This window comes from Pan paniscus, chromosome 8, assembly GCF_029289425.2.
Source record: "Pan paniscus chromosome 8, NHGRI_mPanPan1-v2.0_pri, whole genome shotgun sequence".
Classification (NCBI taxonomy): domain Eukaryota; kingdom Metazoa; phylum Chordata; class Mammalia; order Primates; family Hominidae; genus Pan; species Pan paniscus.
The window spans coordinates 113,159,853-113,220,800 of NC_073257.2; the positions used below are offsets into that span (position 1 = coordinate 113,159,853).

At 50.0% G+C, this 60,948-nt stretch overlaps 2 long non-coding RNA genes, 1 other non-coding gene and 1 pseudogene across 4 annotated transcripts; 3 read left to right on the forward strand and 1 right to left on the reverse strand.

The window, feature by feature from the left end:
• The first annotated feature begins 8,619 nt into the window (after positions 1-8,619).
• Positions 8,620-8,699, forward strand: LOC112441122 (small nucleolar RNA U3; annotated as a pseudogene).
• A 12,956-nt stretch (positions 8,700-21,655) lies between these two features.
• Positions 21,656-59,479, reverse strand: LOC129393241 (uncharacterized). 2 transcript variants are annotated; one of them, XR_008620021.2, is made up of 3 exons: positions 59,345-59,479; positions 33,544-33,668; positions 21,656-32,377 (listed from the first exon to the last, which is right to left on the reverse strand). It is a non-coding gene; the product is annotated as an uncharacterized LOC129393241 (long non-coding RNA). The 2 variants fall into 2 exon arrangements; XR_008620020.2 differs by lacking the exon at positions 59,345-59,479 and adding an exon at positions 58,823-59,288.
• On the forward strand, positions 35,910-36,099 carry LOC112441113 (U2 spliceosomal RNA). The gene has a single exon (XR_003029086.2). It is a non-coding gene; the product is annotated as a U2 spliceosomal RNA (small nuclear RNA).
• LOC129393240 (uncharacterized) lies at positions 36,032-57,330 on the forward strand. Its single transcript, XR_008620019.1, has 3 exons — positions 36,032-39,621; positions 39,728-40,146; positions 41,393-57,330. It is a non-coding gene; the product is annotated as an uncharacterized LOC129393240 (long non-coding RNA).
• Positions 59,480-60,948: the final 1,469 nt, after the last annotated feature.

Here is a 60,948-nt window from a genome sequence, read left to right on the forward strand (position 1 = left end):
CATATGACCGGGGAGGGGCACATGAAGAGGATACATGAGTAGGGTACTGCAAGCAGTGCGGGCAGAGGCTGGAGCCTGAAAGAGAAGGCAGGGCTGGAGTCACTTCCAGAGGCACAAAGCTGCGGCAGTAACTAAGTTTGCCCAGGAGAGGGCTCCACCTTGGCAAAATGGCTACGTCTGAATGACTCAAACGGTCTCTGAGGTCCCCTGGAGAAAAGATGTCCAAGGACGAGGACTTGGGGAACTCCTGGCATGCTTGGAGGAAAAGGAGCCAGGGACAGTGGTTGAGGGCAAGCTGGAAGGGGATGGACCGAGCAAAGACACCAGGTTAGTAGCAGGAAGGGGACCAGGAAGAGCACAGAGCTGCAGTGACAGGGTTTGTAAGTGGGGATGGAGAAGGGACAGCCGCCTGGGTGATTGGCAAGCCTGGAGGCTCCGCAAGTCCAACCCCCCAGTCTGCAGGGGGCAGACACCATGCTTTGTTTTCACCTTCTCCTGGGTATAACGGGCGAGGCAGTGGTAGTAGAGGTTGGTGGAGGCCGGTGGGAGAACACTGACCAGGATGGTGGAACGAAGCTGACCTGAAAGTGAGGACCCCTCACTTGACCCCTACATCATCCCCCTTTTCTTTCTAAGCATCCCTGGGCTTTAGAAAAATAGGGAGACTGAGAAGAAAACTTCTCTCTAGAAGGAGCCAGACTTTAGGGGCGGGAGGGAGAAGAGAAGAGGAAACCTGAACAGGAACCCCATCGTGCTTTTCTTTTTTTTTCTTTTTTTTTTTTTTTTTGAGACAGAGTCTCACTCTGTCGCCCAGGTTGGAGTGCAGTGGTGAGATCTCGGCTCACTGCAAGCTCCGCCTTCCGGGTTCACGCCATTCTCCTGCCTCAGCGTCCCGAGTAGCTGGGACTACAGGCGCCCGCCACCACGCCCGGCTAATTTTTTGTATTTTTAGTAGAGACGGGGTTTCACCGTGTTAGCCAGGATGGTCTCGATCTCCTGACCTCGTGATCCGCCCGCCTCGGCCTCCCAAAGTGCTGGGATTACAGGCGTGAGCCACCACGCCTGGCCACCCATCGTGCTTTTCAACATTTGTAAGCAGCCGGGGAATAAGGTAAGCTTGTGGACTCCGAGGCTCGTGTGCGCAGGCGCACATGCATGCAGGTACCCACATAGACCTGTGCTGACTTGAACACCTGCACTCACTGATTCACACGCGCATCCTCTTGAACACATGCTCACACAGCCCTCATTCACATGCCTCTTCCCTTGCCACGCACACATACTCATACTGGCATCCCTCCTAAACACATGTTCCCTTTTACCCTGCCACTCCCCAACCACACACACACACCCAGGAGAATCCTAGGAAGCTGTTCACAATAGTCCTGGATCTCCAGGAATGTGTGTGATTACCCACGATGTGTGTGTATCTATGTAAGATGCAATTCAGAGGGGTGATGTGTGGGTGGGTGGGGATGGGGGATACCCCAAGATGCGATGTGTGTCTGTAAGGGGATGAATGTAGTAAAGTGTGCATTCATTCATTCCATCATTCACTCAACCAGGTTATGGAGGCGCCACCATGTCCCAAGCACTGCACTTGGTTAAACAGTGAACCACACAGACACTATCACTGCTCACAATCTAATGAGCTCCAGAGAAGACAGGCCCTGAGGACATAGCTGGGAAATGCCGTGAAGGGGGAATGCCATGTACTATGGGAGCTGGGAACAGGCAAAGTGACCCAGAGAATTTCCCAAGAACAGGGTGTGTACCTTAGTGAATGAGTATAGACACTGGTCTGGGGGGCGCCTCTGGGATGTGAGCTGCATGTCAGCAGGTTGGAAGGTATTTTGGTGGACATGAGGATTGGGAGGTATGGGGTGTGATATGTGCGTGTGTGTACAGCTGTGTGTGCATGGGAAGGAGTGAGGTGTGTATCATCAGAATTATTGGAGCAAACAGGCTCTTTATTATGTGTATAATTTCCCTGCGTCCCGCCGGTTCCCTCTGTGCAGGGGGAGTTGGAGTGGAACTAAACCAAATAGGGGATTTAGCAACTTCCAGAGGCTGTGGCAGAGCTTAAAGTGCTGCTGATAGATGGTGGTGGCAGGCATGGGAGAGAAGAGGTGTCACCAGCAGTGGAGAGGGAACAGAAGAGGGAATTTTGATTGGGCTGGGGGCAGGGACCAGTGTCCGGTGCCCACTTTCAGAGAGGAGGTCTGGGGACAAGTGCAGGAACTGGCCGTTCTCTGCAATAACCTGAGAGAAGAAAAGGGATGGGGAGAGGGAATGCCCAATACAGCTCAGTCCTGCCTGGGGCAGGGAGTTCGGGCCTGAGGGCGTGGCTGCGCAGCCTCTCTTCTTTTAGGGGTCTCATATATGGACCCTTATATATGAGGTCCATATATTTCATGCATCTCATATGTGGAAAATGGCCCTGAAGTTTAGTGGAAATAAGTCATCTCAGTGTTGAGTTCAAATCTCGGCTCTGCAGTAGGACCTTGGGCAAGTTACTTCTCAGAGTAGTGCAATAATTGGAGTAATAATATTTACTTTGCAGGGTTGTGGTGATCAGTAGTAACATATAAAAACTTTGGCACCTTGGAAGCACTCAATGAATGATGATGTTTTATTAAAGATATTGGATCTACTTTGGGAGGCTGAGACAGGCAGATTGCCGGAGTCCAGGAGTTCAAGACCAGCCTGGGCAACATGGTAAAACCCTGTCTCTACAAAAAAATAATAATAATTATTATTATTATAGGCCGGGCATGGTGGCTCACACCTGTAATCCCAACACTTTGGGAGGCCGAGGCAGGTGGATCACTTAAGGTCAGGAGTTCGAGACTAGCCTGACCAACATGGTGAAACTCCAACTCTACTAAAAATTACAAAATTAGCTGGGCATGGTGGTGGGTGCCTGTAATCCCAGCTACTTGGGAGGCTGAGGCAGGGGAATCACTTGAATCCCAGAGGCGGAGGTTACAGCGAGCCAAGATTGCACCATTGCACTCCTGCCGGAGCAACAAGAGTGAAACTCCATCTCAATAATAATAATAATACATAAATTAGCCGGGCATGGTGGTGTGCGCCTGTAGTCTGTTACTCAGGAGGCTGAGGTGGGAGGGTCGCTTGAGCCCTGGAGGTCGAGGCTGCAGTGAGCTGAGATTGCATCACTGCACTCCAGCCTGGGAGACAGAGACTCTGTCTCAAAAAAAGAAAAAAAAGGCTGGGCACGGTGACTCATGCTTGTAATCCCAGCACTTTGGGAGGCCAAGGGGGACGGATCACCTGACGTCAGGAGTTTGAGACCAGCCTGGCCAACATGGTGAAACCCTGTCTCTACTAAAAATACAAAAGTTGCTGGGTGTGGTGGCGCATGCCTGTAATCCCAGCTACTCGGGAGGCTGAGGCAGGAGAATCGCTTGAACTCCAAAAGCAGAGGTTGCAGTGAGCCGAGGCCTCACCATTGCACTCCAGCCCAGGTGACAAGAGTGAAACTCTGTCTCAAAAAAAAGACATTGAATCTGTTCGTAGATCTACATCATCTACCTGCCAATCAATCTACACCTCTCCCACCCTGTAAGATTAAAACCCAGCCTGTTCCTACCCAGGCTTGTGGGTACAGCTCCTTCTCCCTGCTCTGGGGCTGGAGAAATGTTTCTGAATAACGGTGTCTGTTTCTCTGGCTGCCCCTCCAAGCATGTTTCTATCACCAGTTTCTTTTTTCTTCTCTCTTTTACTTTATTTTTTCCCGCTTAGCAAAGTAGAAAATAAGTGTAAAGAAGCAGGAGAAAGAAAACCTTTAATCCCACCACTCAGAGGCAATTATAAAAATTGCTAACATTTCTTCAGTGCCACTTTGTATCAAGTTTTGTATCCAAATGCTTCGGATGCTTTATTTCATTTCATCCTCACAATAACCCAGGGAAACTGGTACCATGATTATCCCCACTTAATAGAAGCTGAAGCATGGAAGGTACCTTGCCCAAGATCATACAGCTAGTAAGTGATATAAGAAGGATGTGACTTGGGCAAATTCCACTTTCCTTCCAGTCTTTTAGCTATTCTGTCTTCTGAGGACTTTCCTGCTGGCTTCCTATAGCCTCTTGCTGTCTTAGTTGAGCCAGATCTCTAGCCTTTACTTTACAAATATTTATTGCTCACCTCCTCTGTCTTGGGCATCATGCTGGGCCCTGCTGGGAGGCAGGAGGCAGCTACAGAGAAGCTTTCCAGGGCCCAGCTGCCAGCAGTCCTTTAGAGCAAGGACCAGAGAACAAAATTATTGCCCAGGGATAAAGCAATGCAGAAGAAGCAGCAAGAGATGCTGCCAGCAGGGGCTTGGGAAGGAGGTTCCCTGAGGATTCTACTCTCAGCTGAGCCCTCACCTAATGCCCACTTCTCCCACCAACTCCCATCACTGCATTCTATCTCTTCCTGGGGCATGGCCCTGATACCCAAAGGACCTGAGACCCTGGATCCCACAGCCCTGGGGCTGCAGCAGGCCTGCAAGCTCATTCTCAGGATCATTGTAGCAGCCAAAATGCCTTTCTGCCCTCCATCCAGCCAATCCACCAGTGACCACATGAATCACCTAAAGCTGACTCCATTTTGTCCCTGTTCTGCTCAAAAGCAATGGCACTCAGTTAAGTAAGAACTTCTCAGCTGGCTGGCATTCAGAGAGGGTCTTCCTGATCTAAACTCAAACTGCCTTTGCAGCCTTCTTTCTGCTGCCCACCCAGCTCACAATTACACCCCAACTGGAAAACTCCTTCTCAACAGCTCCTCCTTATTAACACCCCACCTTTCCTTCAAGTCCTATAGGAAATGGCTCTTCCTACAAAACCTTTCCTGAACATCCTCCCCAAGCACAATGACCACCAGGCATATCTCTTCCTTTGAGGTCCATAGTCCTTTATACTCCTTCCTGGGCACTGATCTTAGGCTGCCTGATAGCATAATGTTTTTTATCTGTCAAGTTGTAGCATAATTATTTTTTAATTGAGGTATAACATGTACAGTAAAGTACAATAATCTTAAGTGAATTTTTTTTTTTAAGATGGAGTCTTGCTCTGTGGTCCAGGCTGGAGTGCAGTGGCATGATCTCAGCTCACTATAACCTCCACCCCCTGAGTTCAAGCAATTCTCCTGCCTCAGCCTCCCGAGTAGCTGGGACTACAGGCGCACGCCACCATGCCCGGCTAATTTTTGTATTTTTGGTAGAGATGGGATTTCACCATGTTACCCAAGCTAGTCTCAAACTCCTGACCTCAGGTGATCTGCCTGCCTCAGCCTCCCAAAGTACTGGGATTACAGGCGTGAGCCACCATACCCAGCCCTTAAGTGAATTTTAAATGAATTTTTATACACACACTGTAACTTCTAACCAGATGAAGATACAGCACATTTCTAGCGTCCCAGAAGGATCCTTTTGCCTCTTTCCCCAGGATCTCCTATTCTTTTTTTGAAATAACTTTTATTTTTAAATATGTATTTCTTTATTTACTTGAGACACCGTTTCATTCTGTCACTCAGGCTGGAGTGCAGTGGCGCAATCACAGCTCACCATAGCCTCGACCTCCCTGGTCAGCTCATCCTCCCACCTCAACCTCCCCAGTAGTTACGACTACAGGCGCATGCCACATGTAGTCACAGAGTTCCACCATGTTGCCCAGGCTAGTCTTGAACTCCTAGGCTCAAGCAATCCACTCACCTTGGTCTCCCAAAATGCTGAGATTACAGGCATGAGCAATTGCTAAAATAAGTTTTTATGCCTTAATAAATCCTTCATTGGAAAATCCAGTACCTCCTATTTTTTTTTTTTTTTTTTTTTTTGAGACAGAGTCTCACTCTATCGCCCAGGCTGGAGTGCAGTGGTGTGACCTCGGCTCACTGCAAGCTCTGCCTCTCGGGTTCACACTATTCTCCTGCCTTAGCCTCCCAAGTAGCTAGGACTACAGGCGCCGCCACCACTCCAGGCTAATTTTTGTTTGTATTTTTAGTGGAGACGGGGTTTCACTGTGTTAGCCAGGATGGTCTTGATCTCCTGACCTAGTGATCTGCCCACCTCGTCCTCCCAAAGTGCTAGGATTACAGGCGTGAGCCACCACGCCCCGCCTCCAGTACCTCCTATTCTAATTTATATCATCATAGATTAATTTTCCTTGTTATTGGGCCAGACACAGTGGCTCACGCCTGTAATTCCAGCACTTTGGGTTGCTGAGGCAGGCGGATCGCTTGAGCTCAGAAGTTGGAGACCAGCCTGGGTAACATGGCAAAACCCCATCCCTACAAAGTATACAAAAATTAGCCAGGCGTGGTGGCGCAGGCCTGTAATCCCAACTACTTGGGAGGCTGGGGCATGAGAATTACTTGAACCCAGGAGGCAGAGGTTGCAGTGAGCCAAGCTCACACCACTACACTCCAGTCTGGGCAATAGAGAAAGACTCTGTCTTGAAAAATATATATATTTTTTCCTTGTTATTGAAGCTTTTTTTTTTTTTTGAGACAAGGTCTCATTCTGTTGCCCAGGCTGGAGTGCAGTGGTATAATCGCAGCTCATTGCAGCCTTGACCTCCTGGGCTCAAGTGATCCTCCCACTTCTGCCTCCCCAAGTAGCTGGGACTACAGGTGTGTACCACCATGCCCAGCTAATTTTTCTGTGTTTTATTTTTTTTGTAGAGATGAGGTTTCACCATGTTGTCCAGGCTGGTATCAAACTCCAGGGCTCAAGCAATCTGCCTGCCTCAGCCTCCCAAAGTGCTGGGATTACAGGTGTGAGCTACCATATAGGGCCTTGTTATTGAAACTTAGATAAATGAAGCATACAATATACACTCTTTTGTGTCCAACTTATTTCATGTAACATTGTATCTCTGAGATTTACCTATATTATTGCATTTTCCAATAGTCCGTTGTCTTTCCTTGCTTTGTAGAATTCCACTGTGGAAATATACCAAAATGTACTTACCCATTCTATTATTGATAGACATTTGGGTTGTCCCAATTTGGGGTTAGTACAAAATCAGCTGCTGTGACCATTTTTGTACTTGACTTTTGCTGAACATAAGTATTCATTCTCATGAGCATATATATGCAGGAGTAGATTTGCTGAGTTGTAGAATACACATATGTTAGCTTTAGTGGTTACTTCCAAAGAGTTGTCCAGAGATGCTACCAACTTACACTACCAGCAATGTATGTGAGTTATAGTTGCTCCAATATTTTCAGTCTTTTTATTATTTATTTATTATTTGAGATAGATTCTCACTGTGTCACCCAGGCTGGAGTGCAGTGGCACAATCTTGGCTTACTGAAACCTCCACCTCCTGGGTTCAAGTGATTCTTGTGCCTCAGCCTCCCGAGTAGCTGGGATCACAGGCACATGCTACCACACCCAGCTAACTTTTGTATTTTTAGTAGAGATGGGGTTTCGCCATGTTGGCCAGGCTGCTCTCAAACTCCTGACCTCAGATGATCCCACTTTGGCCTCCCAAAGTGCTGGGATTACAGGCATGAGCTACCATGCCCGGCCAGTCTTTTTATTATTTATTTTTATTTATTTATTTATTCTGAGAGAGAGTCTTGCTCTGTCGCCCAGGCTGCTGGAGTGCAGTGGCACAATCTTGGCTCACTACAACCTCCGCCTTCTGAGTTCAAGCAATTCTCCTGCCTAAGCCTCCCAAGTAGCTGGGATTACAGACATGCGCCACCACACCCAGTTAATTTTTGTATTTTTTAGTGAGATGGGGTTTGGCCATGTTGGCCAGGCTGGTCTTGAAGGCTTGGCCTCAAGTGATCCACCCTCCTTGGCCTCCCAAAATGCTGGGATTACAGGCATGAGCCACCATGTCCCACCCAGCCCCCTGTTTTTTTTTTTTTTGAGATGAAGTTTCACTCTTATTGTCCAGGCTGGAGTGCAATGGTGTGATCTCGGCTCACCACAACCTCTGCCTCCCAGGTTCAAGCGATTCTCCTGCCTTAGCCTCCGGAGTAGCAGGGATTACAGGCATGCACCACCACGCCCGGCTAATTTTGTATTTTTAGTAGAGATGGGGTTTCTCCATGTTGGTCAGGCTGGTCTCAAACTCCTGACCTCAGGTGATCTGCCTGCCTTGGCCTCCCAAAGTGCTGGGATTACAGGTATGAGCCACTATGCCCAGCCCCCACCTAGCCTTTTTAATTTTAACCATTTCAGCAGATGTGATCATGATTTATTTATATTTTAAAATAATATTAATATTAATAATATTTACCACCTATTGGCACTAGAAATTTAGCATCCATTGCCTTTAATATTAACAACTCTAGAAAGTAGATATTTTTATCTCCATTTTACAAGCGAGGCTCTGGGTGACTAATAGTTGAACAAGGTGACATGGATGTAAGTCATAGAACCAGAACACCAATGCAGAATCCTCTGACAACAAAAGCCTGTTTGCCCCTTGCCTGCCACACAGTAGGGAGCAAGAGCCTTGTCTTTCTCCTCTGAGATGCTCCATAGTGCTTAAGTAAGAGCTTAAGAAGGCTTGTTATATTAAATGAATTGGTGTCCATGAAGAGGCTGTGCTCTTGCATCAGGGCAGGCCCATCCAGGTGCTCTAAATTCCAGCGACTAAGACTGTACTTTCAGGGATCATTTCTTTAGTTCATTACTAGATAAGTTTCTCTGAATATGTAGAGCGCTGAATTATAATAAATAGATTTTAAAATAAATAAGTAAATAAATTCCAGTCACTGACTAGATTTAGTTGCAATCAGGAGATCTTGTTTTTGGAAAGAAGGAAGGAAAGAAGGAGGGAAGAGACGAAAGAAGGAAAGAAAGGAGGGAAGGAAGGAAGGAAAGAAGGAAGGAAGGAAGGAAACACCACTGTTTGTTTGTTTGTTTGTTTGTTTGTTTGTTTGTTTTGAGATGGAGTCTTGCTCTGTCGCCCAGGCTGGAGTGCAGTAGCTCAATCTCAGCTCACTGCAACCTCCACCTCCCAGGTTCAAGCCATTCTCTTGCCTCAGCCTCCTGAGTAGCTGGGATTACAGCCACCCGCCACCATGCCCGGCTAATTTTTGTATTTTTAGTAGAGTTGGGGTTTCGCCATGTTGGCCAGGCTGGCCTTGAACTCTTGAGTTTAGGTGACCTGCCCACGTCGGCCTCCCAAAGTGCTGGGATTACAGGCGTGAGCCACTGCACCCAGCCAAAACGCCGCTATTAATCAACTGGGCCTCAGTTTCCTCATGTGCAAAATGGAGATAATAATATTGCCCTGGCTAATGAGAGAATGAGAGGCAGTGCTTTACCATTTGTAAATTTTAATTTGTAAATTGATAGAATTATTTAACCATAGCCACCATCTGTGGAACTCTCTAAAATATATGGATTCCAGGGACCCAGCCCTGAAGATCCAGATTGGCATGATCTAGGGTGGGGCCTGGGTATGTACATTTTTAAAAAGCTTCTCTGGGTGATTTCAATGCTCAGCTAATGGTGAGAACAGCTGGGGTAAAAATATGTATGATCATCATTATTGTTTCAGTATGATCATCACTGTAGTTATCTTTTGGAGGATGAAAGTGGGGAAACACCCTTCAGGGAAGTCTATAAACACCTAGATCCATTGTAAGTTAAATAAGGACCACTGTCACTGTCTTCGCTCCCTGGTCATCTCTGGCCTGGGGTTTCAGAGGCAGGTTCATAAGTGTGTGTGTATGTGTTTTCATGAATATGTGCTTGGAAAAGGCAATGAGAAGAAAGCAGATTATGAGGGGTTTCTGTCTTGAGAGGAAGCTACTGGAACCAGGAAGAACAAGCAGTCTGATTCCTAGGGGCTCAGGCCTATGCACTTAACCATAAGAAACAAGCGAAAGTGGCCCCACTGAGCTCCATGAGAAGCACGACTAATCCTGTCACTCTGATTTGCATGTAGGGATGGTCTGCTTGTGGGGATGGTCAGTTCCTGCAGACCTGTAACTGCTGAGCTCATGAAGAACCCCCTGGGATCTGGCCTGAGAGTCCATCAGCCAACTCTCCTCCTCCTGTTAGTACTTTCCCCCATAACCTGGGTATCCCAGGGTACTGTCCATCTCTCAGAGGTTAGAGCATGGCAAAGACCAACCCACCAATTCCCCTCTGCCCAGAGACCTCAGTTCCTGGGCCACTCTCTATCCAAGGCCACAAGGCCAAGTTCTAGGTCTCTTCCACTCTTTATACTCAGTAGTGGGGACCCTATGGGACTAAGCTAGGGTCCCTGCATGTCCTGGCATGGAGGTGGGAGTGAGTAGAGGGCTAGGGCTCAGAAAAGGATGTGGGAAGAGAAAAAGGGAAATAAAATAGAGGGCAGGATTAATGAAGTGGCTTCAAAAACTAATAGTGCATTTCCCAACATCTCCTCCTCTGACTCTCCCATCCCAAGGGAACCTGCCCACACCCCCAAAGCAGCCTGCCCAGCTCTCAGTCCACCTGCTAGGGTGGAAAGAGGCAGGAAGTCTCTCAAGGTGAGGGAGAGAACTCCCCTTCCTTTATACTCCAATCTCTAGAGATGAAACCCCAGGTCTCAGCCCCTCCTGTGAAGCACAGGCCCATCCCCACCCCTACCCAGCTTCAAAATAGCCAGTGGGAGGTGCATTAACTGGCGATGCTTTGGGGACAGCTCCCGCCTTCCACAGCCCTGGCCATCTTAGTTTCTTTCAGCTCATCCCATCAAATGCCCTCCTTTCTCCCAGGCCTCCTCCCTAGAAGCTGACCTGGAGCTGGATTCCCAAATAAACAGTAACTAATTGGATTAGGAGCCGATAATACTGTTGACCTTTCTTAATGTCTACTGGCTGTCTTTCCACCACACTGAGGCTTAATTGTATGTAGTGGGGAGGAGGGTGGGGGACTTCCAGGAGTGAAATGTGACCCCTGTTAACCTCAGATAAAATGGGCTCAGCGTCTTCCCAACTGCCTGTCATCCCCCATGGAGCAGGAACACACACATGCTCCCTCTCTCATCAAATAATTACACAGATGATACACACATGCATAGGCATGCATACAGAGATGCAAACACACCCAGAGGCACATATGCATCCACACGTGGTGCACACATAACTTTGAACCTGGGTCATACATGTACACAAGTCACACTCGAATGATACACATACAAAATTACATATATGAAAGACAAGTATATGCATATACACAGATACAGATTTGCAAAATGCAAACACACAGATACATATCGATAAATATATATTATTGCACCCATGATGCAAATGCATAATAGATGTATTCGCATATGTACACAAGATACATATGCAAGTAAAGATACACTGACATGCACACGTATGCATGATGCTTAAATAAATGAGCATGCAAAGTCCATGATACAAGTGCATACACACATATGCATGCTACGCATACCTTTGCACATCGATAGACGTCAGAGCCCCCACCACCACACACACACACACACACACACACACACACACACACACACACACACAGGCAGTTTGCCTCATTCCACAGCCCATCTCCTTCCCAGTCTCTGCTGCTACCACTTTCTATTTGTTCCTGGGTTGTCTGGCTGTGTTTCTGGGATCCTGAGTATTATGGGTCTCTTTGAGTTCTGGCCCAGCCCCTCTGAGTGTCTCCTCCTCTCAGTATCTCTGGGGCCCTGTCCCCATGTGGATCTCTCTCATCCTGGGATGCTGAAGTGGAAAAGGACCTGGCTGCCACGGTGGTAGGGAGGGCATGAAAAGGGAAGAGATTAGAAGGGGAGGATGGGAGAGAAGGGCCAGAGAGGATGGAAAGGAAGGTCGGGGGAGAGGACGGGGAAAGAGGGGAGCGGGGAGCGAGGGGCGGGGGAGGGGCGCCTGCCTGCGCACAGCAGATGTTGCCGCTCCTTGGATGGAGCTGTTAATGTAAGTGGAGTTTCTGCAATGGTAATTAGGAGGGCCCTCATTACCCTGGCGGAGCCGGCTGAGAGCCGATAAAGCCGAGGGGGAGAAGGGCCGACATCAGGGTAATGGGGGAGCAGGGCCATTGAGGAGCTGGAGCCGAGCCGGGGACCGCTCCGCGCGCAGCTGGAGCCCGGCGAGAGGGCCGCGGAAGGGGGGTGCGAACCGGGGCCGGAGCCCGGGGAGGAGCCGGAGCCCGGGGAGGAGCCGGGAGGCGAGCGGCGAGGGGCACTGCGCGGCTGGGTCTGCCCCGGGGTTTCGCACTGCGCCGCGGGTCGAAGTACCGCGAGTTGGCCCTGACTGTCTGCAGGATGAGGGTGTCGAGGAGGGTTCCAGGCCAGCGTGCCTGCCTCGCCTCCAGCCCGGGGTAAGGAGATCCACGGAGGCCTCTGCGCCTAAACTCAGGTGGCCAGACAGAGTTGGGGCGGGAGGCGGGTATACGGAAAGGACACCCTTCCCCTCTATGGGCCCCGCCCGCTGTGCAAGGGTGGGGAACTAGCACCCTCGTCCAGCGTCTAGCGTGACCAAGACATGTACTGTAGAATAGCCAACACAAGAGTTGACGGCTCCAGAATGTCAGATCACACACGAGAAGACCAGCCTTCAGGGTTAGAGGTAGAAGCCTCTTGACTCTTTGGATTGAAAGGAGACCAGTCACCCCTCCTGGGAGGACTCTCCCACCCATCCTCCCCTACATAGTAACCTCTCAGCCCTAGAGGAGCTACAAGCAAAGCGAATTGGAGAAGCTCATCCAAGCAGTCCTAAGTACCTTGCTTCCATGCAGGGCTTTGCAGGAAGAGGAAGGGAGGCAGGGAAGGGTACGGTGACAGCTGTAGACATCACCTGCAGCTCTGCTCCCCAGCCAGGAACGCAGGAGGCCCTCCCAGACCCCCAGAATGGGGGTTCTGGGGTGGGCAACTCATTTGCCATCTATCCTCCCCACACCTGAGTATTCCAGGATGGGCCTCCAGCGCTTTCCAGGCTAACTCAGCCAGCCCAGTCTTCTTAGTCACCTGAGAGACATGTCTACAGAACAGACCATGTGGCCAACTCCTCCTCCTCCCCCTGCCCCAGGCAAGAGGACTCTGGGAAGACATCCAGGAGGCAAGGAGTCTGTAGCCAGGGCAGAGAGAGAGGAGCCGTGGGGTTCTGTACAGACCACCTCCAGCAGAGAACCCATCCTCCATTTTCATCCCCTCTTCACATCCCTCCACCCACAGCTGCCTTCAGAAGCCCAAGGTCATTGGCCCCGCCACTCTGGTTTGCCAACTCCTCAAGGACCACATAGGCCCAACTGTTATGGAAAGGGTGGACCAGAGAGAGGGGCTTCTTTTCCTTCGGCTTTGGGGAAGGCAAAGGCAATTCCTGCCACTGCCCACTCCAGAGACGGCCGCATCTTCCAGGTGACTAAAGGCAAGTGATGGTTCTGAGGAGACCAGGACTGTGGGGAGCTCCTGGGCTCAGTGGGGGGAGCTCCTGGCCTCGGGGAGAGCCCCAGATGTCGCTCCCCTCTTCAGCTGCATGGCAGAGCAGGGGTTAACAGGGAGAGGCTGCAAGGCTGGAGCTGCGAGGCTGGAGCAGGCGGTGGCTCCCGCCTCTTCACCACCCCCCTCAAGAGTTGCTGACTCTTCCTTTTTGTTCGGGCTGACAGCGAGCACCTGGTGTGCTCCTGCAACAATATTGTTCCTGCCTCCCTCCCCCCAGGCCCCAGGCTCCCTTCCCTCTCCCCTTCCCCGCCCGCCGGCAACCTTCCCCTCTGCCTCCTCTTTCCCTTGCCCCCTCCTGCCTGTGGCCTCCTAGGCACCCCCCTACCACAACCACCACAAGCACCGACCCTGCAGTGTCAATAAACACAACATATGCTGCCATTAATGTGAAAATCGTGCCCTCTACCCCATTCATCTCCTCAGCCTGCCCGCCCGCTGGGGGTGGGGGTGGGGGGTGGGGGAAAGAAAGGTCAAGTGGGAAGCATTAACTACCCTCTTTTTCCTATCTGCTCAGTCCCCACCCCCACCCCCAGACTGGAGAGAAGAAAAGGAATTGGAGGAGAAGGAATGGGATAAGGGTGGGGGTTTTCTGAGACCCACATTCTCTCTGACATGCCCACTGAGCCTCCCCACAGGAAAACAGGTGAGCGTCCTCATCCAGCCCACAGTCTAAAACTTTGGGGTGGGGGCCAGAGTGAGGCCCTTGGCCCGCCCATGGACAGCCATGTTGCGGGCACACTGCGCCTGGGGCCAAATGTGGTCACGCAAGTGGGTCTCTTTCTCCTGCACATCCACCAGTCATCTCAGCTCCTGGGGACTGTCTGTCTGTCCACAGGATTATGAAAGAAATACTAGAAGTATTCTCCAAGTTGGGCTGGGCTTCAGAAAGCCCTTTTGATAGAAGCCAAATACCTCAGATGGCCAAGGGAGTGGCCTGGCCTCAGTCTCCTCAACTAAATCACCAGTTCCAAGACAGCAGGGAATAATAAAGATAAAAATAATATAATAACGACAGCTAACATGTATTGAGGGCTTATTTATGTACTAGGAATTGTGCTAAGCACTTTACAGGCTTTATCTAATTTGCTCCCCATAAGACCCCTATGGGGAAGTTACAACGGATATCCCCATTTTACAGCTGAGGAAACAGGCTTCACAGGGTAGCTAGCATGTATTGAGTGCTCACTGCATGCCAAGCGCTGTGCTGAATTCACTTAGTACAATGTTTTCTTGTTTGTTTGTTTTTTTGTTTTGTTTTTTTGAGACGGAGTTTTGCTCTTGTTGCCCAAGCTGGAGTGCAATGGTGCGATCTTGGCTCACCGCAACCTCCGCCTCCCGGGTTCAAGCGATTCTCCTGCTTCAGCCTCCCTAGTAGCTGGGATTACAGGCATGTGCCACCACACCTGGCTAATTTTGTATTTTTAGTAGAGAAGGGGGTCTCTCCATGTTGGTCAGGCTGGTCTTGAACTCCCGACCTCAGGTGATCCACCTGCCTTGGCCTCCCAAAGTGCTGGGATTACAGGCATGAGCCTCCGCACCCGGCGAGTACAATGTTAATGACCCTGCAAAGCTGGCATCACTATTAGTGTCATCTTACAGAACAGGAATCTGAGGCCCAGAAAGGTTCAGTAACTTGCCCAAGGTCACACAGCCAATAAGCAGAACTTGGCCAGGAACCCAAGTCTGTCTGACAGCAAAGCTTGTCATCTCAACCCCTATACTTTCCTGCCTCCTTTTTCTATCTATCACCATCTCCAGTAACCCCACAGCATGGCCCCCTCAAATCCGCCCTGTGTGGGGTTGAACAGATACAGGGCAATGCAGAAGGAAAAGCTGACAAGCGGCCTGAGCGTGAGACCGAGCCGAGACTTATTTTCTGCTCAGCTCCTCCCTGGTTTCACTGTCACTCCTTTGCCACTGAGCTGCGCCCACCCAGCCTGTGCGCTCACTGGACCCCTGCCCCCTGTCCAGCCCCATTTTAAGAATTCATCGTGGACAGGCAAAGTGCCCCTTCAGGCTCCCTTAGCATGAAGACATTGTGCTTGGCTCTGCAGCTCCTCACTTCTGAGACTCCAGTTGCTTTATTGATATTAACTTAACACTCCCCTCCGCCACTTCCCCACCCGCCCTAGCCCAGGCTGACGGGCAGAAATCTGCTGCCTGGGCACCACCCTGACCTCTCTTTTCCTCTTTCATTATCCACTCCAGGCACCAGGGAGCCAGCACCAAAATTAAAACAATAACTAAGCCCGAAGTGGACCCAGCAGCCCCCACTCCCACCCCAAGGGAGGGGAAAAAAGCCACAAAAACACCTGGAGAGGAGAATAATCACTGGAAGGGGAGGGGGTGACCCACTCCCATGCCAGCACCCTTCACCTGCCTTAACCCTTTGTTCCCTGGACAGTAACCAAGGTTTCCCCATTTCATCCCTCCCACCCAGTCCCATAAAGAAGCGGCAGCTTCTGGCAGCTGCTCAGTCATTTGGTGCAAAGGGATTTGAATAAACAAACCGGGGACAGTGAGGTCCCCAGAAGTCCATAGTCAAGGGCTAAGACCCCTAGAGGCTTTCAGTCCTGCCACAGCATGAAGTTCTTACTTTGGCAAATTGTTGGAGCATTGGTTGATGATTTACTTGGTGATCTGTGCTGAACACTTTATAAAGGACACCACCTTATTTGATCCTTTTAACAACCGCACAAGGTAGGTATTATTGTTGTTCCCAATTTTCGGATGAGGAAATGGGCCACACAAGTTACACAACATACCCAAGTTCATACCAGCTAAGAAGTGACAGAGTCAGGCCGGGCGCGGTGGCTCATGCCTGTAATCCCAGCACTTTGGGAGGCCGAAGCGGGCAGATCACCTGAGGTCAGAAGTTCGAGACCAGCCTGGCCAATATGGTGAAACCCCCATCTCCACTAAAAATACAAAAAAAAATTAGCCAGGCGTGGTGGCGTATGCCTGTAGTCCCAGCCACTTGGGAAGCTGAGGCAGGAGAATCACTTGAACCTGGGAAGCAGAGGTTGCAGTGAGCAGAGATCGCACCATTGCACTCCAGCCTGGGCAACAGAGCGAGACTCCGTCTCAAAAAAAAAAAAAGAAAAAAGAAAAAAAAGAAGTAACAGAACTGGGCTTCAAACTCAGGACTCTGTTTGCAGAACCTACAACTTAACCATTTTGCTAAGCTGTCTGTATGGATCTCTCTGGGTTGTTACTGGAGTCTAGTTAAACAGGTAGGCTTAGTTCTGGGATCCTTTGGCCCTCAATCTCCCAGGCTACAGAATGGGCCTGCTGTGGCCTCTCATCTCATATCAGAGCCAGCGAGCCAGCTGGAAAGAAAGGACACGGGTCAAGGCAAGCCCAGTCTAGCTCTGTGGAGGCCAGCAGAGGGGGCTACTGTCCTGAGGTCAAGCGGTGGGAGAGGGAAGCTTAGAGAGGCCCATCTCAGGAGAGCGGAGGTGCTGATTATCCTGTAGTGGTGGGCACCTACCCATGCAGCCCCCCTGGACATTTATGGGCTAGCAGCTCCAGCAGGGGGTGTCCCTCCAGGGAGATTATCCTGTAGTGGTGGGCATCTTCCCGTGCAGCCCCCCTGGACATCTATGGGCTAGCAGCTCCAGCAGAGGCTGTCCCTCCAGGGAGAGGGGGCAGAGCTAGCAGCACTGAACTGTCCTAAGTGTGCTGGGCTCTGCAGAGGGCCTTTCTGTCATACACCCCCTCAGCCCTACCTAGAAAGAACCTATCTCACTGCTCCATCGGTCCCACACCAGGATTCCCACACCCCCAAGCTGGCCCCTTCCCTGCCTCTACTCCACACCACACTCCAACCTCTCAGGGTCTTCTAACCACCCCCTTATCTTGTCCAAGGTGTGAATAAGTCCTTGTTTACCTTAATTCTGCTAACGCCAAGAGGGAGACTTTTCCAAAGGCTCTGTACTACAAAACTGAAGGAAAGACTAGGAGAGCCAACACTTATGTTACCATGGCCAGGCCCTGTTCTAAGGAATTTTTCTAAGATTTGCACAACAATCCTAAGAGATAGGTACCCCTATCCTACAGACGGAGGAAAGGAGGGCCTGAGAATTCACAAACTTTAGCTGGTGAATGACACAGCTGGGATTTTGATCCAGGCGGTATATGCTTATGCAACACTACTTTCTCCAAAGCAAAAAAAAAAAAAAAATTTAAGTCTTTATTTAAGTTCTTTATTCCACATTAGACTGTAGGCTCTCTAAGGGCTTTCTTGCCCATCATGGCATTCCCACAGGGTGAGGCAAAGTGGGACAACCATAAATGTGCACCAAAGGGATTCCAAGACAACTAAAGGCCTCCAAGGACTGCCTGACACACCCCAGTGGGCACAGAGGACATGATCCTTCCCCTTGCCTCAGCCATGGCTAGCATGGGTGCTAGACTCAGCCACACTGACTGCTGGCCACAAGCAGGCTTAGCTGAATCCAGAGCCAGGTCTGATGAGGTCCTCTAGCCTTTCCAGAACTCTTCCATCTTCTCATTGGTCTCCCTTGACCCTATAGGTTCTGACCCAGTCCTGGCCCCCTCTGCTCATCCTTATAGCCCCTCAAGGGCCTGCACTACCTGTCTCCAAAGACTAGTCACACTTCATGAGGGCCCTCATGGTCATGCCCTTCAGAGGCCACTACTCCCCAAGCCCGGCACTCTCCTGCTATCATGGAGCATATTTGTGGTTAGGGCTGGCCCTGCCTTTCAGAAGCTCAGCCCTCTCACCCCACAGCCTGGTTTCAAGTTGTCCTAAGGACATGTGCCCTGGCCCCAGGAGCCACTCTGCTTCACACCTGCCCCCTGCCCACAGCTGACCGAAGACTTTCCTTTGCCACTCTGTCAATACAAGCCCTCTATTGCTCCCGTTCCTGATATAAGTTTCCTCCAAATCCCCACACTGCCTCCTGTGACCCACTTAAGAGTCCTAACTCTCTGGACTTAAAATAGAAAACACTAAACACAAGCTTTTACACTTCCCGCTACCAGCGGAATAAAGGTTGCATCTTTAACAAAAACAACATAACCACCTACTAATAATAATAGTTGCCTACCACTTCAAAGTGGGTGGCCATTCACTTGCCCAGCTCTCCCCAACCCACTTCCTACCTGTCCCCAGGCTGTGGGTCTCTCGGGACGTGTGACGTGTATGGCTGTGTGCTGTGTATTTTTGCCTCCTCAGGAAAAACTCCAAAGTGACTGCTTGCCCTGGGCTCATCTATAATCTGGGGCATTGATCGGGGCCCATTGATAGCTGATTGTTTTCACTCGTGACTCGGTCACATTCCTCTAATCTCCATCCTTCTGCTCAGTTTGCATGACAAGAAGTGGCCTCGGTGGAGAGAGGTCGCTCACCTCTGACCAGGATATAATTGGAAAAAGAAGGTCATTGCCGCCTTTGCTTCTAGGGCAGATCAGCTTCGTTCCATTTGTGTCACGAGCTCTTGCCAGCACACACTCTCAATGACATGGAGACAATGGCTGTGCCCCACAATGGAGCCCACAGAGATGTGCTCGATACAACACAAACACACCCCAGGATCTGCACTCACTCTCATCAGGACAGGCATGTACGACAACACACACACAATAGGCGCTCTCAGTAAACGCTGATGATAACACCAGTGATACACGGGATGATGCGTACCCAGTGACATCCGCACACAGAGGATACATAAAAAGATGCATAAAGCAATGCTTACCCAGTGGTGCAGGTACCCAGCAACATACACATGCAGCGACACACAGACACATCCATGAGGGCAAATAGCCCAGGCCGAGCTACCACATCCAACATGAAAAAATATGTGACATTTTTCAGTGTACCCACTTGGCAGGTAGCCCATTATATCTTGTACTATTATTGATCTGCTTGGAGCCAAAGCTGACAGTGCCCCACTCCTGGTCTCCCCATGTTCCCATTCCCAGTGCCGCACCTCCAGGCAGTTTCTTCAGGTAATGCTCATGTGGGACTCTGTATCAGCGTTATCGGGGGAGCTCTGACACCAGGCATGCTTCCAGGAAGCCCTGCCTCTACATACAAGCTTCTTACAATGCGTGCGTGCGGGTAAACACGCTTATGTTAAAAATCTCCCTCAAGTAATTCTGCTATCCTGCCAGGTCGAGAACACTGAGCCGTCACCACCAGGCTCCCCTCTCCAGGGTGGCTAAACTTGCCATTGAGGGTGTTGGGCTGTATTTTATTTTCTCAGTTTGGGAAGGGATGAGGCCCCAGAGCTGAAAAAAGGACAGTCAATGGCCAGGAACCGAATGAGTTAAAACCGGGCCCTATAGCCTTGATCCCTGGTGACTCTGGCTGGCCCCCTTAGCGCCCGCGCAGCACGCACAGAAGGACCCTTCGCGCAGGATGTCCCGGAGACTCGTCCATGCTCCCTAGCCGGGCCGCGAAGGCCCAGATCTCCCAGCGCCTCCATGCCGCGTCGGCCGCGGCCTTGGGGGTCTTCCGGGGACAGTGGCCAGCCCTGGGCCGGGTGACCTAGCCTTTGGGCGCTTCCCCGGGGCTCTAGGGTCCCAGGGCGCCAGGGCTAACACCAGGAAAGCCAGAAGGTTCCTTCCTTTGGGGCAGGAGTTGGGGGGAGTCGCCGTACGCCCACCCTGCCACGCGGGAGGCCTCCGGGAGAGGGCAGAGGGCGCCGGGCAGGGACCAATCATCGGCGGCGACCGGTCACTCGCGCCCCAGCGAGGAGACCCTGAGATCCGCGGGGAGAGCACAGGGTCGCGCCGCCCCCTGGCGGTTCAATGACAGAGTTGAGGCCCGGCGGCTGGCGACTGCGGGGTCTGGCAGCTCCAGGAAAGGATCCCCCTTGTGAAGAAACGCCCCTACGAGGACTGTCCTGTCCTGTCCCTGCCCTCCCGCTCCCGCTCGCCTTCTCTCCCCTTCTTTATTTTCTCTCTTCCTCCTCCCCCCACCTCTTCCACTCTTCCTGCCCTTCCCCCCTCCCCGTCCTCACTCCCTCTCCCACCCCCGTTCCTTTCTCTCGTCCTTCGCCCATCGCCTCCCGCCCCCGCGGGGCAGCGCCTCGGTGCGCCCGCTTGGCAGTTAGCCCATTAGATCTCGTACTATTGATCCGCTTCTGAGCAAAAGCTGACAGCACCCCCCTCCCGGGCTCCCCACGTTCCCATTCCCCGCGCCCCCCTCCAGGCAGTCCTGGCCTGCGCCTCCTCCCGCCCCCCACGCGGGCCGCGCCGAAGTCTCGCCCTCACGAAGGACAAGAACAAATGTAATTAAAGCGACCGGCGAGGGGGGTGTGCCCCCACCAACGCAGGCACGAGCGAGGGTCCCAGCGGCCGGCGCCCGGCCTGCCACCTCCCTCCCCCTCGTCCCCGCCCCCTGGAGCGGGAGCATTTGGGTTGAGCTGCGCCTGTCCTATAAATCCACATATAATTCTCCTCTTTCCTGTTCAGCTAAGGAAAATAAACGTGTAAGGCTGTTTCTGGGAGCCCAGCTCAGGGACCGCTCTAAATTCTCCTCTTATTGAGTAGGGGCTGGAAATCATTCAGCTCGGCGGCGCGCCCCAGAACCACCCCCTACCCCCGCTCCCGCCCGCGCCCGCGCCCGCGCCCGCCGCGCACACGCACGCGCGCGCACGGAAGGCAGGCGCCGGGTATATAAATATCTCCAGCTCTCCCCATAGCCGGGCAGATTTATTCCGCTGCCAAGCCTGCAGAAAATTGACTTGTTCATGGAGGCGGCTATTGACACATCACCGGGGGGAGGGTTAGGGGAGAAAGCAGTGGAGCCGGCGCCCCTCCATTATACGTTAATGTAATCAGCAGTGTGCGAAATGACTGCGCGGAAAATAGCATCACTGACATTTATATTAGAGGATATTGATGGCAGGAGCTGTGACCGCATCACTCTGCCTCCCGTTTCCACGGATTGACACAGGAGCCTCTTGTTGGCTCCATCCACGCTCGCCTCCCCTCCCCCTACCTCTCCCGCCCTCTCTCTGTCTCCACCCACCCTGTGTCTCTCCAGCTCTCCCCCTCTCCGAGGAGGAGATCTCACCCCCACCCTCCCTATTCACTCTTTGATCACTCATTTTCCAAATAATTCTTGAGCACCTACTGGGTGCCAGGCGCAAGGGTCTCTCCCTGTGCCTCCTCTCCCTAGGTTTCTCCCTCCCCCTCTCCCCCACCGTGCCCTTGCCCTCTTTCTCCCTCCTCCCCAGCTCTGCCTCTCCCCTCCCCCTGCCTTGGCTCGGTGGCTGGACCGCTGCTGTCACAGCAGATAGATAATTGAAAAATGGGCCTCACCTTTGCAGCCAGCAGGAGTGGTTCAGGCAGTTACCGCTGGGGTTACCTACTCCATCTCAGGCCCAGGCTCCAAAAGAGATTCTGAGGAAATTGGATTTTACATGGATGTTTTATTCGAGCAGAGGCTTTAGTGTATATAAATACAGGCGAGGAGGCCTTGGCGGCAAGGATGAGTGAGGACAGACAATCCCGCCTGGGGCCTCCAGGCTCAGGCGAGGCAGGCGGGCCATGTGCTCAGCTCCCGGTCCCAGACCTGGATATCAGCGCATTCCCCCTCATGATCTGGGACTGAAAGAGGTTAATGCTTCTAAACAGCTCCTCAAAAGCTGCCTTGGGAATAAAAGAGTGTAGTTGTTGAGAACTTGACAGGACAGTATACTGAGAAAAGAAGGAAATATACTGGAGAAGTTTGAGGACTGATTCTTTTTCTTTCTTTTTTTTCTTTTTCTTTATTTTTTATTTTTTATTTTTTGAGACAGAGTTTCGCTCTTGTTGTTCAGGCTGGAGTGCAATGGCATGGTGTCAGCTCACTGCAACCTCCGCCTCCCGGGTTCAAGTGATTCTCCTGCCTCAGCCTCCCGAGTAGCTGGGATTACAGGCATGTGCCACCACATTTGGTTAATTTGGTATTTTTAGTAGAGACGGGGTTTCTCCATGTTGATCAGGCTGGTCTGGAACGCCCAACCTCAGGTGATCTGCCCGCCTCAGCCTCCCAAAGTGCTGGGATTACAGGTATGAGTCACAGTGCCCGGCCGAGGACTGATTCTTTCAATAAATATTTATTGAACCTTTAACTTTTGAAGTGTTGAGTTTGAGGCACAGGAGTGAGTAAGTTATGGCTGCTGCCTTCAAGAACAGTCTAATAGTTTGGAGAATGACACTGGGGGTTTCCTTTTTTTTTTTTTTTTTTCCAGAGATGAGGGTCTCACTATGTTGCCCAGGCTGGACTCGAACTCCTGGTCCCAAGCGATCTTCTTGTCTCAGCCTCCCATCTAGGGTTTCTGGTTATGGATAAGGAAAGGGAGAGTGAGAAAGCAGATGCTGAGATTGCTTTTCTAGGGCATGACCAGCTGGGGAGCTTGAATGAAGAGGCAGAAGGGAAAGTGGTCGGATTGGGGCGATAAAGGACCTAACTCTCCAGTCTGCTCTCTGAGCCTGGTTAGCAAAGCATCTAGGGAACTTGGACAATGGTGGACAATGAATCTATAGGCAAGATCACATCCAAGGTGTTTGCAAGGAATCCTGGTGAGATTCTCTGGAGGGCCAAGATGAAGGATCATTGAAGACCAAGGTGAGGCCCTCCAGAGAGACCAGATAGAAAGTGGGAAGAGGACCTTTGCGGGAGGCCTAAATTGAAGGCACTTGGGCAAATGAGGGGCATCAGAAGACCAGGGAGATGGGATGTGGGTGTGGAGCGGGAGGAGGCAATGCCTGGGGACCTAGGATAAAGATTTTTTTGGCCGGGCATGGTGGCTTACGCCTGTAATCCCAGCACTTTGGGAGGCCGAGGAGAGTGGATCACCTGACATCAGGGGTTCGAGACGAGCCTGGCTTACATGGTGAAACCCCATTTCTACTAAAAATACAACAAATTAGCCAGGCATGGTGGTGCACACCTGTAATCCCAGCTACTCAGGAGGTTGAGGCAGGAGAATCGCTTGAACCTGGGAGGCAGAGGTTGCAGTGAGCTGAGATCGTGCCATTGCAGTCCAGCTTGGGCACAAGACGGAGCGAAACTCCATCTCAAAAGGAAAAAAAAAAAAAAAGATTCTTCCAGGGCCTGAATGTCCCCTACGCCATAGGAAGGTCTACATTTCATTCCTGGGCAGGGTCTTTTCTGTGCCCTGTTTGATCTCTGATTAGAGTCTATGTGGCTGACAGGTGCAGCGCAAATCATTTCTGTTCCTTGGAAGGAGAGTCATGAGCCATCCCATGATTAAAGGACTGGAATGAAGATGAGCGGACCCAGGCTCAGACTGCTCACTGAAGGGATAGGGGCTTCTTCTGAGCTCACAGCACAGACAACAGCTGCCTTATCCCAGCCATATCGCTGAAAGCTGGACTGTTCCTCCCCCAGAGAAACATTACAAAACCCCCCTTGTCCTCTTCCACATTGTTATACTGTTACATCATCCGCTTTGGGGGCAGGACAGGTGCTGGATAGATGATGGCCATCCCTCCAGCTGCCCCACACACATCCCAGGCACTCCCAGATGGCACACTGGGAACTCCAGTCCAGCTGTAGGATGGGAGTATTCTGCGGTAACTGGACTCCCTCTCAGAACTCTCCCTGTCTGACTGCCATCAGCATCTTCCCTCTCACCTACAAATTTCATTCATCCTGACAGCCCAGTGGAAAGGGAGCCCCTTTCCACCCATCAGGGAGCCAGAACACTCCCACCTACCTTAGTTACCTGTGCCACCTCCTTCCCTTTGCCCTCAGTGAACCACAGGAACTCATGTCCTCACTATCTGTCTCCCAAATCAACTCCTGTATTTGTCTTCCTTTCCTTGTGACTCATTTGAAACATGGATGCAGAGATTCTGGTCTTGCTCCTAGCTTAAGACCCTGCTGTGGTGTTTGTTTCCCTCCAAAATTCATATTGAAACTGAATCCCCAACGCAATAGCATTAAGAGGTGGGGCCTTTAGGAGATGCTTAGGTCGTGCCCTCACAAACAATATTAGTGCCCTTATAAAAGGGCTTGAGGGAGTTGTTTGCCACTTTTCCCCCTTCTGCCGTGTGAGAATGCAGCAAGAGGTGCCAACTATGAAGCAGAGAGATATCCTTTACCCGACACCAAATCTCCTGGCCCCTTGATCTTGGACTTTCCACCTCCAGAACTGTGAAGAACAAATTCCTATTATTACTATTATTATTATTATTACAGAGTCTCACTCTGTAACCCAGGCTGGAGTGCGGCGGCGTAGTCTCAATTCACTGCACCCTCCACCTCCTGGCCTCAATCGATACTTCCACCTCAGCCTCCCAAGCAGCTGGGACTACAGGCACCTGCTACTACACCCAGCTAATTTTTTTGTATTTTTTGTAGAGATGGGGCTTCACCATGTTGCTCAGACTGGCCTCAAATTCCTGGGCTCAAGCAATCCTCCCACCTTGGCCTCCCAAAGTACTGGGATTACAAGCATGAGTCACCATGCCTGGCCTGAATTTCTTTTATTTATAAATTACCCAGTGTCAGGTATTTTGTTATGGCTGCAGAAATAGATTAAGACAGACCCCTTGGCTGGGCACGGTGGCTCACACCTGTAATCCCAGCACTTTGGGAGGCCGAGATGGGCAGATCACGAGGTCAGGAGATCAAGACCATCCTGGCTAACACGGTGAAACCCCGTCTCTACTAAAAATATAAAAATTTAACGGGCAGGTGCCTGTAGTCCCAGCTACTCAGGAGGCTGAGGCAGGAGAATGGCGTGAACCTGGGAGGCGGAGCTTGCAGTAAGCCAAGATCGTGTCACTGCACTCCATCCTGGGCAACAGAGCAAGACTCTGACTCAAAAAAAAAAAAAAAAAGACAGACCCCTTGAACAGGATGGCGATGAGAACATGAGTGCATGCATATACATGTGTGTGCATGCACATGTGCTCCCTTGAGCATTGCAAACCCAGGGAATAAGTGACACCATTCAAGGAACCGCACTTGGTCTCACCTTGCCATCCAATTTAGGAAATTGACATTCGTTAGAAAAATAAAGGAGCAGCCAGGGAAGTGGCTTCCCACAGCGGGAAGGATGCTCCTCAAGGCTTTATGAAGATGGGCTTCTGGGAAGTCATTCCTCCAGGAACATCTGCCCGATAAGCCATCAGAGAGGACTCAGGGAAATGGGGGGTTGAAGGTACTGGAAAACAGAGCCACATATAATTCAACCATTTCTTGAGATTTGGAATCTGTCCTTTCTCTCTCCCCATGTAGAGGCCAGGTAGATGTAGGGTGCAAAGGAGAATGAACCTTTGAAAGGTGGCTACTCTGCTTCTGGGGGGCCAAGGAAGCCAGCAGGAGCTGGGAAGTTAAGGTCTAGGTGGAGAAGCCAAGCTTGGCAGAGGAGTGTTTCCAACTTTAGCAACAAAGCCAATCTGAGCTGTGTGACTGAGGTGAAAGTCACTTCACCACTCTGGGCTTCAGGTTCCTCATCTGTAAAATGAGAAAAAATAAGATTTCTTTCCGTTCTAGTTTCTGTGATTCTAAACCGATGGGTGAGTGTGATTGGAGAGCCCAGGTTTAGGATGAAAGAAGGAATTTCAGGGCTGAAGATCCAGATTCTTACAAGAGGGATGAACAGAGGTAATTGCAGGGCCAGCGGGGCCTGACATTCATCAGAGGACTGTTGGTGGCTGGGAACCTGCCAGGGCCAGGACAAAACAGAGCATAAAATCAGCCCGGCCCTGGGGCAGAGAGAAGGCAGGGATGGATCTAGAAAGCATGCTACCTAAATTGTTTCAAACTCAGACTCTTTGCTCAGAATCTGGCTCATACAGCCCAGAGATCATGGGTAGAAACTCCAAGTGGCCAGGCAGGTGTCCATCAACCTAAGCAACAGAAAATCTGTGCACTCTCACGTTCTGTGCTTTAGAAGGGAATGAGTGGGAGGTGAGGGTCTTTGCTTTGTTTCCCCAGAGTTTCCTAATACGGTTTCCTGCTTGAGAAATGTTAGCATCACCTTGGCTGGATGGAGAAGGGATCAGGGCGCCCCTAGTGGTGGAGGCTGGTGGTTGGCAGAAGCGGCACCTCCTTAAGACTTCACTAGAAGAGCACGGGATAAAGTGTGAAGCAGCTGGAGGGAGGCCGAGGGGCACAGAGCCTAATGGAGGCAATCCCTCCGCCCTGTTTTGACTCAGGGCAAGATGAAACAGGGCAGGTGGCCAGGGAGAGTTGGAGCAGAAAGCTGCCTTGGAGGATAAATGCCTAGAGGGAAAAGACTAGAAGCCCAGAGCACAGGCAGCCAGCAGGCAGCAGGCAGGGGAGGAGAGGTGAGAAGGGAGGGAAGATATCCCTTTCCATGGATGTGCCTTGGCCCCTGCCCAGGCAAAGAGGGGCAGATTTTCCGTCTTGTCCCAAGCCCCTGCATCTGCCACCTTGTTTACCTCCTGCCTATTTATAGTTGCAAATTCCAAGCCTGGCATGGGACTCTGCGATTTATATGACTATAAACCTTCAAAGGGCACTGAGGGCTGGCAGGGAATGGGTAAAGACAGGGGCAGGCCTCACAAGGTCAAAATACTCAGTCTCCCACCCCCACTGTCCTGACATCCTACCTCCTCACAACAGGTTGAAAGGCCAGGCTCACGCAAATAAGAAAATGGGTAGGAAGCCAGAGTCGCCGCTGACTCTTCCTACCCTAAGCTTGTCCAGTTTAGGATTTAGAGCAAGGCAGAGCGTGTCCTGGGTCCTGGAACATGGTGGGGGAAAAGAAGAAAAACAATAGAGCGAAACAGAGAGAACCTGTTTTAGTCTCCCTGGCCCCTTTTGGGAGGGGGTAGGGAAGCTCAGTGTGGGAGAGTGGATCTCATCAAGGACAATTGAATTTGGAGAGAGTGGGTGAGTCCAGGCTTTCGAGGGAGAGGGGAAATTGGGATCAGCAGCCCAACTCCCACCTACCCCATCCACTTAACAGCAGAGGGGAAGAAGAATGAGACCTGGAGCACTCCTGGCCTCTGGCTTCCTTCTGGGGGTGCCTTTGGAGGCCTGAATGGCTCACCTCTTACTCAGAACAGGGTGCACTGGTTTACCCAATGCCTGGGTGCCCAGTCACCATGGAATTCTGCTAGCACTGCTCATAGGCCAGATCCTTCCCTTTAGAGGCACCCTCTCCTCAGCCTCTGGCTGACCGTCTGCTTCAATTCATCTCCCTCTCTATTTTCTCTGGACCTCCAGCCCGCCATGTGTACTCACCTTACCGCTCCCTACAAAGTGCCCCTTGCTTTGCACCTGTGCCCTCAGCTGACTATTACAGCCTCCTGCTCTGCTCTTCCCCTCAAGCCCACCACACTGGTCCCCACTCCACGATGTGTCATATGTAGCTCAGCTCTGTGTGTGCGTGTGTGTGTGTGTCTGTGTGCACGTGCATGCATGTTTGTGGGTGCATGTGTAAGAATGTGCCAAACAGTTTTGAACATGAAGGAGGGGGGAACCCAGAATGGCTTTCTCCTTGACTTTTTTGTTGTTTTCCCATCAACGTCCAGTCTGCTGGACTAAGTCTAAGGACTTAGGGAGGGAAATGTCGCTCTTAGAGTCCATGTGACCCACTGGCCATTTCTGACCCTCTTTTACAGCCCCCCTCCCCGACCTCCACCATCTGGGGTCTCAAACCCCTCACCACTAGACTAAGCCTGGTGAGAGGCAGACAGAGCTGAGGGTCAGGGATTGCTCAGTTGGGATTGGTCCTCTGGCAGGGGAGGGCACTCAGTCAACAGAGACTCCCATCTGGCTTTGGGCTTGGTCTCGGCCTTGGGTAAAGTCATATAGGGAAAGGCAGAGGCCACAAGGAATGAACCAATTCTTGGTCTACTCCTCTCTCCTACCGTCCCAGCTCAGCCTATCCTTGGGGACAGGGATGCAAATGAGTAAGCCAAGTCAAAGTCCCTTCTCTAAGAAGAGAGACAGAGAATAGAGAAGATGTCATAGAGCCCCTTTTGCCACCTGCTAGTCTTCTCTTTTTTTTTTTTTTTTTTTTTTTTTTTTGAGACAGGTTCTCACTCTGTCACCCAGGCTAGAGTCTACAGTACAGCAGCATGATCATAGCTCACTGCAGCCTCTGCCTCCTGTGCTCAAGCAATCCTTCTGCCTGAGCCTCTTGACTAGCTAGAACTACAGGCATGCACCACCACATTTGGCTATTTTTTTCTTTTTTTTTGTAGAAACAGGATCTCACTATGTTGATCTGGCTGGTCTTGAACTCGTGGCCTCAAGCAATCTGCCCACCTCAGCCTCCCAAAGTACTCAGCTTACAGGCATAAGCCACTACACCGGTCTCATAGTGTATTTTTTATCTAGTGCTTTCTCTGTGGTGGGAGAGGGGGTATCAGGAGGCATTGTCAGATGTGAAGATGGTGTCTGGGATGCTTATTTTATTTGTTTATTATTATTTGTTTTGAGACAGAGTCTTGCTCTGTCGCCCAGGCTGGAGCGCAATGGCACTATCTCAGCTCACTGCAACCTCCGCCTCCTGGATTCAAGCGATTCTCCTGCCTCAGCCTCCTGAGTAGCTGGGATTACAGGCATGCACCACCACACTCAGCTAATTTCTGTATTTTTAGTAGAGATGGGGTTTCACCATGTTGGCCAGGCTGGTCTCAAACTCCTGACCTCAGGTGATCCACCTGCCTCGGCCTCCCAAAGTGCTGGGATTACAGGCGTGAGCCACCTCGCTTAGCCTGGAATACTTAACTTTATATGCCAACTTGACTGGGCTAAGGGATGCCCAGATAGCTGGGAAAACATTATTTCTGGGTGTGTCTGTGGAGGGAGTTTCTGGAATCAGTAGGCTGAGTGAGGAAGACTCACACTCATCACTGTGGGTGGGCATCATTCAATCTGTTGATGGCCTGAATAGAAGAAAAAGGCAGAGGGAGGGTGAATTTGCTTTCTGCTTGATCTAGGCCATCCATCTCCTCTTGTCTTATGATTTGACATTGCTGGTTTTGGGGACTGAAGACTTGGACCAGGACTTATACACCAGCCCCTCCCCGGCCCCCACAGTTATCAGGCCTTTGGGCTTGGACTGGAACTATACCACTCACTTTCCTGGGCCTCTAGCTTGCAGTCAGCACGTCATGGGACTTTTTGGCCTCCATAATTGTGTGACTCAATCATTCATAATAAATCCCTTTATCTACCTTCTTCCTTCCTTCCTTCTTTCTTCTTTCCTTTTCTTTCTTTCTTTCTTTCTTTTCCTTTCTTTTTCTCTCTATCTCTCTCTTTCTCTCTTTCTCTTCCTCTCTTTCTCGCCTTCTCTCCTTGTCTGCTTCTTTCTCCCTTTCTTTCTTCTTTTCTTTCTTTCTTTTTCTTTTTTTCTTTCTCCTCTTTCTTTCACTCTTTCTTTCTATCTCTATCTCTCTTTCTCTCTTCTTCTTCTTTCCTCCTCTTTCTTTCTTTCTCTCTTTCTCTCTTTCTTGGTCTGTTTCTCTGGAAAACCCTGACTAATACAGTGTATGAGGACCTGGGGAGAAATCGAGGACCTAGATGGAGGTGAGGTGCAGTGAAGAGAAGCCAGGAGGACCTGCAGAGGGGCTGGCAGCAGAGCAGAGCTCACCCTTATGCCCTCTCCAGAGGGAGGCAGCAGAGGACCATGGGAATTGCCCCATCCAGCATTAGCAGTTCAGTTCCCCTTGCTTCACTGTCTACCATGGAGCCCATATCTAGGGACTCACCTTGTTTGAATGTTTTTACACTTTTAGCCCCTGCCCCAAGGAGAGATGCCTTGGGAAAGTCGGCCCTGATTTAGTCCCTCCCAAGCTCCTCTCTTCATTCCTATGTAGAGGCTTCTCTCCTTTGTGTCTAGAACTTAGAAAACATACTTTTGTCCACTCCCCACCTCCTTACATTTCTCAACCTCCCCAGCTCCCTACCTCCTACACGCCCTTGGAGGCCATGATCCAGCCCAGATTCACTACCCTGGAGAGGCCCGTCTCTCTGCCCTGTGGCCATGCTGATCCATGACTGTGACAACTAGACATTGTTAGCATCTGACCCCCATCATCCCTAGGGAGTTTCCAGTGAGGGCCCGTACTCCTAATGTCTTCTTTTCCTACCCCCATTTAGTCACTCACCAGGCCTACTTCCTGGATATGAGGACCAGGTCTGGCCCTGGAGGTGCACAAGGAGATGGTCCTGTGCTGGGGACCAGGCTAGCATAGGGGCAGCAGCTAGGTGGAGGAGTTCTGAGGTGTGGCCTTGAGTGCGATGAAAAACCAGTGCCTCATAGCCTAGTAACATTCCCCTCCCTGCCAACATGGCACTTCTGTGGTCCCTCAGCCTGGTTGGAAGTGGGGTGGTGAGGAGTTGGGGGGCACAGGTAGATGGAAGGTGGGGAATGGGGTGGGAGGGCACAGGTCAAGGGAACAAATATCTAATTTTTTCAAAGCTCAAAAACTGAAAGCAACCTAGAAGCTTCAAAGTTAAATCCTGGAGCAGAGAGAACATCTCCTGTGCATCGGGTAGAGGGAGCTAGGGACAGAATGGCCTTGGTTTGAGGATGATCTTATCAAAAAGGAAGCTAAGAGTGACCAGCTTTTTTGAGACCAAAGAGGGCCAATGGGTTCCTTCTGAACTCTTACTGGGATGGGAGTGGCTGAGAGCTGTAGACCTGAACCCTGGGGGGCACAGCTGAGATCCCAACAGAAAGGAGCCCATGTGTTAATAACCACTATAAGCCACGAGAAAGTCAGGGTCAGGGAGTGGTGGATTACTACTGGTCTCTCTTATCCAGTCTCCTGTCATTGACTCCAAGACATCTGGGTCTCAGAGAGTCCAAGATGCAAGGCAGGCAGCTACCCTTACACATCTTCTGGCCTAGGACTCATTTTATAGATAGAGAAAAGAAGACTCAGAGGGGATAGGAAGGTTCCTGACTGTACCACCCACCATCTCAAGTCATCTATTAGCTTAGTTATAAGATCTCAGTTTGACCTCATCCTGTGGAACTCCAGGCTTATCTGCCTGCCCAATGGATTTGTCCCTAGATTAAGTTTCCCCTCCACCCACATTGTTGCTCTATGTTTGGACCCCTCCAGATAGGCCTGATGGAGGAGCCCTGATTGGAAAATCTCCCCTCCCCTTTCCTGTCTCGGAATATAGCTTCTTAGGGCGCTCCCTTTGCAACTTGAGATGTCACTGTCTTTCTATTAAAATGTCTTTTCCACTCTGCCTCTCCCTTTCTCTCACTCTTCTCCAAACCCTACCCCTCCACCCCCACCTGCCATCCCTTCTCTAGATAGAGCCCCAGAACTGCTGAGATGAATCTCTGCAGCTTTGTGGTTCTGGGCTGTGTTCCTGGTAATTGAGTTGTGCTCCCTAGTCATGATGGGGGAGGGTGGCAGTGGCTGCCGGTGGGTCCAGTCATCCTTCTGCTAGCTTAGCCCCTTCCACTGTGATCCAGCAGAGAGGGTGAGGAGGAGAGAGCTGGGGATGCTTCCTTTTCCCCAGCCCTCCTTCTCCAGCTCTCTCTCCCCCTCTCCCCCTCCCTGCTTCATCTCCAGCACAAATCACATGGTGACAGCCACATCCAACCTTTGGGGAAGGGTTTGTAAATGTGTCTTCCTTAGCTGTGATCTCCAAATTGTTCCTTTTATTGCATTTGTCACGGTGAAGATTAAAGTCCCTGGGTGGCCTGCACCACAAATCACAAAGTCTGCTCAGGGAGAGGCTGCAGGTTGGGAACTGATGGAGGGCTCTGGGCCCTGTTACAGGGTGTGCATGCATGTGTATACTCACAAACACCCGATCCCATGTGTGATGAGGATTTGTACTTAGGAATGGAAAGATGTGCTGCTGATATTGTCCTTCTGAGTTGTTAGCCCCCTTTATAGCACAGTTTTTGACCTCTTCCTCCAGGCTGTCTTCCAGGATCTCCCTGCCCAATCTGTGGTTGGCATCATGGTCTACATTGCTCTTTCCCGTCTCTTCCATCAGTGGGGAGGGAAAGCTGTGGTCACATCAGAGATATTTCAGGATATCCCCCTGGATCTTTGGTCACATTGATCTCTAGATCTCATCCTGGCAGCGCTCTTTTTTTGAGACAGGGTCTCACTCTGTTGCCCAGGATGGGGTGCAGTGGCACGATCTTGGCTCACTGCGGCCTCAACCTCCTAGGCTTAAGCGATCCTCCTGCCTCAGCTCCCCCAAGTAGCTGGGACTAAAGGCGTGCACCACCATGCCCAGCTAAACATCCTGGCAGCACTCTGAATGGGTCAAGGGCAGTTTGGGCCCAGAGCTCCCAAGGGACTCACATCCAAGCCCCAGAAGAACAGCTGATCTTACCCTGTCCCAGCACCCCCATATCCTGACTTTCTTTCTCATCCTGAGACACAACTGGTTGCAGAGGGAGCACAGCTGACATGGAGGAAACACAGCTGAGGAACCAAGAGGACAAAAGCTCCCTTGTACACGTGCGCTGAAAACAGCCCCCTTACGAGGTGGGCTTCCTGCCTGTCCCTCATCCACATTCATAACATTCAAATTTATGCTGTAATCTCCACCGCTCCATATGTATGAGCCTTTGATGGGTGTTTGGGTTTATGGGATGCACCCGGCCCTCCATTCCCTCACCCGCCCACCGCCTCCAACCACTGCGAAGACGCTCGTACATAATTGACATCGGCAGATTCTTTCATTATACAAGATTTAGCATCTGCTCAGGGATCGCTCGCTCCTCACTCACCATAGATGACTTTTCCCCGCGTTTCCTATTATCAATTCAAATTAGCCCCATTTCCCCACCCGACCAGTGCAGCGTTTACACTTGACAGTGAGGAAACAGCAAGGCTATAATGGGCTCCTCAATTATTTAGGCCCAGGTAGGCCAGGACCCAGAAAGCCTTGACAAGGGGATATGCTGGGGTGGAGTCATTGTAGAGGGGAGGATAGGGCAGCAACTACTTGGTCCCTGTTTGGCCTTATAGCCCTCTACCCTCTCACTTTCCACCCTGGGACCCCCTTCCCCACCTCACACACATGTAGGTCTCTAAGGAGCAAGACAGTCCCTTCCTGCCCCCATCCTCAGCAGCAGCTCTCTCCCCTTCCATCCCATGTTTGCTCCACATGAGTACCCAATGGGCCACTGGCATAAACCAAAGAAGAGGTCATTAGCACCTGCCGGGCTGCACCTCCCCTGAAGACACCCCTGTCTGAAGGTTCATCTGTCTCCATGAAGGTGAGAGGTGGTGCCCCAGGATTTCAGAGATCAGTAGAAGAGTCAGAAATCCAGCTGCAGAGCCCTAGGAAGAGAGAGATAAAGCAGGCCCAGATGACACATGAGACACACATGAGAGCCTGAGGGAGCTGAGAGTGTTGCCGCTGGGGCTTAGGGAGAAGTCACAGGCAAGAAGAACGGCTTGGGCAAGGCTCCCTCTCAGACCACACGGACTGTGCAGAGCTGTAATTAGGTCAGTTCTGCCCACCCACTGGTCTGCTATTCCAGGCCCAGCCTCCTGTAATAACTCTTGGGCCCAGCCAGTAGCTATTCAGGAATCAGGGGCTCTCCCAAGCTCACTAAATGGCCTAAGTACAGGGGCAGAAGCTCCTGGTCAGCAACGAAGCCCTAACCCCTCCTTCCCATCAACCCTCCTCTCATCTGAAGCAGGGCTCCAGGCAGTCAGCTCAGCTCAGCAAAACCCTGTGCCCACTTCTGCATCCCCCTCCCGTCCCCTTCCTCAGCTTGGATCAGTTTCCAAAGGCAGCAATGGGGAGGTGGCAGGCAGGGGTCGAAGAGGCTCTGGGATTAGCAGTGTCTTTCCCATGCTTGGCTTCTCCAGAATCAAAGAATTCCTCCGTCTGATTGGATTTACCCTAAGTCACAGGCGTGTGGGACCTTCTTTCCCTCAGCAACAGCTGGAAACAGCCCTAAATATGATTAATTAACGCTGTAAAAAGCCCTGGACACAATTAAGATTTATGTGTATGCGTGTGTGTGTAAGTGCACATACCTGTGCGTGTGTTGCAGGGGAGTGGGTTGTTGGGGGGACTCGAGTGGGGGGAGCACGGGTGGATTACCAACCACCTCCAGGGCCCTCTGGGGGAGTAGAATGACATTTCCTCAGAGACATTCCTTTGACATCCATCCCAGGCAGGGGTCATTTTATCCAGCCTCCAGCTTTTGAGCAGATTAGCCTTTCTCTGTCCCAGGGGCACGGGGCTATATTCTTTTCTCTCTTCTCTGGCCAATGAGGGGAGTTGGGGGTGGTTCTGGGGCAGGTGCCTCATCTTTCCTCTACCACAGCAGTATATTCTCCGTCAAACCTCAATTCCTCTTGCTGGGTCACTCTAGGCATCAGGGACACATACACAGTCCCCAAACATAGCTGCACTGACACAGCCCAAATGGGACATAAAATAGGAACCTCAGAGGAATCTGAATAAATGAGCTGCCAGACAAACCTCTTGCCCTTGGAGACAGTTCACTTTCATCCTCAAAGACTCATGTCTCCAAGACAAGACAGAGGTCCTTGGACTTTCTCCTCACCTCTAAGATGACAAAACCTTATTTGTTGGGCCCTCTACTGCCTCCTGGCCCACCCCCATGTGATTGGGTACTCATTCTCTAACGTGGTGACATCCCAGCTTCAAAAAGATGCTGGTGATGATCGACATTATTTATAATCATGAAAAGGAAAGGGACAGGAGCACAGAAAACTCCAGTGAATCATTCGGAAATCAGTTATCAGGATCTTTGCAAGAGTCTTGGATTTCAATTTATTTTCTTTTATTTATTGCAACTGATTGATCTACTTCTGTTTTGCTGAAATGACTAAGCCTAGGAAGAGGTTGCTTAGGTTCTAGCACTGATGGCCAAAGAGGAAATGTACCAGAAAGAGCATGGAAAAGCCCCAGACTCTACATCCCCTCTTGGGATCCTTCTGGGGTCAATGGCCTGAGTACCTGGGGCTTCTGATTTATGGCATGGTCCCCCGGGGAGGAACCCAGGAGGTCTTGCGGATGCCTAGGTATTCCTTGGGAGAGGAGCTTCACATATCCTGGTGGAGTTATTAACAAACATGGATTACATCACTGGGACTAGAGTTCAACTTCCTGATATCAAGGCTAAGTAGGGCCAAGGGAGTGTGTAGACTCTCCGTGCTACGTGTCTCCATGAAGAGGATCACCCTTGCCTGGAGGCAGGAGAATGGCAGAGATGAACTTTCAGTGGCCGTTTCTAGGACCCTGAGATTTTAGGAGCTTTTGTAGAATTTCTGAATTTGTAGCTGGTGACTGAGTAGAGGAGCTAAGTTCCACTCCAGAGCTCCAGAGTGAAAGGTGTGCCTTAAAGAGGGGAAAAGGGAATCAATTTTCCCCTGAAGCCCCAGTACAGGCTTGTTGTGAGGATCAAAAGAGCAGGAGGGTATGTCCTGAGGTCCCCAGATGCATGTGTGATGCTGCTACTACAGGGCTCAGCTGTGCAGAGCACCCCCACCCCCACCATTTCCATTCACACGCTTTGGGTTCTATAGAGTTCCACTCCTATCACCTCTCAGTCTTTTGGCTAAGATCAAATGTAGTATGTTTTTACCAGCTTAACATCTGATACATCCTCTATCTGAGGACAATATATTAAATGGGTTTTTTGAGCAGGGGAATGGAAAACGAGCTTGCTTCATCCACTCCTATGCATCAACCTGGTATTGCAGGACCTCCAGGAATGGTGCATCACCAGGGTGCAAGAGAGAGTTCCACTCCCAGAGAGAGGGGTGAGGGGATGAGATGGTGTGAGTAGCAGACTTGGGTGCCAGTGAGCAAACAAGGAAGAGGAGGCAAGAGGTGGGAGGCTGGCAGGAGGTGGACAGGAAGGCAGGCTGCCTGGAGATGGGCCACTCCCTTGTGAGTGTCCTCGTGCTTTCCTTACAGATGCTCTACTCATTTGGAGCATGGTATTTGCTCTGCACATCCTCACAGGTCAGTGTATCTGCACATGTGGTATCTCTCTACTCTGTGATAATGCTTGGTGACCATGTGGCTGAGGATACCTGTGTGAAGAACAAGAAACTAGGGGTTGCCCATAGAGCACTTGGGTGTTTGGTTTGATGAGCACAGTGTTTAAAACAAACATGAAATTGAATACCTGTAGGAAAACATGTGCTTCTCAGGTGCAGCCATAGACCCTGCCACTCTACTGCATTTCACTACTTGCATCACTTATATAATCTGCCTAGCACTAAAGCCTTGACTCTGTGATCTCTTGAAGAAAAGGAGATAGGCCCCTACTTGCCCATCAGTTGGCTTCTGAGTCATTAGCTTCCCTCAGAGATAATGGCTGGGGTCCAGCCACCAGCTTCTCTGGGACTAAAGGTACTGGAAGCCACTTTTTTTCTTGAGTCAAAGACATCTGTATAAAAGAAGCAAACAAGTCCCAACCTTCTACGAGAGAGGGGTCCAAGATCATACAGTGATACTAGACTCCAGGTTGCCTCTGTGGGACTCCAAAACCTCTATTTTGCACACTGCCTCTTGCCTTCATCAAGTGGGTTTGAGCTGAGGCTGAGATATGAGAGCTAGAAGGAGAATAAGCCCAGAGACCCTGAGGGACACACTTGTTTCCAACTGGTGTGTCCTGGACATGGGCCTCTGCCAGAGGATGGAAAGGGATTTGGCCTGACATGCTGCTGGGATGGGTATTGGGTAGACTGCTTGCTCAGTCCATTGTGTAGCCTCTCAGGTAGGCAGAGCCCTCCTTCCTGCCCAGCGTCATATCACCAATCTGCCCCATCCCCCATCTCCCTGGGAGAAAAGGAAGTTTGGAGGCCTGAAGGAGGATCAATTCTATTTTGTTTTGGAAGCTTGGAAGAGTAGCTGGAAACATGTGGGGCTTGGTTTGAGGCTGGGGACGGGGCTGGCTCTTAGTATCTGCTTCATCCTTGCAATCAGCTTTCCGGAACTCTCAGTGGAGCTTATACGGTCAGGCTCTACCACGGGGGACCCATACTAAGACCATATCTATCCCTGGGATGCCCCCACGTAGGCAGCAGCTTCTAAGACAAGAATCTTGATACAAGCCTTTTATTTGGCTTCTAAGAAGCTTAGGATGGCAATGGGAATGTAAGAAAGGGTGAACTTTGTAAGGAAGCTGATCTTTTATAGCTGCTGTTTACTGAGTGTTAGATTTTGGGTTTTTTTTTTTTTTTGAGTTTTTTTGGTCATTTATTTTGTGTCAGACAGTGAACTGAGCCTTTTACTTACTTTATTTCATTAAATGTTTATAACCATCCGGTGAGGTAAGTGATATTATCTCCTATTGCTCAGATAAGGAGATTGAGAATCTAAGAGGTTAAAAACCAGTCTAAAACAACACAGCTATTAACTGGGGAATCTGGCTGTTTCCACTCAAGGGCACTCCCTTCCTCAATCAATACAAAACCTGAGGTCAATGGGCAAGGTTGGGGGTAGGGTAGGGTTACCAGATTTAGCAAATAAAAATACAGGATGCCCAATTAAATTTGAATTTCAGACAAACAACAAATACTTAAGTATAAGTATATCCCAAATAGTGCATGGGATATACTTATACTAAAAATTTATTGTCTGTCTGAAATTCAAATTTAATCAGGTGTCCTGTATTTTATCTGGCACTTCTTGGCGGGAAGTGGGGTGACAGCCTGGCCCAGCTCTGCCCCCGTTTCCTAAGAAAGTTCTGAGGGGTACAGGCCTCAAGTAAGGGATGGTCTGAGCTCAATTAGATTGTGCAGGCTGGGCTGACAGCCCTTTTCTCCCTTCTTGAGTGTGGCTAGGAAGAGGCAGGGCTTGGAGTCTAGGCTACCCTGTCCAGCCTCCCAGGCTCTGTGCTGAGGACGTCAGAGATCACACCCATTTACCAATCAAAAGGGATTTTTCATCCCAGTACTAGGCTGCTCAACAGACCAAGCAAACCACAAGTGGTGCACCAGCACAGCAGGGATCTCCGAAAAAGAAATGAAAAATTAAAGAAAAAAATCAAGACGTTTGGCTGGGCGCGGTGGCTCACACCTGTAATCCCAACACTTTGGGAGGCTGAGGCGGGCGGATCACCTGAGGTCAGGAGATCTGTCTCTACTAAAAATACAAAATTAGCCGGGTGTGGTGGCGTGCGCCTTTAATCTCAGCTAATCAGGAGGCTGAGGCAGGAGAATCACTTGAACCCAGGAGGCGGAGGTTGCAGTGAGCTGAGATCTATTGCATTCCATCCTGGGCAAAAAGAGCGAAACTCCATCTCAATTAAAAAAAAAAAAAAAAGGAAAAAAAATTTTCAAGCTGTCCGCATGGGAAAGAATGAAACCTTCCTGGCATTCATTGTACGATTTAGCACTGAATTAGACCGTGCGGGTGAGGTTGGAGTCAATCTGCTCAAGGTTTAGAAAGGTCTAGCCCAGCCCTGCATTTGGGGCACCAGCTTCTCCTCTTTTCCCTTCCGGGGAGTCTAACTCTGGGCGGGCCTGAGAAGGGGCAGATGGTGGGAGGGGCTCCTTCTGACCCCTAAGTCCCCAAGCTCTCCAGCCCCCCGCTGCCCGACCCGCGTCAGGCCTCGGGCTGGGCTCGGGCCCCAGGCGCTGCCCCGGCTCCCTCTCTGGTTCCTGGCCTCTGTCCTCCGCAGCTGAGCCCCGCTCGGCTCCACCCCAGGCTCTATCGCCTGCTCTGTCGCCTGCTCCATCGCTGGCTCCCGATCTGGCTCCCGTTCCCACTCCCCGCCCGGTGTGCTCAGCTTGCTCGGGGCGTCTCCCTACTGAAGAATTATGTTGCATAAAGCAGCCGCCACCATCTTGAACTGGCAGTGAACTTTGCTTTCTACATATAAATACAGATAGCAATCACACCCCAATCAGCGCAGAGGCTTCAGGGCATCATCTCAGCAACTCTAACTTTCCCATTACGATAATGTGATTTTCACTCAGTCTATAATATCACCAGCCATGAATAAAGCAACTGGCTCTTTCTATCTCTCTCTTCCCTCCCCCCTTTCTCTGCCTCTCTCCCACCCACTTCAGTCTTTCTTTTCCTCCTTCACACCCTCCTCTTCTGTCTCTCTGCAACCCCTCCTGGTGATCTCTGAGTCTCTGAGCACCTCCGCCTTCCTCTCCCACTGCCTCTTTCTCCCCCTCATCCTCTGGGACTCACATTCCCTAAATACTAATGGCAGGGATTTGCTGTGCCCCATGGCTCAGTTAAGTTCTGCTCCCCAGCTCTGCCATCATCTGCCTTTGCCTGAAGGTGAGAAACTGCGGAGTGGGGGTGGGGTGGCCAGCTAGGCTTTCCGGGAGGGTGAGGAGCAGGGAGCGGACTCAGCTCCTTCGCTTTTCTCTCCCTCTTTCCTTAGGTACCAGGATGGCTCTCTGCAAGGATTCCCACCAGGAATGCCAAAGCCAGAGACTTAGGGACCAAAGGACCCAGAAGGGAGATCTGAAAAATTCCTGCTTAGGGGCAGGTCCTGGAGGCTCTGATTTTTCTGGGTATTGAGGGACCCAAACTCAACCAGATTCCAAATGCCAGACGATTGTGAGTAGATACAGCTGGTGAGAGGGTGCTCTGGAGACGCCTGCAGAAAAGAGAGGAAACTGGCCCAGCCTCCTAGAGACACTTCTGAGTACGGCTCGGTCCTGAGCCTGACGGCAGTCCAGGCTGCAGCTGCCTTTGGCAGGACATGTGATAAAGGCCCGCAGATCCTTGATCAAGGTGTCAGCCACTTTGTCGGAGCTCCTGGAAAGGGCTTCTCTTTCCTTCATGGACATTCTCCAGGTTGGCAGTGGTTCTGGCGGGGGAATTTTCTGTGCCTCTGGTCACTCATGTATCTATCCCCCCTGAGTTTTATGCCAGTTCTTTTAAACTAGCGTTGGGATCATGGACAGTGCTCTTATCTTCCCTAAGCCTCAGTGTCCTCATCTATAAAACGGGCATAATAATATACCTACTGAATAAAATAATGTATGTCAAGTGCTTCACACTGTGCTCAGCACATTGTTAAATGTTCAATAAATGTTAGCAATTATTACTATCAGCAATTATTGAATAATCATCTGCTATGTCTTTGACACAGGGCACCATGGAGGTTAGGAGCCTGGGGTTTGGAGACAGATGATCTGAGTTTGAATCCTGGCTTAACGCTTATTAACTTTGTGGTCTTGGAAAAGTCACAGCTTCTCTGAGACTCAGTTTCCCCATCTGTAACAGGAATAATAATAGTCCCTACTTTATAGGGTTGTTGTGAGGGTTACTCAAGCTCATCTAGTGCTTGGCACAGTGTTGATATGTGACAAGAGCTCTTGAATATTCTCAAGGGTCACTGTGTATCCAGCCATGAGTAAGGCCAACACTGTCCTGGCTGTCCTGTAGACCACACCCTCTCTGTGGGTTATTGTCTGGGCCCCTGACTTTTTCTAAGGCAAGTGTCCATTAATGGCCTTGTCTTTTCACTCCTGTGGAGGATGAGGACTTGCTTCAATTTCCCTAGCTATAAGAACTGCACCTTTTCAGTTGCCCTCCTTTCTGCGGTTGGAGCTAGGACTCCTGCCCAGCCCCTTTCCTGGATGAGGAGAGAAGGTGACCCTTGAATGTGCTCTCTTAGGCAGGGGAGACAAATTAGAATCAGACATCCTCATTCTGTCCATTTCTGTAGCTCTAAGTGTTTGGGGGTCAGTTTGCTTGCTTGCTTTTAGTTTCTCTTGGTTTCTCTCTGAAGGCTCCTTTGGAGCCATTCCAAGCTGATTTCATGTGAAAGAGGGGAAAGAAGATTCTACTCACCTCAGCTGAGCCAGGAGGGGCCTCGGGAGTATGGCAGTGAGAGCTCCCAGCTCTGGGACCTAGAGAGCCAGTATCACTGAGGCAGACTCAGGGAGGAAGCTAGGGGTACAGTGTCTGGCTAGTGGCAGGTTTGGGTCTCTTCCTTAATACTTAGCCTCTCTCCCCTAGCTCCAAGAGGAAAGAAGCTACCCTTCAAAATCCAGAGCCATAAGCCAACACTTTTTTTTTTTTTTTTTTTTTTCAGATGGATTCTCGCTCTGCCACCCAGCCTGGAGTACAGTGGTACAATCTCGGCTCACTGCAATCTCCGCCTCCCAGGTTCAAGTGATTCTCCTGCCTCAGCTTCCCGAGTAGCTGGGACTACAGGTTTGTGCCACCGTGCCCAGATAATTTTTGTATTTTTGGTAGAGACCATGTTTCACCATGTTGGCCAGGCTGGTCTCGAACTCCTGACCTCAGGTGATCCACCCACCTGGGCCCCCAAAACTGCTGGGATTACAGGCGTGAGCCACCGTGCCCAGCCAACCAACACATTATTAACCAAGTGCTGTAGCTAAGGGAACTGAATCACCTGTAAACTCATGACAGAATGTGGAGTCTGGTCTCCTCCCTATGCCTAACTCCACTGCTCACAGACAGGGTCCATGCCTTCCAGGTGATATTGCCCAGTATTGGGGGACAGGCATGAGAACATGGAAGGGAAGCACAGAGTGAGAGACACATATAGAGATAACTGCAGGGTGCAGCAGGGCAGAAAAAGAGTGGTAAGTTCAGTCTGAAGAGCCAGGTGACACTTCATAGAGGAGATGGTGCTCCAGCTAACGTAAATATAGGCAAAATGGGAGGGCAAAGAGAAGGAAAGGCATTCAAGCAGGGGGAATGGCACATCCAAAAGCCTTAAGGTGTGGAACAGCCTGGCACATCTGGAGAACTCCACTGAAGTACAGGGGAGGGCATAGGGAGGGCACTTTGGGAGAGAGGTCAGCAGAAGGAGAAAGAGAGTAAAGGGCTGTGCCAAGGAGTTAGGCTCTCACCCTGTGAGCAGGGGGCCACTGACGGGCTTTCACATGGAGTGATTTGCATTTCAGAAAAATAACTCTGAGGATGATACAGAGAATGGGGGAAGGGTGCAACCGGAAACATTGGAGACCAGGAGACCAGGGAGGAGGTTCCCCCCCCTCCAGGCTGGAGTGCAATGGTACAATCTCAGCTCACTGCAACCTCCACCTCCTGGGTTTAAGATATTCTCCTCCCTCAGCCTCCCGAGTAGCTGGAATTACAGGCATCCACCACCACACCTGGCTAATTTTTTGTATTTTTAGTAGAAACAGGGTTTCACCATGTTGGCCAGGCTGGTCTCGAACTCCTGACCTCAGGTGGTCTACCTGCCTCAGCCTCCCAGAGTGCTGGGATTATAGGCATAAGCCACCATGCCTGGCCTTTTTTTTTTTTTTGAGACAGAGTCTCACTCTGTGGCCCAGGCTGGAGTGCGGTGGCACGATCTTGGCTCACTGCAACCTCTGCCTCCTAAGTTCAAGCAATTCTCCTGCCTCAGCCTCCTGAGTAGCTGGGATGACAGGCATGCGCCACTACACCCGGCTAATTTTTGTATTTTTAGTAGAGACGGGATTTCACCATGTTGGTCAGGCTGGTCTCAAACTCCTGACCTCAGGTGATCCACCCCCCTCAGCCTCCCAAAGTGTTGGGATTACAGGCATGAGCCACCATGCCCGGCCGAGGGAGGAGGTTCTTACAACTGTGCGGGCAAGAGACATGGAGGACCCGAGTTATGGCAGTGGTGGTGGGGACACTGAGGAGTGACAGACTAGAGAGGGCCTCTGAAAGAATGGACGGGATTTTTTTTTTTTTTTTTTTTTGAGATGGAGTCTTGCTGTATCACCCAGGCTGGAGTGCAGTGGCGCGATCTCTGCTCACTGCAAGCTCTGCCTCCCAGGCTCATGCCATTCTCCTGCCTCAGCCTCCCGAGTAGCTGGGACTACAGGTGCCCACCACCACACCCGGCTAATTTTTTGTATTTTTAGTAGACACAGGGTTTCACTGTGTTAGCCAGGATGGTCTCGATCTCCTGACCTCCTGATCCACCCACTTCAGCCTCCCAAAGTGCTGGGATTACAGGCGTGAGCCACCAGTCATGGCAAAGAATAGACAGGATTTTGTGTTTGATTGGATGTGGGAGGTGACTGAGAGGAAGATTCCTAGATGGCCACCAGGTTCTTGCCTTGGGTGAATGGTGAGATGATGACAGAGATGGAGAATAGAAGTGATGGAATAGCTTTGAGGAGAGTTCAAAAATACTAAGATCTGATTGAGACACATACTTTGAGAGTCTGGGGTATGTCTCAATAAAGATATCCAGGAGATTAAGAGAATTGAAGAACTTTATCTCCATATATCTGGAGTCTGGTAGGGAGTTGGAAATACATGTGTGGCATTCAAAAGAGTTTTGGGCTGGGTGCAGTGGCTCATGCCTGTAATCCCAGCACTGTGGGAGGCCAAGGCGAGTGGATCACTTGAAGTCAGGAGTTCAAGACTAGCCTGGCCAACATAGTGAAACTCTGTCTCTACTAAAAATACAAAAAAAATTAGCCGAGTGTGGTGGTGCATGCCTGTAGTTCCAGCTACTGGGGAGGCTGAGGCAGGAGAATCGCTTGAACCCGGGAGGCAGAGGTTGCAGTGAGCCAAGATCGCGCCACTGCACTCCAGCCTGGGTGACAGAGTGAGACTCTGTCTCAAAAAAAAAAAAAAAAAAAAGAGTTTAGTCAGAGTATGTGGATTTGAGGGTTACTAGCATATAGATGGTAATTAAAGCCGTGGGAAGGAGGTTATTTACTTGGGAAAGACAAGTTTGAAGAGGCCCAAGAGTGGAGTGTTAGGAAATGTGTACATTTAAAAGAGTGATTTTCAACCTTGGTAGCACATTTGGATGAAATGGGGAGCTTGAAAAACACCAGTGTCGGCTGGGCATGGTTGGCTCACGCCTGTAATCTCAGCACTTTGGGAGGCTGAGGCAGGTGGATCACGAGGTCAGGAGATCGAGACCATCCTGGCTAACACGGTGAAACCCCATCTCTACTAAAAATACCAAACAATTAGCTGGTTGTGGTGGCGGGCGCCTATAGTCCCAGCTACTTGGGAGGCTGAGGCAGGAGAATGGCGTGAACCTGGGAGGCAGAGCTTGCAGTGAGCCGAGATGGCACCACTGCACTCCAGCCTGGGCGACAGAGCGAGACTCCATCTCAGAAAAAACAAAAAAGAAAAACACCAGTGTCTGGGCCCCTCCCCAGGCCAACTAAATCTGAATCTCTGGGAGTGAGCTGTAAAAGTCCTTCAGGTGATTCTAACATGGCATTGGGGTTGAAAATCAAAGACTTGGAGGGAGGCAGGAGGCGGTGGCTCACGCCTGTAATCCCAACACTTTGGGAAGCCAAGGCGGGCAGATCACTTGGGCCCAGGAGTTCGAGACCAGCCTGGGCAACATGGTGAACCCCCCCCCCCACCAAAAATAAAAAATAAAAATAAAAATAAAAAAATTAGTCAGGCACAGTGCTGCATGCCTGTAGTTCCAGCTACTGAGGAGGCTGAGGTGTGAGAATCGCTTGAACGTGGGAGGCAGAAGTTGCAGTGAGTGAAGATCTCACCACTGCATTCCAGCCTGGGCAACAGAGCAAGACCCTCCCTCAAAAAAAAAAAAAAAGAAAAGAAAAGAAAAGAAAAAGGCTTGGAGGGAGGGCAGAGGACCCAGGCTAGCAAAGAAAACTGAGAAGGAATGTTCAGGATGATAGGAAGAGAAACAGGAAAGAGGGGTGTTGTGGAGTAAAGAGAGGACAAAGTTTCAAGAAGGGAGAGTTCAAAAGCATCAAATGATGGAGAGTACTAGTAGTTAACACCTACCCAGTACTTATCCTGGCTTTACGTGAATTCACTGAGTCTTCCTGAGACCCTATGAGGCAAGTATTATTATCATTGCCATTTTGAACATAATAAAACTGAGGCATAGGTACTTGCCCTAGCTCATACAACTTGTAAGCAGAAACCAGGCTTCAAGCCCAGGCAGGCCACTACCAAATGTGTGCTACACCACCTCTCTTGCAGAGGGCCAAGTGACATGCACACCGTTCGTGCTTTTTAGCAGTGTAGCCTTCCAACGGCCCAGCTCTCTTCTCCTTTTCTCTTCTCTTCTCCTTTTCTCTTCTCTTCTCCTTTTCTCTTCTCTTCTCTTCTTCCTTCCTTCCTTTCTTCCCTCCCTCCCTTCTTTCCTTCCCTCCCTTCCTCCCTTCCTCCCTTCCTTCCTTCCTTCCTTCCTTCCTTCCTTCCTTCCTTCCTTCCTTCCTCTCAGTCTAGGTCCCTAAGGCAGCTTTCTTCACCTCCCTGGCCTTCTCCTGGTGACTGGGCTAAGTGGAGCTGGTTCTCCTCCCTTACTCTTGGAGGGACAACAAAGTCCACCCTTAGGAGATGGCCACAGTGAGCCTGCATTCATCAGCCTGAGCGAGCAAGCACCCTTTGAAGTCTCCAGAGTCTAGGAGGGTGGGGAGTTGGGAGAGGGGTGCAGAGGGAAAAGGATCTGATCCTCCTGGGAAGTTAAGTCTCCTGAGAAGTGATGCAGGAAGATTTTGAGGAGGAAAGAGACTGGAATCTACATTCACAGTAGAGGTGATGTAAGTGCGGCCTCCAGGCCCCAGAGCAGTGGTTCTCAACCAGCCTGACTGTTAGAATTAAGGAGAGGGGAGTGTTAAAAATATACCAAAAGTGCCACCTCCAGAATAATTGGATCAGAATCTCTGGGAATGGAGCCCAGGCACTGATGGTTTTTAAAAGTTCCCCAGCTGATTCTAATGTGTAGCCAGCGCTGAGAACAGCAGCCTGGAGAAAAGAGCTCTGAATAAATACAAAAAGACCACGGTTCTACACTCCAACTTTATCACTTCCTAGCTGGGTGGTCTTGGGCAACCCATCAGACGTCTTTGAGCCTCTCTTACTCATTTCTGTAAAATGGGCATAGTAATGTCCACCATGAGTACTTAAACAGATTGTTATGATGCTGAGGTAGACTTGGATGTGATATACTTTGTTAATTATGTAGGGTACTATGTGAAAGTAGGTGGAATTAACTCAGACAGACAAAAGGACAAATAAGCACTTGTGTTCATTTTGCACAGGTAGATGCACTTGAGTGAGTACACACACACACACACCTCACAGAGAGTTGCTGGTTGGATTTTGAAAGCAGAACTGTGGTTTTCTAGTCATGGTCTTTTATGTTTTTAGCCTTCAGAATATGCCATTAAAATATGGAAAGATGATCTGGTGTGTGTGTTTGTGTGTGTGTGTGTGTGTGTGTGTGTGTGTGTGTGTGTTTAAATGATTGTTAAAGTGTAGCATCATTTGAGTCCGCCTGTCAGCCTATCAGAAACATCATCTATAACCTTCACTGTTTGCAGTTTAATCTCCCCTGCCTCCCCGCGGGCCCTGTTCTGACATTTTAAACCCCATAAATGACAGTAGTGCTCTAAGCCATTTTGAAAAAAGCCAAGCATTTGGAAAAAACACACATAGAGACATCCCCCTAAATTCCCCTTCCTGTGAACACATGCTCATTCATGCTCATAAGTCGAATCACACACACGTTCACACCCCTGCACTGGCCAATTTGAGAGAAGTCACAGATACTGGTACTAGCCAACAAAATACACATGTGATGGCAGGACACAGGTGTGTGGAAGCATGGCTGTGTGTCTGGCCCGTGCATGAACTCCAGTGGACACACAGCAGGGACACCTTTCTTTTCTCATTCTCAAGTTCCAACCATTCTTCTGCTCCTTGGCTTTGAAAGGGAACGAAAGGATCCAGCATCCTTGGAAGGCTGGCACTGGGAGCTGTTTCCTGTAATTTGGAGTTAGAAACCAATATGGGCTGGGTGCAGTGGCTCATGCCTGTAATCCCAGCACTTTGGCAGGCCAAGGTGGGTGGATCATTTGAGGTCAGGAGTTTGAGACCAGCCTGGCCAAGATGGTGAAACCCCATCTCTACTAAAAATACAAAAATTAGCCGGGAGGTGGTGGTGCGCACCTGTAATCCCAGCTACTCGGGAGGCTGAGGCAGGAGAATCGCTTGAGCCTAGGAGGTGCAGGTTGCGGTGAGCCGAGATTGTGCCACTGCACTCCAGTTTGGGCAGCAGAGTGAGAAGACCCTGTCTCAAAAAAAAAAAAAAAGAAAAGAAAGAAAAAAGAAAAAAAGAAACCAATGGGGTGACAAGGGAGCTTGAAGAGCCCCAAATCTTGGGGTTTAGTGCCAAGCAAGGATGTGCATTAACAGGATCAAGGTTCTCAACTCTTGGAAAGCCCATGAGTAGAAGGGATAACATGTAAGTTGCACCCCACCTACCAAACCAGTGAGCTCTCAACGTTTGGAGAACCAGAATGCAAGAAGAAAATTCAGAGATACTTAGTCACGGGATGAACATGTGAGTGTACAAGAAGGTGGTATAAGATGTTAATTGTGAGCTCTGTAAGAACAGGGCCCTGCCAACTCCTGGATATATCCCTAGAGTCTGGCACAGGGTCTACAACATAGCAGAGGCTTACAAGTACTTGCTAAATGAATGACAAAGAATCTGAAGCTCTTGATGGCAGGGCTGGCTCCTGTGGCTCTCCCTCCCACCAGCTCAAGTCATCATGTACTTTAAGGAACTTGTTTCCAAGGCAACCAATTAGAGTCAGAAAGTGAGGGCTGTGACGTCAGGCAAGGATAGGGGGTGGGTGGAGAAACTGCCATCCCCCATATCCCTAGCTCCCAGCTCAGTCTCTGCAGCCTTGAAGGGAACACTTCTGAAAAGAGGAAAAGACAGAGGGCATTGCCCTCCTGAGAGTACACTTCTGGGTCAGGGCTCAGGAATAGGGACTATGTTGGAGATCTGATTCATCTGGCAGTGTCCCTACCTGCTACCCCATTCCAAAATGCTGATAAGCCTGTGGGTCCAGCAGTGAGACAGTGTAGGCATACTAGAAGGGTAACAGTAGTTGGGGACCACTGCCCATGCTCCTCCCTGTCGCCTAGGAGGGAGAGATCTTAGGCTTTCTTTCTTTGGGGGACCTGTAAACAAGGCCCAGAAGGAAGGAAGTCTTGGCTCAAAGGGGAGGAGATGCTGCTCTCAGGCCTCACTTGAGACCTTTCTGTCTGCCCCCTGGAAAGGATGTATGTTTTGGTTTATGAGAGGAAAGTATACACTTTAAATAAGAGTAGGACGCCAACAAGGAATGCATTTGGAGAGTGTAGCGGAGACAATCCAATGAGCGGTAGCTCACAGATTCTTTCTTGGAGCAGAGAATGAGATGTGAGTAACAAAACTGCAGCAATTTGAACCCCTAGATCCTTGAGATCATGTTAGGCTTCCTAAGGGACAAGTCTGGCCAATTTGGGAAGGTCATTCTAATCAGAAGATAAAAAGCAGAATGCAAAGGACCTTGTCCTTAGGGTACAATGAGAATACTGGGCATTCACTTGTTGAACTTCCTGGCCAAACTATGATAAGCCTCCACACCAGCTGGGTAGGCCCTGCTGTGAAGACGATGAAAATGATGATGCTGACAATGATAAATAGCAGCTATATTTTTCATGGCACTGTACTTTACCAAATACCTTTATTGTCGTGGTAGCTCTTTTGATAAGTAGGGCCGGAATTGTCCCCAGGTGTGGTTCTGGAAGCAGACTTGGAGATGGCAAGTACTGTGCAGGAGCTTCACTGGAGAGTGCTCTGGGAAGGTGCTAGAAGTGCAGGACTGGGCAATGGGGAAGTGGGGTTGTGCTGCAGTCTCAAAAAAGGCCTTGACTGACTGCAGGGGGCTCTGAAGCTGGACGGCCCTTCAGAACCATCCTGAGTAGGAGAGAGGCAGCTGGGCCTTCACACACCCCTGGTGACCAGTCACTGGATGCAGGCTGCCCCAGAAAAGGGGCATGACCTTAGGCGGGGCAGCACTCTTCAGCAGAGGCAAATCCAAGGAAGGCTGACAGGCAAGGGTGGCAGCTTAGGGGACCGTCCTTCAGTATGGAAGGGGAATGCGGCCTGACACCATGGCACCTACTATAGCAATTACCACTCTCATATTGGGGGTGAGGAAACTGAAGTTCAGAGAGATGTAATGACCTACCATATTATGCAGCTATCATACTGGCAAGGTTGGAGTGTGGCTGTAGCATCAAGAAGGGCTTTCAGTGTAAAACTCCTCCAGTATAACCACAGGAGTCAACTGCTGAGGAAACGCCCTCTCCCTGAGCTCCATGCAGGACAGGCAGTTGGAGCTGAGGGTGCCCTAACTGAGGGGCTGGGAGAAGGAACTCAGTGTGCTTTCCCCCAGGCAGAAGAGTCAGGGTGCAGAGACCCTGTGCCAGGCCTTCAGAGGGCCTGCTGAGCTCTGCTGAGGTCCAGGGAGCCTCCTCCCCCACTGGAAAGTAGAGACTGTGATCTTAATCCTTCCCATCACAGAGGCACAGTGCTGGCTGCTCCAGGCCACAGGAGAAGCTTTCCTGACAGATGTGTCAGATTGACCAAAAGACCAAAAGGGGCTTTGCGGAGATTATGCTGTCTGCTCGATACTTGGCCCCTAAGCCTCAAGAAATGGAAGCTCAGAGGGCATCCCTGGTGGCTTCTAGAAAGGGCCAGAGCTTTAAGCAGGGGCCCAGCAATGGTCAGCTTCCCTGGCCAGCCCCAGGCTGCCTCCAAAAGGCCTGGCGGAAGGCATTTGCCAAGGGGTCAGCAGAGGTGAGGGAGGGAGAGGGCAAGGTGACAGAAGGCGAGAGTCAGTGAGGCAGAGGCCAAGGAACAGGAGGGGCCTGACCCCCTCAGGACCAGCCACCCCCACAGAAACTGACCCAGGGGAGAGAGACCCTTGTCTGGGCTTGTTTTCGGGCTGCTGGGGCCAGGCATCGGGGTCTATTAAGGATTTGGAAGGTCACTGAAGAGCTGGGTGTGTGTGTGTGTGTGTGTGTGTGTGTGTGTGTGTGTGTGTGTGTGTGTGATGGGGCTGGGGTGGAGGCAGTGCCACCATCAGATGTGTGTGGGGAATGGAGTGAAGGGAGTCTGCCTGAGTCCACCGCTTTCACACTGGAACCACTGGGTCCACAGCACAGGCTAGGAGCGACTGCTATTCCTGCTTTTTTTTTTTTTTTTTTTTTTTGAGGAGTTTCATTGTTGTTGCCCAGGCTGGAGTGCAATGGCACGATCTCGGCTCACCGCTACCTCTACCTCCCGGGTTCAAGTGATTCTCCTGCCTCAGCCTCCTGAGTAGCTGGGATTACAGGCATGTGCCACCACGCGAGGCTAATTTTGTATTTTTAGTAGAGACGGGGTTTCTCCATGTTGGTCAGGCTGGTCTTGAGCCCCTGACCCCAGGTGATCTGCCCACCTTAGCCTCCCAAAGTGCTGGGATTACAGGCGTGAGCCACCGTGCCCGGCCTCCTGATCTTTTTATTCTCAACTCTCGCTGACTAGGAGATGAGAAAGGAAGCCTGAGCTGTCACAAGGAGAGGACCCAGACATGCAAGAGGCAAAGGAACAGGAACATGACAGCTCTGGAGTCTCTACAGGGAGACTCACAGGAATAGACCATCCCCTGATCACAGGAACACAGGGTCCTTCTTGCCCTTTTCTGGGGCAAAAGAGTGAGTGGCCACAGCCTCTGTCTTGGAGACCCCTATCAGAAAGGGATTGCTTTAGGTGGTGTTTTTTCACTCTGCTACCTTCCTCCCCACCCCACCCCATTTCCCTTCATGACCTTGTGACTCCATTAGGTCTCCTTTCTTCTTGATTCAAGAAAAAGCCAGGCGGGGAGGGCTGGGGACCAGGGAGGGAGTCAAGGCGGGCAGAGAGGCTGAGCCAATTGCGGCGTCTGCAAGGTTCAAAGCAATCAGCGGAGCCGCTGGTGAGCGGGGTCACTCAGTAGTGTGCACATCAGGGTGAAATCCTTTCAGCTCTTCGCCAAACCCCTAGTGAAAGACAATCAGGCTCGCTGTCACCGAGCTAATTCTGTCTATATAAAAGCAGTAATGAAATTCACGGCAGGATTACCCTCTCCATCCAATGGGCCAGCGTCGTGGTGACATATCTCTCTTATTGCCCGAATGTAACACACCATCTAATTTACGTCGTGTAGCGAGCAGGAATGAAATGTTCATAAAGAATTGCTGCATCTCGTCACCTTAACTGCGGCCCGGGGCTCTGAGGCATCTGTCAGGGAGAGGAGCAGGAGGAGGGAGGGCAGGCGGGGCTCAGGGAGTAGCAGCCGGGGGCAGGGGTTTCTGTGGGGTTGTTGTTTCTTAATAGGGTAAAGTGGAGGCAGAGGGAGGTAGGGGCTGGGCGGGGGTCAGGAGGAGAGAGGGTAAGGGAGGGGCACAGAGGGCTTTGGGGAGGTGAGGATGAATAACGGTAGGTTGAAGTGGTCTGGAGGGAATGTTTGGAAGTCTGTGGGTTTGGGTGAGTTTGGGAGGATGAATGTGAGTGCCTAAGTGGCCAGGGGTTGGTTGGGGAAATGACCCTCTGGGTGCATCCCAGTTACTGCAGGGCCCCTGACAGTCTCTTCCATCCTCTGGAAGTAGAAACCCAGCCACCTCTGAAGACTATCAGAACAAAACTCTCCAGTGAACAAGAAAGAAGCCCATTTATAAAAGTGAACAAGGAGCAGACAGACACAAGGAGCAAGTTTCATAAACCTAGGAGTTCTCCATGGCTACTCCCCCACCCTCAGCAATTGCATGACCCAACCGGCCATCTGCAAGCCCTTTTAATGCCACTTGAAAATGTTCTTCTCTTCCGCTCTTTCCTCTCCACCCATCAGCACCCTGCCCCCATCCCAGTCCAAAGTCATTGCCATCTGTTGCCTAGATACCTCAGTACCCTCCTGACTGATCTCTCCATGAGCCCTCTTGCCCCCTCTGGCCCCTCTTTCTCCCTCTACTCAGCCAGGTAGTGATCATGTCATCACTACCATCTCTCAGCTTAAAACCCTGCAATGGTGCCCCCTTGCTCTTAGGGGATACCATTGCAGGGTGTCCCCTTGCTCTTAGGGGATACCATTGCAGGGTGTCCCCTAAGACCCTACCTCTTCAGCTTCTTTGTCCCATGCTCCCAGTCACAACAGTGCTCCAGCCATATTGGCCTTTTCCCATAATCCGAATAAGGTGCTGTGTTCTAAGAAGCCATGGGGGCTGTGCACACGCCTTTCCTTCTTGGAAGACTCCCCTTGGCAGTGGCAGCATCACCAGACCCTGTCCAGCATGGTCTTAACTCCTACTCCCACTTCAGATGCCAGCTGAAGCCTTGCACCTCAGGGGAAGCCTTCTATGACTACTCACTCGTGTAGCTCTCTCCTCTTTTATACACTTTCTTGGCATCATTTACTTCTTTTTGTGACTGTTTCATTATAGCCTGGATTCTCCCACTGGACTCTGCACTCCATGAGGGCAGGGACCATGCCTGTTTTACTCACCATTATATCCCCAGCCCCTGGCACAGTACCTGGGGACATTGTAGGTGCTAAATAAATACTTGTTGATGGGCCGGGCGTGGTGGCTCTCGCCTGTAATCCCAGCACTATGGGAGGCCGAGGCAGGCGGATCACGAGGTCAGGAGATCGAGACCATCCTGACTAACACGGTAAAACCCCGTCTCTATTAAAAAATACAAAAAAATTAGCCGGGCAAGGTGGCAGGCGCCTGTAGTCCCAGCTACTCGGGAGGCTGAGGCAGGAGAATGGTGTGAACCTGGGAGGCAGAGTTTTCAGCGAGCCGAGATTGTGCCACTGCAGTCCAGCCTGGGCGACAGAGCAAAGACTCCACCTCTAAATAAATAAATAAATAAATACTTGTTGATGCCATGTGGAAGCAGCTGATGGAAAAAAAATGTGTTGAATGAAGAAATTAGGGGCATGCACAACCATTACAAGGCAAGAACCTACCTTCGTTCCTTCCTTCCTTCCTTCCTTCCTCCCTCCCTCCCTCCCTCCCTCCCTCCCTCCTTCCCTCCCTCCCTCCCTTCCTTCCTTCCCTCCTTTCTTCCTTCCTTCCTTTGTTCTTTCTTTCCACAAACATCTACTGAATGCTTTCTGAGTGCCAGGCACTGTCAGAGGCACAGTAGCTGCAGTGCTAAACAAGTGAAGACACAGTCCCTGCCCATGAGGAGCTCATGAGGGGAGGGAGACAGACAGCCATGGGGCTAAACCTGTCCTGTGCTACCTTACTCCAGAGAAGAGCCACATCCTTGCCCACTGGCACAGTCACCTACAAAATGTGGCTGATTCTCTGGGACCATAGAGAATTCTCCTTGAACTTCCCCAATACATAGCTTAGCTACTTGTGGGGTAAAAATACCAACAGATGGAAGAAACTTTGTTGAAGAGCGATAACTAGATTTCTCCTCCTAGTGAAGCATTTAGTGAGTATCTACTATGTGCTGAGCACCTCATCTCATGTCATTCTCACAACAACTGTGATATCTAGGTATATTATTTTTGTTTTAGCGATGAGGAAACTGAAACTGAGTTTAAATAGCTTGCCCCCCAAAAGGTCACACAACTGGCATACAATGGATACTTGTTAAATATTTATTGAGTGAATGAATGAATGAGAAGCTAATAAGCAGAAAGGCCAGGACTCAAACCTAGACTTTCTGGCTCCAAAGCCCTTATCTCTTTCTACTCTTTATTCCAAGCAATTAGTTTTGAACTCTCAGAGTCAGTATTAGAAAAATAATCTGATGTTGGGTTCTGGATCTGTGCTTTCTCTCATCTGGGATCCACAGCCTTCCCACAGCTGCACATGGCACCCCAGACACCAGGCCTGGCCAGAGCAGGAAGTTTAGGTCTAGAGAAGACCAGAACTTAAGCCCTCTGGAAGATGTCCATAAGATGAACCCTCCCCCATCCTGTCCAGTCTTCCTTCAATGCCCCAAACGGGTTAACTTATCAAAAGGACTGAGCAAGACACTTGTCTGGGAGATGGACCATCACTCCTGCATGGGTAGAATCAACCCATGTCCCTTGTGCCCAAGCTATGTGACCATTTCTCATTAACTCAGAGATGTTTACTCACCAGATGATACATAGTTGTATGTGCATGTTGTGTGTAGACATGTGTTCATGTATGTATACATATGTGTTAGTAAATCCATCCTTTCATTAGTTCTCCTATAGTTCAATGGTATCTACTATCTGTGTATGCAGACCCCATGTCTGCACCCTGAGGTTCCCTCCCCACAGACATCCATGGACAGGTGCTCCTGGACCTGCCTTTTCTCTTTGCTTCTATCCTCCACTCCTAGAAACTGTATGTGACCTTCCAGCTAATGCTCACGGGCCACAGAGTGGGATACAGTGCTATTTGCTTCCTCTTATTTTGAGGAAAGTTCTACTCCCTGGCAGTAGTTAACTTTTTCTTTATCAAAATGCTAATGCATAGATGTATCAACAAAGAAATAATGTATGCCTGGCACACAGTAACCTCTCAATTCACGTTAGCTATTAACATTATTATAGCTCATTTGTCCTCCCTGACCAGAGGGCGTCCCTCCTTCTATCATAGCCCTGCTAGGTCTGGAAGTACAATTACCCATAGCTGCACCTGCCAGGGAGCTATGTGAGGCTTGGTGCGCTTGTAAAGGTCTCCTCTGGTTAGATGGCTCCCAGCCATTGTCATCCATATCTCTCAGTAGGATGAAAATCTCACACATCCCTGTCAGGCAGGACTCACTCATATTTTTTAAAGTCTCTATAAAATAAGTCTCAGGGGTTTCTGTAGACATTGTATCCAAAACCTTAAATTTCTAAGACACAGATTGTTTCCTAAACCCATCCTTCTGCAGCTGACATTTTTTCTAGGTGAGACCTGAGACCAGACACACTGGCCAATGTCTACCAGAGAACTATAGTTTCAGTCATGGCACTTTGATATGGTTTGGCTGTGTCCTCATTCAAATCTCAACTTGAATTATATCTCCCAGAATTCCCACGTGTTGTGGGAGGGACCCAGGGAGAGGTAACTGCATCATGGGGGCTGGTCTTTCCCATGCTATTCTCATGATAGTGAATAAGTCTCACGAGATCTGATGGGTTTATCAGGTATTTCTGCTTTTGCTTCCTCCTCATTTTCTCTTGCCACCACCATGGAAGAAGTGCTTTTTGCCTCTCACAATGATTCTGAGGCCTCCCCCAGCCATGTGGAACTATAAGTCCAATTAAACCTCTTTTTCTTCCCAGTCTCAGGTATGTCTTTATCAGCAGCGTGAAAACGGACTAATATAGTATATTGGTACCAGTAGAATGGGGCGTTGCTGAAAAGATACCCAAAAATGTGGAAGCAACTTTGGAACTGGGTATCAGGCAGAGGTTGGAAGAGTCTGGAGGGCTCAGAAGAAGACAGGAAAATGTGGGAAAATTTGGAACCTCCTAGAGACTAGTTGAATGTGTTTGACAAAAATGCTGATAGTGATATGAATAATAAGGTCCAGTCTGAGGTGATCTCAGGTGGAGATGAGGAACTTGTTGGGAACTGGAGCAAAGGTACTCTTGTTATGTTTTATTAAACAGACTAGCGGCATTTTGCCCCTGCCCTGGAGATTTCTAGAACTTTGAACTTGAGAAAGATGATTTAGGGTAGCTGGCAAAAGAAATTTCTAAGCAGCAAAGCATTCAAAAGGTGACTCAGGTGCTGTTAAAAGCATTCCACTTTAAAAGGGAAATGGAGCATAAAAGTTCAGAAAATTTGCAGCATGATGATGCAGTAGAAAAGAAAAACCCATTTTCTGGGGAAAAATTCAAGTCAGCTGCAGACATTTGCATAAGTAGCAAGGAGCCTAATGTTAATCCTCATGAGAAAAATGTCTCCAGGCAATGTCAGAGACCTTCATGGCAGCCCCTCCCATCACAGGCTAGGAGGCCCAGGAGGAAAAAGTGGTTTCGTGGGCTGGGCCCAGGGTCCCCATGCTGTGTGCAGACTAGGGATTTGGTGCCCTGTGTCCCATCTGCTCCAGCCATGGCTCAAAGGGGCCAATGTACAGCTCGGGCTATGGCTTCAGAGGGTGGAAACCCCAAGCCTTGGCAACTTCCATGTGGTGTTCAGCCTGTGGGTGCACAGAAGTCAAGAATTGAGGTTCGAGAACCTCTGCCTAGATTTCAGAAGATTTATGGAAATGCCTGGATGTCCAGGCAAAAGTTTGCTGCAGGGGCAGGGCCCTCATGAAGAACCTCTGCTAAGGCAGTGCAGAAGGGAAATGTGGGGTTGGAGCCCCCACACAGAATCCCTACTGGGGCACTGCCTAATGGAGCTGTGAGAAGAGGGCCATCATCCTCCAGACCCCAGAATGGTAGATACACCAACAGCTTGCACTGTGCTCCCAGAAAAGCCACAGACACTCAATGCCAGCCCGTGAAAGCAGCCAGAAGGGAGGCTGTACCCTGCAAAGCCACAGAGGCGGAGCTGCCCAAGACCTTGGGAACCCACCTCTTACATCAGCATGACCTGGATGTGAGACCTGAAGTCAAAGGAGATCGTTTTGGAGCTTTAAAATTTGACTGCCCCACTGGATTTTGGACTTGCATGGGCCCTGTAACTCCTCTGTTTTGGCCAATTTATCCCACTTGGAATGGCTGTATTTACCCAATACCCACACCCCCATTGTATCTAGGAAGTAACTAGCTTGCTTTTGATTTTACAGGCTCATAGGCAGAAGGGACTTGCCTTGTCTCAGGCGAGACTTTGGACTATGGACTTTTAGGTTAATACTGAAATGAGTTAAGACTTTGGGGGACTGTTGGGAAGGCATGATTGATTTTGAAATGTGAGGACGTGAAATTTGGAGGGGCTGGGGCAGAATGATATGGTTTGTCTGTGTCCCCATTCAAATCTCAACTTGAATTTTATCTCCCAGGATTCCCATGTGCTGTGGGAGGGACCCATGGGGAGGTAATTGAATCATGGGGGCCAGTCTTTCCCATGCTATTCTCATGATAGTGAATAAGTCTCATGAGATCTGATGGGCTTATCAGGGGTTTCCACTTTTGCTTCCTCCTCATTTTCTTGCTGCCACCATGTAAGAAGTGCCTTTCATCTCCTGCCATAGATTCTGAGGCCTCCCAAGCCATGTGGAACTGTAAGTCCAATTAAACCTCTTTTTCTTCCCAGTCTCGGGTATGTCTTTATTAGCAGCGTGAAAATGGACTAATACACACTTGATAATCCTAACTCCTTTCCTTTGGCCCAAGTGGCCTATCCTCCTAGCTAATGATAGGTTCTTTGGCTCTGCCAGGAGCTGACATTCCAAACCAAACCTGCTTCTTCAAGTGAAGCAAGATATCATTCAAGTTGGACAGATACAGAGCATTCAGTAAGCAGGTACAGGGGAGAGGGGAAAGAAGAGAGATAACACAACCAATCATTGCAAAAAAATCAGGATTCTCCAGACAGTATCTGTCCTGAAATTGGCATAAGACTTTTTTTTTTTTTGCAGGATCTGCATAAACCCAGGGGTCTGTGCCTAGAAGTGTATTAAGATTAAGTTTTATTTGATTGTCTTTGGATAAGCAAGAGGGTTAAGGAAGATTATATGGAATGAATAAACTAGAAGAGGTTGGTGATGGATTAGAAATTGGAATCCAACCCTGTTGATGTGTTTATTTGATTTTCACATTTTCCTACCCCCTTTATTCCCACTCCCCTTTCCCCATGCCCAGACTGACATAAATGATACCTTGATGGCTATTTCAGTTGCAACCCTATATATCTAGGGAAGCCTGAGCTCCCCAGCTGCCACCCAACTCTGATCCCCTAATCCCAAAGAGACCAGCTGGTCAGAGTTCTCTGGGATGGCAGACCCCAGTGCAGATTGGGCCTCTGCTACCAAGAGTCTCTGGTCATGGTCAGATGGCTGAACTTCTCTGTGTATTGGCCTTAGTATCAGCCTCCTGCTCCCCCTCCACACACACCACCCCAGATAATAGCAAGAAGCATTCTAAACTTCGTGGAATACTATTCTAGAAATTCACCTTTATATTTCTCACTATCATTACCAGATCAGAATATAGTCCTCAAGAGGATTAACATGATCTTGGGTGGGCCAGTCAGCTTTACTGCTGGCCTGGACAGCTGTTTAGTCATCGGTCACCAGGAGAAAGTGAGGATGGATCAGTGCAGCTCAGCCCTGCCACTCAGTGCACGACCCATTATGATAACAGCAAGGATAATTTTCTAGGATCCTGGGCTGTCTGCAGATTTTGGGAGTACCTACAGATATCGCATGGTTTAAAACTCCATTGGTGAAAAGCAACAACCAGCATTCACCCTGGTTGGAGTTCAGTATGATGGTGAGGGGATGTCTAGTATACAGATAAAACTGAAAGGCCCCTCAAAATGGAGACTAATAGATGATTTGAAGAAATAGGCATAAATTTGTTAAGTGTGGGTCAAATCCCTTGCTCTCCAGGCCCTCCTAAAGCCAGAAGCTTAATTTAGTGGTCATTGCCTGCTCGGTGCCACTAAATTTTCTGGTAATCTGCAGGGATATGTAATTATGCTGTAGTTAGTGATTGTTCACTAAGTAAACCCTTGGTGTAGTTACCATGTAAGTCAACAGTATTTACAGGATATTTTTTCTGCCTGTAACTCAAAGCCTTACCGAAACAAATTGGAATTGCCTTCTGGAGGCCGTTGTTATAAATTATAGACCCAACATCTGTCCACATCTGCAATGTCTAGACAGCCTGTCTCAGCTACAAGAGAGAAGAGAGACAAATGAGGGAAAGCGAGGGAGACATGAAGAGTGGCAGAGAAGTCTCAGATTCATACAATTTTTCTCTTCAGAGGTTTACCCAAAGGCTTGCTGTGCTGGCTTCTAAAATTGACCCGAATTATCAGCAGCCCAATGGCAAGCTCTGGAGGGTTTGGGGCCTGGTCATCACCCCTGGATGTGATGGCAATGCAGCCTCTTCTCTTGGGCCGTATCTCTGCCCCAACAGATTCTCAGAGGTCACAGTGGGGCCTGGAAGATGGAGTTATAAATACAGAAACGGACTATGGCCAGATCGGGAGAATCGGCTGTATCTCCAAACATTCCCCCTTCTCTCTCTCTCCTGCTCCCTGACTCTCACCACCACCTGGCTCAGCTTTTCAGAGTGGGGCGAAGCATTCATTTGCTTACCTTTCCTGTGGTCCCTCTCGTGTACCCACGATAAGGAGCCTGCCCGTCAGCTGAGTGATTGTATTTTTTTACAGTTCCTAGCACAAACCTTCTCATTTATATGTAAAGCAGCCATTAGTCATAGCTCCGTTCCCACACACTGCCTGATGTACAATCACATTTTGCAGCGGATGAATCTTTCCACACAGCTGCTCTGCTATGAATAATCCGTCTCTAGGCCCATAAATCAGAAAAAAATCATGCACCTCGTTCGCCTGATCCTTACACAAAGTCATATATTTTACATGAGGACGAGCTAAATATTCATGAGTCTTAAAGGCTTTTTTCATAGGCACTTGTTGGGGTTGTTTTCTACTGTTGGGGGGATACCAAGGTTGTATTTAGGAGAACCAGGGATTTTAAAGAGGAAAAAGAGGCGAGAGAGAGAGAATCTCTCTCTCTTTCTCTCTCTCTCTGTGTGTGTGTGTGTGTGTGTGTGTGTGTTGTGGGGGGAAGAAAGAGAGAAGAAAGAGAGGGAGAGACAGATTGATTGAGATTGCAAGCTTATCTCTTAGTCATGTGGGACAAAGGATGCTATTGTGAGTTCTTAAAAATATGATAAATACTTGTTGTGTACCTGAGCTTTGATCCTGCCCAGAGCCTTGAATATTGCCTCTCTGACCTTCAAGGTCATTTGATGAACCTTTGCCTTCTGACCTGTGAAACAATGAATTTGGTCCTTCTCTGTGTAGGAAGGTGGCTGGGAGAGCCCCACCTGGATTTGATAAAAGCAGGACTTGGGGTGAGGGAGGGGGGAAGGTGGGAAAATCAGCAGTTGCAAAGGAAACTGCTCTGATGCTAGCAAAGCTTCCTACCTACACACAACTTAAGGCCTCCAGCAGCTACCTGGTATTCTGTGTCTGACCCATTCTTCTTTCAGAAAGCATTTAATGTGGCATTGCTCATCCTCCGTTTTATCTCCCTCCCTGGTCTGTATCCTTCCACTCACCCTCTTAGCCTCCCTCATCATCTCACTTTCTTGTCTTTAGGCTTTTTCTCAGATGGACCCATGCTCTGCCAGGGCAAGCTCCTCAGACTCTCTCCCTCTCCCAAAATGCAAAATCTGACCTCTCCCAGAAGCCTCCTTCTACTAAATAGAGAAGGGAGACTTACTTGCTTTGCTGTGCAAGCCCCACACTCTTGTCTTCCCTAGCTAACCCACTCATCATACCAGCCCCTCTGCTGGCAGGTGCTTTTTCATTTTATTCTGGCATTCACTCAGCATTTGTGTGCTCAGTGGCGCTGTCTGTCTGACTCATTAATGCCATGGTCTGCAGTGGTGATGATGATGTGTCCTCACTTCTCTCCGAAGGGTAGAAAATTCTGCTTCTTGGATTTCACTGACAACACAGGGAACACATTTTTAGGGAGAGATTTCTCAGATTTAGCTCTAGATCTGGAAACACACATATGCCCTCAGACCCTTTAGCCTTCAGTGGATAATGAAAATACGCTGGGTTTGAGTAGGCTGTCCTTGGATGAAGAACTGTATCAAAAGTGTAATGGCACTCAGGGGGTTACTTCTCTATTTAAAGTCACTTCTCTATTTAACGGATGGGCAAACT